The 68,009-nt window shown below is 46.8% G+C and overlaps 1 protein-coding gene across 1 annotated transcript; it reads right to left on the reverse strand.

The window, feature by feature from the left end:
* Nucleotides 1-7,156: 7,156 nt before the first annotated feature.
* On the reverse strand, nt 7,157-60,527 carry LOC125943452 (tolloid-like protein 1). The gene is made up of 10 exons (XM_049662779.1): nt 60,413-60,527; nt 58,838-58,982; nt 56,599-56,723; nt 54,210-54,338; nt 51,185-51,541; nt 27,547-27,565; nt 19,141-19,326; nt 17,772-17,920; nt 14,267-14,583; nt 7,157-7,225 (listed from the first exon to the last, which is right to left on the reverse strand). Exons 1-10 carry the CDS (start codon nt 60,525-60,527, stop codon nt 7,157-7,159), a joined length of 1,611 nt encoding a protein of 536 aa, XP_049518736.1.
* Between the last annotated feature and the right edge of the window lie 7,482 nt (nt 60,528-68,009).

Here is a 68,009-nt window from a genome sequence, read left to right on the forward strand (position 1 = left end):
ACTCGGCCAAACGGCCACCTTGCTGGATGCTAATAATATGAGGTTTACTATTTACCACCAGCTATTGTTATCTGTGCTGATCACAGCAGCATCAAGTGCTCAGCTTGTACATTATTTTATTACAGCCTCTGTGTAGTAGGTGTTTGTAACATGACTCATGCTTCACTAGCTCAACCATGCGCATTTGATTTGATACCATTTTTATGCTCGTGCAGGTGACAGCGGCTACCCCCTGGAACCATGGCTCCTGACTCCGGTCCCAGGCCATCCTCCCGCTCACACTGCAGAAGGCAGGTACAACACTGCACACGCTTCCATGCGGTCCGTAGTGGAACGCTGCATTGGACTTCTGAAGAGCCGCTTCCGTGCCTTCAGAGGTACCGTGCCCTCCACTATGAACCAGACCGCGCAGCCAACATCGTTTCAGCGTGTGCAGTGTTGCACAATTTGTGTCTTGATGAAGGTGACAGTGTCTGATGAGGTGACAGTGTTTGATGAGGTTGATGATGATGACAGCAGCAACAGCAGCAGTGACGATGCAAACGGTGGCCCCCTCCCACTTGTAGTTCCCCGAGCGAGGGCAGCACGCATAATGTACCTGAAAGGATGTGCTGCCCGTGACAATGTAATTACATTATTCGGAACCACACGACAGCAGCACCAGCACTACTTGCGAAGGGTGCGAAGGCGGCTGCGTCGGCAGCAGCACCGACAGCAGCAGTAAACGTGCCTGCAGTGTCAGGCACATATGCCTAATAAAGAGAAGGAACCAACGTGAAGGCGTATTGGCATGAGTGGATAGCGTGGTGTTTTTTTTATAGAATCTTCTAAATTACCACCATTGCTTTCACATATCGTGTACCAATGAGCTGTCGCAACTGGAGATTATTGCATCATTCCACTGTGACACTACTTAGTAGCTGTGGATTGACAACGTTGTGGTCATTAGCAGAATGTCGTAGCCACTTCTCTGGGCAGCAGGAGTTTGCTAGTTAAATTGCTGCTGCTGCTGTTGCTACTGTCGTCTTGATGCATTTATCTACTGGCATCACCGCCACTGTCACCGCCGTCTGCACTGTGCATGGGAGGATATTGGATTTTCGCTCCATCATATGTACTGTTCTTGCACACCTTGCAGACCCCACACAGCTTTGCCACACAGCCTCCGCACAGTTCCTTTTCAACAGGCCAAGTCATGCTGACACAGATCGCCTGGCATGTCAAGCACATGATGCTCCCTTGGATGTACATTCATTTGTACATAGTTGTATAACTGTACATATATTTGTTAAAAGTGATATCAAGTGCCAGTGATGTTCTTGAAACTCGTTCCTTCATGTCCTTACAGTAAACGAACAATTTCAACACATCTTCAGTGTCATGTTTTACTCGAAGTGAATAAACAGTCATCATGATACAAATCAATGTACACAGGGTACGATTTCACGGTGCCAAAGTGACAGTACGGTTTCCACTAAATGGGATCTAATACATTGTGAAAGGCTGCTGGCACACATTAAATCACATGAATGTCTGTCATTGATACTGTTTTTCTTTGGGCTCATCCACGATCATTTGCGTTCACCCAGCAGCTTCACAGCACAAAAAGGTGTTGCAAGACTTGCCTGTTATGCATCCATGTTTATAGCACAAAATAGATGCTATTTGCAATAACTACTGCCACAATAGGGCTACCAGTGTGAAAGTGCAGTCCAGCGCCTTTAAGGAATGACAGACGTGAAAAAATACCGTGCACTTCGATAATCTGACATATAACAAGGCCAACAAGAACAGCCTGGCAGTGAATGTAGTGAAATAATGGCTACATTGGGTGTAGAAAAAATTCTCAACATCAATGGGGACTAGATTGCATTGCTATCACCGATGTGGAAACCTGATATATCACAATAACTATTGCAAGTAACACGCACGTGTTGCTAAAATAAATAATATGGCCACTTGTGGATTCCATAGGGCAAAAAAGATAGGAAACAAATATAGTGTGAAAATCATAACAGTGGATTTCAATACCTGTTATCACAGCATTTGTGTGAAACACTGTTGTGGCTAAAATAAAAGTGACCACATAGTGAACATGTTCCTTGAAGAGCAGCGAATACATAAATAGCTCATAAACAACAAAACGAAAGCACACACCTAACCAAAAAGATGAAACATTAGACATACAGTTCACTCACTGAGACAAACTTGCTCAGCAAGTGGAACTAAACATAAGAAAAAACTTGCAATAAATTATGCATTATGCGAAACATTAAATAATAAACAAATGACATAATGAACAACATATAATGGTGACTCGTGCCACAAATTACGGCTGAGGCGGCTCGCGGAGGCCACGGGCGAGGGCAGCCACGAGCTGGCGCAAGGTGGCTGCGATGAGGGCAGTCGCCTCCCGCAAACCCCTCGTCTCCACCACCAACTGCTGCTGCACCACGCGAGAGACCCTCTGCTCCTCCACCAGTTGTTGATGATGCTGCGAAAAAAATGCACTTACTGCAGCTAGAGGAAACGAAATTAAATTGTTCGTTTCATCAGTGTTTGCAAGGGTTACACTTTCAGCACGATTACTCTAGAGGGCAGTGAGAACGTATGCATATGACGTGAGAAGTTGAAGTGCAAACTGTATATGATCTGTTATGTTATAAACATGTTCAAAGACAGAAAATGCTACCAAGCCACCTTTGTCACTAAGAAGGCAATGTCGGTAATAAGCTGAATTTACCTGCAAAAGATGAGCATGCTGTGCCGGTACATGCAACCACGGAAATTCTTTGTAATTTGCGAAGTAACAGAAGGAGAAAGCATCTCACAGAGGATACATAAGTAAACAAACCAATGAACACTTCAGCCCAGTGAATACAGATGCCCTCTTAAAAAATTGCAACCTGGGCGAGTTGTACGTACCTGTCTGTGTTGCTCAAGAAGCATCTGGTGGAAGGCGACAGCCTCCACGTTTGCAGCCTCCGCCAGCTGCCTCTGCCTCGCGCATTCCTCTGCTGCCCTGCAGGCCACATCCTCTAGCGGCTGCTGCTGCCGAGGTGGTCTTTGGGGCTGCTGCCGAGTTGGTGGTCCTTAAAAATTAAATGGGCAAAGAGGATAACAAATTTGTTGTGCCCTTCTATGTCGAACATTCACTGGTTTATAGGTGGAAACATAGGAAACTATTCCCGGCAACAAGCTGTAGGCAATATAAACCTTACAGTTGGATAAATAATTAAAGCGACACCCCAGCACTACAATATGCTGCCCCAATATTAATTTCTACACGACAACTTGAACGCTACAGAAGCTGCATTACAAGTGGTGTGATTAGTCAAACAGAATATAGTTTCGTCTTGCACAGTCAGATTATGGCAGGGACTAGCTGTGTTTCTTTGTAGGTGACTATGTGAAATAAATTTTTTTCTGTTTAAAAGTTCACAACAGGCAGTGCTTTCTGCTGAAGGCTTCGCATTTCAATTGCTGTTAAAGTGCCTTACGTGCAGTGCCGCTCGTCCCCGGCTCTGTACCCGCGGACACTTGGGGTGGGGCCGTCGGGAGAGGCACATGGGCGGCAGCGGCCTCTTCCTCGCGGGAGCTTGCCTGCTGCAATAACAAAGCATAGTAGACACACTATGTGAGCATTGCACCTGATGAATATGATTTGAATGCTGTTATTGTTGCTTCAGTTCCATGAACTGTTTGCCAAGTCTATTCAAATTTATTCACTCTGTACAGAATATGCTTGATACATCAACTGAATTACTCGTGACTACACATGCTTCACGGAGTAACGAACCATATAATCAATCACAGGACATTTCTGAACAGCATTGGTTTCTTATGTTATTCTAGGGGGGGGGGGGGGCAGATTTTCATTTCTGCAAAGTATGGATATCATGTGCTGGCATGTCTTCTTAATTGCAAGAAAACAGACATAAACACAAAGCAGTAAAACATTCATCAGCTCTGAACAGTGCAACTTCCCCAAAGCGGTCCACATAGCAACACAAAACACTATCCACCTCGGCGTCATCAGCAAAAAAATCGACCGGCGCGTAGCCTGGGCCGGTGCGGCTCAAGACGTCCATCACACGGCCCTCCAGCCCGCCCAACCTGCCTCCTCCTGTTTCCCTGCAAAAACATGAACACAGTGAGCTTACGTTCCGAAGTATGTTGAAAGCTGCAGGCTCGCCTCTTCTCCGACCCAACTTGCGCGGCCAGTTTTTTCAAGTCATGCACAATTCGCGCCCAATACTGGCGCCAGCGCCGGGCTGTTTTTACAGCCGGCCCTAGAGCGTTGAGCGCGGCCGTCAGCTCGTTCCACAACGCTTTTTTATGCGCAGCACTCATACTTGGCGAGAGGCTTGTGGCGCCTCTCGCCAAGTACGGGTGCTGCTCCATAAACTCAACAAGCAGAGTGATTTGAGCTGCCGATACGCGGGGTCCTGGAGGTGCCGCCATTTTTTCGTACTTTCAATTTTCGCCGGACCGCAGCAAAGTAACACAAGCAACAAGTCGTATCGTTTCACATATCATTTCACCATGCCGTTAAAAAATAGTGGTTACACTTACTCAATGTTTTGTAACATTATCACAACATAATCACTGTTTTTCTGAAACGTAATAAACTTCACAAACAAACAAAATAACAGATCATTTTCCCCGGTTAAGTCCACTTCCAACATGTAGGGGGCGTTTATCACTGCGCACTTCACCCACATCCGGAGACAGACAGTTCAGATCGTTGTGAAAAGAAAAAGTTTGCTTACCAGTATCTGCTGCGATGTACTGCTTTCCAACCTTCATCGATTCTTGGCTATCCTCTGCGAATAAAAGCAAATGTGAGCATCCCGCGACCACGGCAGATGTTCAGATGCGACTGTCTAGGCATTAGGCACAAGAGGTCGATGTTGTTTACTCACCTTGCGCTTCGCTTTCACGGTTTCCATGATGTTCACAGCTTCCGAAATTCTTCTCGGGCGAAAGCACACCACGGAGGCCGAGACTCATCTAATCGTGCAGCGTTACGGGCAAAGGTACACTAAATGCGGGCCACGGCACTGATCAGCTGCTTCTACGTAGCCGCCATCTTACCTGTGCACAGCAAAATGGCTCGGACTGGCTCGGATGCGGAATCGACGCGTGTGTGACTACGGCTCGAAAAATGCGAATACTTGCTAATAATTGGCAATACGCGTCTACCACTTGCGCGTCAAAACATTACAAAACAGTTTTAATGTCAGCGAAAAACAATGATCTATTTATTAGGCGTTTACATCTAACATGAAGTTGCTATACGGCCCCTTTAGGAGTAAAAAACAAGCAAAGCGTGCTTCCGGCAAAGGTGGAGGCTGCTGATTGGCCTGTTTGAAAAACGTCGTCGTCCCGCACCCATACGCATGTTCTGCGGCGTCATTTTGATGTCAGGAGTTTGGAATCAAACCAACTTGGAATCATTTTACGTTATAGCGCCCCAGGTATTTGCGAAGCCATCTTGCAGACGACAGCCTGAACGGAATCGCTGATGTCGATGGCTTGTGCAGTTTAGTTACTTCAAGGAAACCGTTGCGGCAGGCGTACATTCATTAATCAAACGTGTTTTTTATATCTAAAAGAGCATACAGATCCCCAACCTATTGTTTCAAGCTCAGTTTACAGCAGGCTGTTTTAGGCCGCACTTGGACGGTTGAAGACAAAATGATCAAGCAACAGTGCACCGCAGCCGAGGAGCGAGCGTCGGCGCGCGTCGGAGCTTGTATCCAGTAGTTGCGCGTCCTTTTCCTCCAGCCGACGCGAAGCGACGCATTCGCTTCTCGGCGTGCGCTGAAGCGTGCCGACGCATGCCAGTGGTTGGGGCTTTACCCTGTTCGCGATGACGCTTTTGACGCATTGGCGCGGGCCGACGCGTGCCGACGCATGCCAGTGGTACGGTCTTAAGTGCTGCGCTCTAAAAATAGGACCCCGCACGAAACCGCGTGACCACTGTTCGCATGGTCGGCATCTCAACGCCCGGATCTATGCGCAACATCCTCAAGGCCAATGGAAAGCCTCGCCCACACACATACACACATGCTAGCTTTATACGCTCCTACAGCGTCATGCTGTTGCACTGGAGCCATATCGTAGCACCGGCAACGCAAGAAACCGCAGTTCAGAGGGCGCCACGTCATAGATAACCTATGACCATAGAGAAAGGAATTCAACAAGAGGGGACACTCCCAGAGGGCCTAAAGTCCCTATATAAGAAAGTACCGCCATCACCTCTTTCCTCCGCCGCCTCCTCTCCTAAAGCGCTTGCTTTTTTCTTTACTTTTTGCTTGCGAAAGCCAAGTCGACGGTGGCGCACCTAGAAAGTCCACGTTGAAGCTTTCAGGCCGGGCGCGCGCCGCCGCTGCCGCCGGCGACTGCGGCTGCGCGGAGGACTCAACATGGCTCTGAGGCGGAAAAAAAGAAAATATAAAGAAGTGAAAAGCGCGCGCTGTCATCGTGTAATCGGAGATACAGGAGAGAGAGAAGCGGCGTTTATCAAAGGATGGCGGTACTTTTCTTATCATCATCATCATCATCATCAGCCTATATTTATGTCCACTGCAGGACGAAGGCCTCTCCCTGCGATCTCCAATTACCCCTGTCTTGCGCTAGCGTATTCCAACTTGCGCCTGCGAATTTCCTAACCTCATCATCCCACCTGACTTTCTGCCGTCCTCGACTGCGCTTCCCTTCTCTTGGTATCCATTCTGTAACCCTAATGGTCCACCGGTTATCCATCCTACGCATTACATGGCCTGCCCAGCTCCATTTCTTATATAGGGACTCTTTTCTTATATAGGGACTTTTTAGGGCCCAGTGGCCGAATTGACTGCAGCGTGCCTAGCGGTCGGCGTCAATCACTGCCGGTTTCGGTTTTGGGCGCGTGTATTTTGAACGCAAGCTAGCACGCCGGCTGCGCCCCGCGCCCCCCCCCCCCCTCTTTTTTTTTCTCTTCGTGCAGAATCAGTTTATTATTTAGTAAAAATGATTGCGAACGATCTCGTCAAGTCCCATCGAATCTGTGCCACGTGCAATTTCACAAAGTACACGCTCAGACCTTTTGTGCAATGAGGAAATATTTATGTTGCTCTATATAAAAGCTCGTTCAGCGCTTTTTGTGCGTTCATCCGACGTTGTGACCCAAGCAGGTAAGGCAGTAGCTCCTGTATGAAGCTCCACTGGAAGGCACCAGCTGAAAAGAAGTAAATTACACGCATGTTACATTTACAAGCACGTAACATTATGTTACAAGCATGTGTCATTTTGGTATTTAGACATAGGAATACTGCGTGTAGAGGCGAAACGTGCGAAAGCGGTGAATGGGCGGCATTACAAACAAAAGCAATTCGCTTTTACGTACATGGCGTAGAAAATACCCTACTCATCCCAAACAATACCATAAAATATGAAAACATCTGATTTCCTTGCGTTCCCCCATTTTCGGGCATTATTTCCTGCACTTTGGAAGCACAAATACAGGGGCGACTTCGCGTTTCCAAAACTTGGCCTCGGGCGACGCGACGGTACGCTACATACATAGCGACGGACGCAACAGGCACTCAAGACAAATGCGTGGGTGCACTGCCCTTTTTCAGTCCTTTAGAATACGGAATTTTCTAATTACAAGTTTCTGATATGTTCGTCGGCGTTATCTTTCTCGCGTTCTGCCGGCGCCAGCAGCACACCCCATGTTATCACTCTTGGCAATCGCCCATAATCGCCCATCGCGTTTTCAACAGGCGTGAGTACCGAAAGAAGGTATATGTTGTTGCGGAGCCACAAAGAACGTCACAGACTTGTACCTCTAAGATTCATTACACGCCAAACTAACTTTATCACCACGGCCGAGCTGCTTATCGCTTGGCAGCAGCGGGGGCAGCCCGACAGCCTTCTGAAGCTACTTTGTATATTTGCAGGTTAGAATTATTTTCCTCAATTAATACAGAAAACACTGATTTCTGCCTTAGCTGCTACCGATACCAGTGCTTGTGTGTTCTCTTGTATTGTGCATGTTATAGCTGATTCCGCCAAATTTCGCGACGAGCTTAGGAAGGAAATGTCAGATTTCAAATCTAAATTGGAACGCGAAGTTGGAAAATAACTTAGAGAGGTGAAGGCAAGTCTTGACTTCTGTTATGCCGAACTCGAAAAGGTCAAGCGTGAAAAAGATGATATCGCGAAAGAAAACAAGGAGCTGAAGGCAATTAACACGAAACTTGCAAGCGATTGCTCAACGCTATCAAAGCAAGTTCCTCAACTCGAGAACCGTATTACTGTGTCTGAGCAGTACTCAAGAAACAGCAATCTCGAGATAAAAAGTGTACCCTTGACTGAAGGTGAAAGCCTTCCTAAGGTTTTGCCCGAAATCGGTGTGGTCCTGAGTGACCTTATCAAGGAATCAGACATTGAAGTGTGCCATCGTGTGCCTACAAGGAATGCTGATGCCACCCCAAACATAATCGTGCAGTTTAAGAGCCGTACCAAACGTGATTCAATCCTACAAAAAGAAAAAAAGTCACGCCTGTCAACTCAAGAACCGAGTTCACCACTGTATGTTAACGAGCACCTTTGTCCAACGCTGAGGCATCTTCTCGGCATGGCGCTTGCACAAAAGAGAGTGAAAAACTGGCGATTTGTTTGGTCAAGCAGCGGCAAGATTTTGGCCCGGAAAGATGAAACATCACCGATTGTGCACATTCACAGTGAGCGTGATCTAGACAGGATTAACTAGTTTGCGCTGACTGCACATTTTTTGTTACTCAGTGCTTTTGCATTGGCTGTGTCCCCAGAATAAGTCAGCAATGCATTTTACCTTTCCAAAAACCCTTTAACATGTTTTCACTTGAATGTGCGATCCCTAAGAAACAAAGAGGACGAACTGTCAGTTTTCTTAGATGAATTTGTTTTCAATTTTGACGTGATAATGTTTACAGAGACATGGTGTTCTGCAAATACTGAAATTTGCAACCGCCCAAGTTATCAAAGCTTCTTTCTTAATAGGCAGCATAAGCAAGGTGGTGGTTTAGAAGTTCTCGTGAAACGTGAGCTAGAAGTTGAAATAGATACCGAGTTTTCCATTATATCCGAGGACATAGAATGATGTTCGACATTATTATGCAGCGAATATATTTTCACTGTCATGTATCGGCTACCGAAGGCACAAATCCAACATTTCACTGAATACATTGAAAAACTTCTAAATTATGTTAATTCGAAAAACGCGAAACTAATTCTTCGCGGAGACCTAAATATTGATATCTTAAAACCTTGCCGCAATAAAGAAACACTTTTATCAGCCGTAGACTAATCTGGTCACGCTATTATAACATACGGCAACGCGCGTTACCTCCCACACAGACACTCATCGACCTCTTTATTACAAATATACATGCAGAAAGTTTAGACCTGGTGTCCTGAATTGTGATATCAGCGACCACTTACCGATTTATTTGTTTATCAGGGGTAAAGACAAACTTGCATATGCAAAAATGAACGATGTATAGATGGTACAAAATACCGTACCTACAACATTAAGCGCCTTCTACGCATGCCTTGAAAAAGAAACTTGTACTGAGGTTTACGATTCTTTAACAGCCGACGCCGCATACAATGCTTTCATTTCTGATTTTAAACGTATTTATTTTGAGCATTTTAAGGAAAAAATATTGCGAAAATGTAACAAAAACCGGAAACCGTGGATCAACCGCGAGTGTCTGCGCAGAATAAAAAAGAAAGCAAGATTGTGCCAAAAATTTCTTAAGACCTGGTCACCAGACGATCTCGATATTTATAAAAAATATCGTAATAAACTTAACACCTTTCTAAAAAATGCGAAGCGCTGTTTTCTGCACGATCAGTTTAGTAAAGAGCAATGTAGGGAAAATGCGCAGATGTGTAATAAGCTCAACAGTTTGCTAAATCGCACACAGGTCTCGGCAACAGTCACAGAATAAAAACCATCAAGGTCATCGTATTGAGGGATTAGAGCTTGCTGAGTAATTTAATACGTTTCTCAGAGATGTGTCAGGTCGGCAAATGTCAAGTAGGACTAAACATGCCATAAATAGGAACCCTTCTAGCATGTATCTCGAACCAACCAATGAGGCCGAAATATGTGCCATATTTAATTCATTTAAAAACAGCAAATCACGTGATATTGATGGTATTGAGGTAGCTCCCATTAAACACGTGGTTGAAATAATAGCCCCAATATTGGCTTATGTATATAACTTATCAATATCTTCAGGCCACTTTCCAAAACTAATGCAAGTAGCTAAAGTCAGCATGACTTTTTGAAGTGGTGACAGAAATGACATGGCTAACTATAGGCCAATTTCGATTCCACCCATTTTTTCCAAGGGGTTGGAGAAGATATATTATAAGCGACTAATGAAGTTTTGCGTGAAATTTAACTTGATTACTTCATCGCAGTATGGCTTCCCACCTAAGAGGTCCACAGTAATAGCTCTCCTAAAGCAAAAAGAATTAATTCTTGAGTCCATTGAAAACAAAGAATTGTGCATCGGTGTATTTGTGGACTACTCCAAGGCGTTCGATCGGATCAACCATGAAATACTTCGGGAAAAACTGGAATTATATGGTATTCGTGGAATCGTAGCACTCCTAAACACGTACTATCGTAAGCAATATGAGCTCGAACACGCGAGCGCGTGGAAAATAGCCTCGAACCCTACATCTGCCGATTTGCAGCGGCCGCTTTTGGAAACAAATGGGAAAGGGCGCCGCTCTTCCGCTGGCTGCTCACACTCCCGCCTCGATATCATTGCTGCAAAACGGTAGCTTGTAGCATGTCACTGGCCGCTAGCGGTGATATGAATTCACATCAACGCGCACAGCTACATCATGTGACCTATCAGGCTATGCAGCTGCTGAGATATCGGCTGTGACGTAGACTTCCATAATGCACAGGTCATGCTTGTATTAAATCTAGGCGATGTTGGCTGAGCGTTCGGATACACCACTTTTATCTTTTTTTTTTGTACGCTAGCGAAGCGGGAGTGCCAACAGTTAGCGGAAGAGCGCCCCTCCTTTCCCCTCCGGTTTCGGCAGCGCCATCCACGTATGACGCTATCTAGGTTTTGAGGCTATTTTCCACGCGCTCCCGTGTTCGAGCTCATATTGCTCCCGATAGTACCTACAATATCGATGCCAGCGTGTGACGATAGGAAACCACGTGTCTACTTGCCAGAATACAACCACAGGAGTCCCCCAGGGAAGTATCCTGGGCCCATTATTGTTTTTGCTATATAATAATGATATAACAACTATCAGCAACGATCCAAGTTATATTTTGTAGGCAGATGACACAAGCCTCCTATTTAAAAGCAGCGACATGCAACACCAGATCTTGGTTATTAACAAAACTATGGAAAACTTAGTATATGGAGCGCTGAAAATTGGCTCTTAATACATTAAAAAAAAAAAAAGCTGTGTTGTTCCATGCGCGTCAAAGGTCGCTTATTGTACAACCAGTGTTAAAGTTCGAAAACTGCTACATTGAAATAGCTGATACTGGAAAAACGCTAGGAATACTTTTCAATAAAAACATGAGCTGGGATCCTCATGTTAGCTCAGTTATGTCTCGCCTAAATAGGTGTGTTGGTGTTCTAGCAAAATTTCGCTCATACCTTCCCGTATCCGTAAAATTGTTATGTTATAACACACTGTTCTTATCACATCTTAACTATTATTTCCTGGTTTGGGGAAGTACCACATCGTCTAACATTGGCAAACTGCATGTGCTGCAAAAGAAGGTGCTACGTCATATCGCTAGTTATGATTACAATGCACACACTGCTGAACTGTTTCGTCAGTTTAAAATTGTTCCCGTGCCCAAACTTTACGAGTATTTTCTATGCATGCAATACAAAAAATCTGTATATAACTGCGAGCATGCATTTCTTAGCATATCATCGCTGAAAACGAATACCATTGTATATCCATTCCGCAGTAAAGAGTATTGGCACGTGCCATTTTGTCGTACTCAGCATGGGCGGAAAATGTTACGTCATGCACTTGCAGTTCTGTTAAACAGACTATTTTTTTCAAAACATTCATGTGGAAATGTGCCGCATACGTAACATACGAGAGTATTTCATCCCATGATGTCAATACTTTTTTCCACTGCTGTTAGTGTTTTTTATGTTTTTATAATTATTGTCAAGCTGTTCTGCTCACCGGCGATAGCTCTCTGTCTGGTTGGTCGACGGCATGTGATGAGGCTTTCGCAAAATTACGTCATCTCTTGACGTCACCGCCCATTTTACGTCACTTCGACCCTACCGCTCCAACCGAGGTACACACGGATGCTAGTGGGATCGGACTTGGCGCTGTAATTGCCCAACGAAAGCCGGGCTTCTCTGAGTACGTAGTTGCATATGCTACTCGTGCCCTCACGAAGGCAGAGTGCAACTACTCGGTTACCGAAAAGGAATGTTTGGCCATTGTTTGGGCGTTGCAGAAATTTTGCCCTTACTTGTACGGCCATTCGTTTGATGTCGTCACCGATCATCATTCGCTCTGCTGGTTGGCTTCATTGAAGGATCCGTCGTGTCGACTTGGACGCTGGGCGCTACGTTTACAAGAATTTGATATACGCGTTCTTTACCGCTCCGGACGCAAGCATGCCGACGCCGACGCACTTTCCCGCTCGCCGGTGTCTTCGGACGTTGCGCCTGTTTCCCTTTCCGCAACTTCCTTCGCCAGCATCAATATTACTGACATGCCTTCCGAACAGCGCAAGGATCCCTGGATCGCCTCGCTGATCGACGTTCTAGCTGCGCCTTCGACGACACCTGCCCCACGGCTCTCTCGTGCCCTTCGTCGCCAGATCGCTCAATATACGCTCCGGGACGCAATGTTGTACCGCCGCAACTATCAGCCAGATGGGCGAAAATGGCTTCTTTTCATACCTCGCCATTTACGCTCCGAGCTGTGCGCGCATTTCCACGCCGACCCACAAAACGCGCACGCTGGCGTTTTGAAAACCTATGATAGACTTCGCCAGCGCTTCTACTGGCGGGGAATGTACACATACATCCGCAAGCACATTCGCTCCTGCATTGAGTGTCAACGCCGGAAGACAACTTGTCACACGCCTGGCCCATTACAACCTTTGCCCTGCCCCGCTCGCCCGTTTGACAGAATCGGCATAGACCTGTACGGGCCCCTTCGTTCCACCCCTGCGGGCAATCGGTGGATTATTGTGGCCGTCGACCATCTCACTCGTTATGCCGACACCACTGCTCTTCCAGCAGCTTCAGATCGTGGTGTTGCCTTGTTCCTCTTGCGCAGCTTCATTCTTCGCCACGGCGCACCACGCGAGCTGCTGAGAGACCGAGGGCGTGTGTTTCTTTCGCAAGTCGTCCAAGAGCTTTTAAGTGCGTGCAATAATATTCATCGCACCACTACCAGCTATCATCCACAGACTAATGGCTTGACGGAGCGCTTTAACCGAACACTTGGTGATATGCTCTCCATGTACATAGCCTCCGACCATTCATTATTAATTGGGACTTGGTGCTTCCTTTTGTGACATATGCCTACAATACAGCCACACAAGCCACCACTGGATTTTCCCCTTTCTTCCTTCTATACGGACGCGAGCCCTCTTCCACACTGGCTAACTTGGACTAACTTCCTAAAGAGAATATACAATGGTAATAATCATGTTACTTAGGTGATCGGCATAAGTGACATGCGCGACATGTACCGGCGGGTGCTATGTAGTATGTCTACGACGTCACGGGTGTAGCGGAAGAGCTTCGGCACCCGGCACCCTCCGATTCTCCAGCAGTATTCCGAATCTCCAAAGCCACACACAAAGCGAGGCACGCTGATTCGCCTACGCGGCGCTTGTCGGGCCGCAAAGTAGCCAACTCTACGACCTTGATATGCAAAAACGATAGGGGCCAGTGTAATGTTCGCTGCAGCTCTTACACCCTTCGTGTGCCTTAGTTTACGGCGATTGCCCAAGCATCGAACGCCGCATTTACTTCGAGGGACTTCCTTCTGCCGCACTGATGGCCTCGAAAGAGCTGACCAGTGAGAACAGCTCCCCTTCTTTGCACGTGTATTTTCAGTGTGCCCAAAATGATACACGTGAGCGTCTCCACCGCCATGAAACAATAGCGACAGCGCGCCAAGCGGCCTCTAAATGTTTGACGCACCTATATGGACGGGCTTGAAGTCGCGCTTAAATTGATGCACTGACCTGAAGGACGATGTACTTGCAGTCCAGATTGGGCGGGTATCCTCCCGGGTAGTTTGGGCTGCGCTCGTCGAACAGTCTGTTCGTGAGGATCTTGTCGCACTTGTGGTGCTCCCTGTGGACGCCATCACCTCCGACACCCATGGTTGAGGTAGTGAAGCCCCCCTGCAGGGGCCTGAAGGGTGGCGGCCGCGGAGACTCCGCCTCGTCTTCGTCCACACACTCTACCTGGCGCAGCCGAATGCAGAAAGCTGCTCGGGAGTTGGCCGCATCCGAGTGGAAGTGGAGCTGCTTCTCGTTCTCCTCGAAGTCGTACATGCCTGCGAACCGTTGAGCGTCAGATGCGGTCACTCACGCACACGAGCAGTAATAGACCTTCGCCATGTCTACCACAGAGAAGACTGATTGCGGACACGACAGGGCGACCGAAAGGAACATCGGCCACATGGATTAGCAGGTTTTCATGTTCCAAATAGAGGATGTCCCAGCTAACTTTAGCCAAGCTCTTTAACAAAAAAGATTGACAAAACATGGTGCAAGACACGATTTTAAGACATACGGTATTCGGTCGTAAGAGGTCTGATGACCGAATACACCTTGCAACGTAGTCGAACGCTCCGGATTAATTTTGGCCTCGCCAGTTCTTACGGGCCACCGAAACTACTGTAAACATTCGTTGTTATTGCGATAGCCACTATAGGGATACTGTAGGCGAATTTCGGCCATCGTCATCGCCGTGGTGTTCCGTATAAAGTCCTATAGTGCCACACGATCCTATTGCGCCCTGCGGCGCCGGATCCCATGGGTGTGGGAGATCGTGAGCCGAGAAGTATGGTGGCTTGATGCGCGTCGTCTTCCCGCTCGCCCAATGTTGTACTTGAAAAGCGCGAGGCAGGTCTTCAATTGTACGCTGGCCCTTGCTGCGCGCGGCACGGACGCGCACGCCTTATCTTGGAGCTTATCTGCTGTGGGTATGAAAGCTGCGCGAGCCGAGATGGCCTGTGGCTTCGTATGCGCAGTGTTTTCGCACTTCTAGTGTTGGAGGTTGCGTAATCTCCGGGCTCGAAGACGTGTTGAAGGTACAGTCAACACGAAGCGTTCGTTCGCCGCTGCTGCCGCTCTTCATGAGGCCAGCGTAGCGAGTGTCTGTAGTGATTGAGATAGAAGTGTTCATGTTTGCCTGTGCGTGCGTGACACCATGCTTGTTAGTTTAGTTAGTAAGCGAAAGATAACTACATGTTCTACTGCCGATAATACTAGTAACATTACTTCGTAGAGCTGTCTATAATTTGCTATAGCAATCAATGCTTCGCTTTTCGGGCAAATCTACGACTCTTTCTTTTTTATTTTCAACATCACTGAAATGTAGCCTATATTGCTACATCGTGCTCAGCAGCCGAGAGCCGCAGCCGCTTATGAACTCGTCCTTGGCTATCGCTGGTGTTATCTAAAGGGCATAGTTACCACTATAGGGACAAATACAAGGCAAGAAATGTAAACAACTACGGCACAGCCCGTATCCTCGTTTATGTTTCCTGTATCCGTGTCTATAGCGGTAAACGCGCCCTTTATTAGTTTCTAAGCAACTGCGGCGTGTACACATAAACAACAGAAAACAAATCTACTACACAGGTCGTGTATGCGTACATGTTTGTGCACTGGTTAAATACTTTGGAAGATTGAGAGACAGTTGCCAAATATCGTAAGAAAAACAGAGAGATCGCCAGGAAGACCAGTGCCCATGACCTGCTGCTATACGCTGACGGTGGATGGGGAACGGAGTGACAAATGGAAGGTGCGGTGGTAAAAATGATGAATCTAGCGAGTGCAGTGAGCTATGAGCATGACTATTTACATGCGTACATTCACTCTGCATCCAGTTGCTCTGGATATGCGCTCTTACAGTAGATATAGTATAGCAGACAGCCTGGAAAGCGCTACTATAGAGCCTATAGAGTCGAGATAACGAGTACCTCGATCTCTCTTTTTGCACACCATGCACTCTCGGTGTGACTTCAGGTTAAAGCAGTCGTTTATTCTGAAAGCCGATAATTATCCTAGAAAACGTAAGCGTTCACAAGTGTCGGGCTCTGCGGTTTGTACTGAGCCCCCCCCCCCCCCCCCCCCCCATAGAAATTTGCGGTCTCTAGTGACGTGCAGTTGTTGCCGCTTGTTTTGTAGAGATACTGGCCAGTGAACACCTTACTTTTTTTTCTTTTTTTCTGATCTCTTTTTGCGAGGTCTTATTCTTGCTGCAAATCGCAATCAGAAATCCAACCTCCGATTTTGTCTATTTGGAAGTTCGTCTAGTCTGGAAAGACAATCTTGACAGTGGTGACCTGAGCGTCAGCCCACTCCTCACGAGTGTGTTTCGGATAGCTGAAGACAGCAGGGCCATGACATCACGTTAAAAAATGCAATTTCTAAAAACATTTGGCTTTTATGCAGAAGTTTTGTTTAAGCATTCACCCAAACGCTTGACCGCAATGTCACAGCGGCTAGTAATCAAAAGCGCTAAGTTTTCACCCGTTCAAGTTCTTTCATATAGAAAAGGGCGAATTCAAAGGTGAGCATTCGATCGCTCTTTCGTAGAACGACTTGCTTGCAGCACCAGGTTAGAAAGAAAAAAAAAAGTTTATGGAAGTCACTGGCGTGGCGTTGCGCAGCAAGCGAGTCTTAGTGCTTCCGAAATTCTTGAGAATGACCATAAAGTCTTGTCTTAGGTAAGTTTTGTAGGCATTAAAGCCTACAAAACATGGGGCCAGTTGGTGGATATCAGCTTCAAGTAAAAACTGCTCAATGAAACGTGGAACGCGGGCGGGATTTGTTCCTTTGCTCAGTTCTCAATCTAAAAACATAATGGCTTGTTAAGCTGGATCCATACAACGGGCCGGATCGTGTTCCAGTCCGCAGGCGAATGTGACGTAGATAAGCTGCAACGAATCGTGCCCCTTGCTGCTTGTCTGCACCCGCCGCGGTATAGCCTCGATGCTATGGCGTTGCGCTGCTGAGCTCAATGTCGCGGTTTCGATCCCGGTGGTGGCGGCCGCATTCCCATCGGGGTTGAATGCAAAAGACGCTTGCGTGTATCGTGCATTGGCTGCACGTTAAGGAACCCCAGGTTGTCAAAATTAATCTGGAATCCCCCCCTATACGGCATGCCGCATAATCAGATCTGGGTTTGGGCATGTAAGACCTCAGAATTTAATTTAAAATTTAGGTTGCGTGCGGCATTGTTTTGTGTGGAACGATTCGGGGTCCCGTCATGCTTGTCTCAGGAGTTCGGCCCGTGGTGTGAATTTACAGCTTGAGGAGGAGTACGCAGCTCGCTACAAAGGGGAATGTGATGAAGGAAGGGAATCACATAGATAGATAGATAGATAGATAGATAGATAGATAGATAAATAGATAGATAGATAGATAGATAGATAGATAGATAGATAGATAGATAGATAGATAGTAAATAAAGAGAACGAGAGAGAGTGAAATTTTTCCCAGGTGAACTTACCGGATGTGTTGCGGGAGAAGATCCCGCATAGGCGCTGTCGGTCGACGTCCAAGTAATCGTACTCGCAGTCGGTGCTGGACTCCACGTCGAAGCGCTCGAAGTTCACCTCAAGGCGGCACACTGAGGAGCTCATCTTACGCACCGTGTACCTGCGTGGGGGCGAACGAGGCCGTACCACGACCAGGCTCCTCAGTTGGCTAACATGAATCGCCCAGTGCAGCGAAAGCTCAAAAAAAAAAAAAAAAGACGCTCCGCGCGCATATGATTTTGCCGTCGTCAAAGTAAAGTGCTTCCCACTGATGTTTCTTCTGTAGCGTAACATAAGACTAAGCTAAAACAGTAACATGTGAAATGTTGATTAAGTGAAAAATGCATCGGAATAGCGGACACGAGAAAGCCAACTACACCACAGAATAAGTAATAAGCTCATACGCGTGTAAAATTACGCGTGAATGACTGCGTTTGGCATCAGAGCACTGACGAAAACCACTTCATTTTTTTTCTCAACACAGCGTTTTTTATAGCCATATTAGTCATCGCACTGTTGCTTGGAAAACACGTAGAAACTTCACTTTTTCCCGATACGGCACATTTAGAATCAAGTCATCCACATATTCACTATAGAACATCTAACTATCCTCCCGCCTCACCGACCCGTCTTTGTGCAATTGAGAAACAACAAGATGAAGACTTTCAAAATAAATGCTTTACAGTTTAAAAATGTCTAGTCTTTAAAGTAACCATAACTTAACGAGAGGTAACAACCAAACCTAAACACTCAGACGTACGAAGCTAAACGATAAAAATGGAACCGTAGAGAGAACCAAGCTAAACAATAACATTAACCGTACATCTCGCTACGCACACCCAGGCATGACTGAGATAAGCCACAGCCAATTTTTTTTGTTACTGCTTTTTATCTATGCGCGATTAGCACTTGTGGTTTTGAATACTTATTACTTGTTTATTATTACTTGTTTGTTATTAGTGGTGTATTATTGCCTATCATGCTGCTGTTGTGGTGGCTGTATTGTCAGTATCGCATTCGGTTCTCTATTGGTTCTCTTTCACACGTCGTCTAAGAACACTGTGCATGCCGACGGCGCTAGTGTTTTCCTGCATATGAACCAGCTATACACTTCAGCCTCCTAATGTTCCTCCCTCGGCGGCAGCTCGCAATCCGCAGTATTGTTTCTGTTTAGGGTCCCTGTCCAATGTTTGATTTTCAGATCATCTCCCGAAAATTTATTACTGCCATTTTTTAAAAGAAGGAAACGTTTTGAATTCTTAAATGTATTTGCATGGCATGATTGGCAGTTCTATATGGAGCGCTCTTTCTCGCCCCCTCGCTGACGAGGTTTCCACTTACCTGCAGTCGAGGTTGTTGCCGTAGTTCGCCGGGTAGTTGGCACTGAGCAGCATGGCTTCGGGCTTGTGGATGGTCTCGTCGCATTCGCTCTCTTCATCGCCCGCGGGAACTCCACCTCCTCCGGGTGTTGAGGCTGGCTCGTCGCACTCGTTCTGCCGGACGGCAATGTGAAAACCACTGGTCGCTCTGCGAGTCGTCCGTGTGGAAGCGCATAACCTTCTGCGGCTCCCGGAAGTCCATCAAGCCTGCGAGGTTTTACATGTGGGGAAGGGGGGGGGGAGGGCAGGTTATTTCGTCCATGGGCCGAGTGAATCAACGGCTCACTTCCACGACACTGCGGATTGTAAACATTGGAGTCTTTTTGGTGCCGCCTCGTGCAGAACGTTTCGTTCTACAGCACCTTGCGAACACCTTTGCAAAAGGTGGCACGTCCTGAAGGCCTTATATTCCACGCGCTCAAGTTGCGCCAATGTTAGCCTAAGTTTAATATATTATTTAGCCCAAATTTCCAATACGCTCATGAAAAACCCAAAGATGCAAACGCCAAGAATGCGCTGCTCTGCATTTGTATATCATGATGGCATTACTCCATATGCGAGGGCTATGAGATGGAGTAATGGACCTACATGTGGAGTGTCGGAGTGTCAACTTGTAACTAAACGTATGCTCTTATAGCATATCTAATGAAACCCATGAATTTTTCACCATACGATTGTTTTTCTATTTTTTTTTCAGATTTATATTGAATTTCCTCCCCGGTCGTCACAGGAGGCGAACCGGAAGTGCTGCGCAAGAAAGAAGTGCGTCACTCAATGCTCGTGCCACCGAAAGCGGGCAGACTCAGCTACAGTTGACATATACGCAAATCGAAGCATTGCTGGTGTGATTGGCTCATAAAACATGTGCGTGTATGCATGAAATGTGATTTTAGAGGTATAAATAGTTGTATTGAAGGGCAGGATGTTATACGACGAAATTGTTTTTGCTTGCAGTTAATTATAGATAGGCTGGATGTTATGTAAACATATTTACATGCAGTACATCGGATAAGTATATTATTTGTTTAAATTTTCAGTGGTGTCCATGGTGTCGTGCTGCACTTGTGGTGTTTCTGATACGTCGGTTTCCTAGTGCAACTGTGGATTGAAACACGCTCTGCGTCTCAACGCGCTGGCTTGCTCGCGAGAAAGGATATATTATATGCCGCTTGTCGACGCGTGCGCCCTTGGCGTAATGATTTCAATATTCGGCTTGTGTGCTGGAGATCCTGTGTTCGAATCCTGCCGTCTGACAATTTTATTAATCTTGTTATAATTGTTTTTAACACTGGGTACTTTTTTGAAAATAATAAGTTTGCAAAGTCACAATGCCGTTCTAAGCCAAAAGGACGAAGTTTAGTCAAATCCATGTCATCATCATCATCATCAGCCTATATTTATGTCCACTGCAGGACGAAGGCCTCTCCTTGTGATCTCCAATTACCCTTGTCTTGCGCTAGCTGATTCCAACCTCCACCTGCAAATTTCCTAACTTCATCACCCAACATAGTTTTCTGCCGTTCTCGACTGCCGCTTCCCTTCTCTTGGCACTCATTCTGTAACTCGAATGGTCCACCGGTTATCCATCCTGCGCATTACATTGCCGGCCCAGCTACATTTTTGCGTTTAATGTCGACCAGAATATCGGTTATCCCCGTTTATTTTCTGATCCACACCGCTGTCTTCCTGTCTCTTAACGTTAGCCCTAAGATTATTCGTTCCATCGCTCTTTGTGCAGCCCTTGACTTGTTCTCGAGCTTCTTTGTTATCCTCCAAGCTTCTGCCCCATATGATAGCACCGGTAGAATGCAATGATTTTTCACATTTTGTTTCAACGACAGTGGTAAGCTCCCAGTCAGGATTTGGGAATGCCTGTCGTATGCACTCCAACACAATCTTATTCTTCTAAAAATTTCTTTCTCGTGATCAGGGTCCCGACTGAGTAATTGACCTAGATAAACGTACCTCTTTACAGACTCTAGAGGCTGACTGGCGATCCTGAATTTTTGTTCTCTTGCCAGGCTATTGAACATTATTTTTGTCTTCTGCATATTAATCTTCAACCCCACTCTTACATTTTCTCGGTTAAGGCCTTCGATCATTTGTTGTTTTTCGTCCCCATTGTTTCTGAATAGGACAATGTCATCTGCAAACCGAAGGTTGCTGAGATATTCGCCCTAAGCCTTCCCAGTCTAAGAGCTTGAATACTTCTTTTAAGCATGCAGTGACTAGCATCGGAGAGATTGTGTCTCCTTGCCTGACACCGTTCTTGATAGGTAACTTTCTAATTTTCTTGTGGAGAATCAAGGTAGCCTGTGGACTCTTTGTAGATATTTGCCAAGATATTCCCGTTTGCCTCCTGTACTCCTTGCATACGCAATGCCTCTATGACTGCTGGTATCTCTACTGAATCAAATGCTTTTTCATAATCTATGAAAGTCATACAGAGAGGTTGATTGTACTCTGCAGACCTCTCTATTACCTGATTGATGACATGGATATCATCCATCGTAGAATATCCCTTCCTGAAGCCAGCCTGATCTCTTCGTTGGCTGAAGTCAAATGTTGCCCTGATTCTATTCGAAATTATCTTGGTGTGGTGAATATTTTATATAATACTGAAAGCAAGCTAATGTGTCTATAATTCTTCAATTCTTTAACATCTTCCTTCTTATGGATGAGTATAATGTTGGCATTCTTTCAGCTTTCTGGTACACTTGAAGTCGTGAGGCATTGCGTTTAAAGGGCAGCTAGCTTTTGAAGCATGATATCTCCTCCATCTTTGATTAAATCGACTGTTATTGCATCTAGTCCGGCAGCTTTTCCTCTGGTCATGTCTTTCAAGGCCCTTCTAACTTCATCGCTAGTTATAGAAGGAGTCTCTGTATCATGTTCATCACTACTTCGAACGAAAGTAACTTGGCTGCCCTGGGCATTGTACAGGTCAGTATAGAATGCTTCCGCTGCTTTTACTATGTCATCGAAATCGCTGATGATATTATCCTGCTTATCTTTCAGGGCATACATTTTGTTTTGTCCTATGCCAAGTTTTTTTCTCACTGATTTCATGCTGCATCCATATTTTACTGCTTCCTGAATCTTTTCCACGTTATAATTTCGGATATCCCTTACTTTCTTCTTGTTGATCTGTTTCGACAGTTCAGCGAATTCTATCTGATCTCTCGAGTTTGACACTCTCATGTTTTGGCGTTTCTTTATTAGGTATTTTGTTACTTGGGAGAGCTTACCTACTGGTTACCTTGGGTTACCTTGGTGCCTTACCTCCCACTTCAATTGCTGCTTCTGAGATCAGCCTAGTTACGGTTTCATGCATTACCTCTATGTTGTCTTCATCTTCCTGTTCTAAAGATGCATATGTCTTTGCGAGCACCAGTCTGAATTGGTCTGCTTTTACCCTTACTGCGTCAAGGTTGGCTTGTTTCTTCTTGACTAATTTTATTCTTTCTCTCTTCAAATTGAGAGAAATCCTAGACCTCACTAACCTATGGTCACTCCACTTTATCCTACCTAACACTTCTACATCCTACACTATTCTGGTATCGGCAGAGAGTATGAAATGTATTTTATAATCTTCCTTGTCTCTCCATTAGGGCTTTTCCAGGACCACTTCCTGTTTCTGCGCTTCCTGAAAAAATGTATTCATTATTCGGAGCCTATCCCTTTCCACGAATACTACCAAGATCTCTCCTCTAGTGTTCCTAGAATCGATGCCGCAGTTCCCAATTGCTTGCTCACCAGCAAGCACTTTTCCCTAGTTTTGCATTGAAGTCGCCCATTACTACAGTATACTGACTTTACACTTTCCTCATTGCTAATTAAACATCTTCATAAAACTGTTCTATTTCTTCGTCGTCGTGACTGGAGGTTGGGGCGTAGGCTTGTAATACCTTCATTCTATACCTCCTATTAAACTTTATTACCATGACTGCTACCCTCTCACTAATGCTGTAGAATTCATCAATGTTGCCCGCTATGTCCCTATGGACTAGAAATCCTACTCCGAATTCTCTCTTATCGGGAAGACCTCTGTAGCAGAGGACGTGGCCGTTAATCAGTACCATAGGTCAGAGCACTCACTCATGAGTGCACTCACTCACACTCACTCGCACTCATTTCAAAGGCGTGAGTGCGAGTGCGAGTGAGTGCCACTGAGTGTGAGTGCGAGTTCGAGTGAGTGCCGGTGAGTGTGAGTGCAGGTGAGTGCGAGTGCGAGTGAGTGCCAGTGAGTGTGAGTGCAGGCGAGTGCGAGTGCGAGTGAGTGCCTGTGAGTGTGAGTGGAGGTGAGTGCGAGTGCCAGTGAGTGCCAGTGAGTGTGAGTGCAAGTGAGTGCGAGTGCGAGCGAGTGTCAGTGAGTGTGAGTGGAGGTGAGTGCGAGGGCGAGTGGAAGTGAGTGCGAGTGCGCGTGAGTGCCAGTGAGTGTGAGTGGAAGTGAGTGCGAGTGAGAGTCAGTGCCAGTGAGTGTGAGTGCGAGTGAGCGCCTGTGAGTGTGAGTGGAGGTGAGTGTGAGTGAGTGCCAGTGAGTGTGAGTGAGTGGAGGTGAGTGCCAGTGAGTGTGAGTGGAGGTGATAGCCAATGAGTGTGAGTGGAAGTGAGTGTGAACGTGGTGAGTGCCTGTGAGTGTGAGTGGAGATGAGTGTGAACGTGACTGAGTGCTGTGTGAGTGGAGCTGAGTGTGAACGTCACTGAGTGGTGCGAGTGTGAACGGGGTGAGTGCGTCTGGGTGTCTAGAGGTGAGTGTGAGTCAGGTGAGTGTGAACATGAGTGAGTGGTTGTGAGTGGAAGTGAGTGTGAACGTGGTGAATGCTTGAACGATAAGCAGAGGTGATATCGGTTCACCTTGCTTGCGGAAAAATGGAGGCACGTTGTGTGCACAAGCTCACTCGCGGTGATGACTTATCGCACTAGCAGATTGTGCACGCCAAGATAGAAACCACTCACTAAGGTCGTAATAATCCAAGGATCAATCATGAGTGAGACAATGTATAGTGAGGTGAGCGGATATATTATATTGCGATAGCAATTATATGGACAGTCCAAGCGAACTTCTGCCGTGGTCGTGGACGTCGTTGTGAGGTTCCGGATAAAGTCCAAACACGGTAAAATCGTCGCAGCGTGCCGGCGGTACGCTCCGTGTGCGAGTGCAAGCTTGCGAGGGTCAGTCGACACTTGCTGCTCAATCTCGCGCGCGCGCGCGCGAAAAGGCGGGGTGGAAGCCCGGTGCTTTTGTCGCGCGTCAGGCCACGATGTAAGAGCACCGTGGCGCCAGGCATTGGGGGGGGGGGTCGTTTTGCTCCAGCGGCGGCCGCGTGGGTGTCGTATCACGAAAGCGATCTGTGACGTGGAAAAAGGGCACGCGCGCGCGCCTCCTCTTCACAGCGATTTGCCACGTGAAATATGTTCAACTAGAGCAGGTAACTTCGTATGCGCTGTGTTTTCGACGTTTAGTTCGCTTTGAAGCGAAAGGCGGCCCGAAGGTCAATTCGCACGCGGCTATAGCTGCGCCTCCTTACTCCAGCGTTCTCACAGCGAGTTTCCGCGGTCATCGAGCGAGATGCGTTCATGTTAACCTGTTCGCGCGTGACACCGTGCTTGTCTATTTAGGTAGTAGGCGAATGTTTACGAATTTATACGGCCCATTAAACTACTATCCTTGCTTCGTATAGCTCTCTACTAATTTGCTATCGCAATCGAAGCTTCGCCTTTCGGGCGAAACTGCGACATTTTCTTTAATACGCCAGGGAGTATGTATCGGCTGGAGCGCTGATGGCAGACATATCCAATAATGACCGGCAAATTTTGCCATGACTTCCACTGAGTGAAGACGTTTAATACCGTGTGATTTGCTACAGCTTCGCTGGTCATCCGCCTTCAGAGGGTGAATGACTCCTCATTTTCTTCCTGCTTCCCTCTTAAGCGTACACGTACAGGCTCCTTATATAAACACGCAGAGCGGAAGAGGGACTAGCCAAGTTAGCCCAGGGTAACAGACACGCATGCTCGCATACATGGAGAAAAAGCGAAGATGCAATGATAGATACCGCTTTGTTCTTCCTTTTGTGTTTGTTTCGGCGTTAAGTGGATGACTAAGTATACGGACAGTCAATCTCTCCCTCTATTTCCCGCTCTCTTGGCTCAATCCGACCGAAGGGGAGCTTAGCGATCATGGGCGGCGAGCATGCACACGTCTAATGTCAATGACAGAGAACTGGACAGAAAGAGTTTGGGGCTGACGTCAATGTTTATGTCACCATGAATAAATTGAAACGAAAACTTTAGTCGTGCTAGTTTTGCTCTACTTTGCAGTGTTAATAAACCAGCTCTCTTTAATAATTTAGTAAATGAATTCGTTAATTTGTATTTTATTAAAACATAACCTTATTGCCTTCCTGTGCACCCCTTCCATTCTTGCAATGAGTTATTTTGTGTACGGAAACTAAACAATATTGGCGTGCTCCAGCACTGCTCGAACAAGCCTTTTGTAGGCCAGCAAATTTTATCTGGGGGCGCAAGACGAAGGTGTCTTCTCAGAAAGAAGAGTCGGTTTAGTGCACAGCATGTACATTGATTTCCACTTGAGGTTATTTTGTTAACATGACTTTCCCATCGGAGAGCGTATGCTAAAGTGACACCTAAATATTTACGCTGAAATGCACTAGTGACAGGTGTGTCATTAATAATGTAAGTAAAGTTAGACATCTGTTTCTTTCTTACTGCTAGCATTACAGATTTTTCGGCATTTATAGTCATCTGCCACTCCTGACACCAAGAAAAGGCAGAATTTTGTATATAGTAATTATCACTGTGATTAATTTCGCGGTAGGAAATACAATAGTCAGCGAATAGACAGATGTTACATTGTAATCTGGAAGGCAAATCTTTTATGTATATTAAAAATAAACCTGGGTCCAAAACACTGCCTTGGCGCACTCCCGATGCAACAGGTGCTAAATTGGAAGCTTCGTTATGAATATACACGAATTATGAGCGGTATAGATCGGCACAGTGACTCATGAGTGCACTCACTCACACTCGCACTCATTTCAAACGGGTGAGTGCGAGTCAGTGCCAGTGAGTGTGAGTAGAGGTGAGTGCGAGTGAGTGCCAGTGAATGTGAGTGTAAGTGAGTGCGAGTGCCAGTGAGTGTGAGGGCAGGTGAGTGCGAGTGAGTGCCAGTGAGTGTGAGTGCAGGTGAGTGCGAGTGCAAGTGAGTACCAGTGATTGTGAGTGCAGGTGAGTGCGAGTGCGAGTGAGTGCCAGTGAGTGTGAGTGCAGGTGAGTGCGAGTGCGAGTGAGTACCAGTGAGTGTGAGTGCAGGTGAGTGCGAGTGCGAGTGAGTACCAGTGAGTGCGAGTGCAGGTGAGTGCGAGTGCGAGTGAGTGCCTGTGAGTGTGAGTGGAGATGAGTGCGAGTGCGAGTGAGTGCCTGTGAGTGTGAGTGGAGGTGAGTGCGAGTGAGCGCCAGTGAGTGTGAGTGGAAGTGAGTGCGAGTGCGAGTGAGTGCTGTGACTGTGAGTGCTCCAAACGCTCCAAACGGGGTCGTTCCCCTCCAGGGGCCGATTCAGTCACTTCGCGCCGAATGTAGATCCCCACTGACCAGACTGTGGGGAGGCGTACTGCTCGTTATCTCATATGCTCTGGCAATGCCCTGCGTTACGCAGCTCATCGCTTACCCCTCTAACGGACTGGGAGGCAGCCCTTAAGAGCGGCGACCTCTAAGAGCAACTAGGGGCTGTCCAGAGGGCCTGCGACAGGGCGGAGGACCACGATCTTCCGACCCCGACGTGGGTGCTGCCCGCGACGGCTACGGCGACTCCCTGAAAAGGGAGGTACCCAAAAGCGGTTCCTCAGGACCACCAATAAAGTTCTCTGTCTCTGTGTCTGTCTGTCTGTCTGTCTGTCATACCGTCAGTGACGTCGTTCTCTCCGTCGGAGCCGAACATGTGTGTATCCCCATAATTGAGAAATACTTTAATGAAACCTCTGATTAACCCAGTGATAAGAACCGGGGCCGCACACGCTTCAGCTTCGCTGGTTAACCATCTTCATGGAGTGAAAGGGCCGATGAATTTTCTTTTTTAGTAACACTGATGATGAATAAATAGCCGGAGTAAATTAATTTTACCGTCCGATTCTGGACAGACTCAAGTGTACTGCATAGGTTCTATATCGCTGAAGATTCCATACTAATTCCATACAGCGCATTCCTATTCGAATTTTGGCCTGTCTTACGCCTACGAAGTAGTTAGCAATGAGAAGAGGTAGGCAGTTCCTATTTGGGATGTAGCCGAGGCCATGCTGGATGTGATTAGTAATGCTGTGTATGTGAGTAGGCTGACTGGGATTCTTACACGAAGTAGGCAAAGACACCTGCGTTAAGTCACAGTGGAAATGACAGAGCCCCTTATTGTATATATTGCGACGTTGCGGAAGTCACATATAAAGGTGTATATTTACAATATTTACAAGACAGGCAACGATGTACAAACAAGATGGCCGTCGAGACCGATTTCACCTCGACACGTAAAATCGTCGTTTCCTGACTTTGGCGACATTATTGGTCTCGCCGTAAGAATATTAAAGTAATCTGACAGGGTCTACGATAAAAAGTTATGTTTAATAATATTGGGATTATCAGCCTACTGTTAAGCTATTGGGAAAACGGCTGTGTCCGAACTTTTATTTATTTTCAATACTGCCAGTCTCAAACGAGACCATAGCAGGTGGGCATTCATACAAGTCCAGCTGTAGAACAAGTAGAACAGCGATGAACAGCCTAACAGTGGCCAAGAAAACAAAGCAAAATGAAAATTGTACAAGTGTAATACGATATGCATTTGCAGTTAACATGCAGTTCCCTTAAAATTCACAAAACATCGTAATCAGTTTATTGACTTAATAACAGAAATGACAGCACTAAACGTGTTTAAGGTTCGCCAACATGATCGGTTTCGGCTTAGTCCAGCAGGTTAGAGAAAGTTGAAAAACACACTGTGTGAAGTTCTGTTGCGTGTTAAATTTAAACGTTATCATCGCTCCCAAAGGAAATTGACTGTATAAGTCCGTCTTTCTCGCGCATAGTTCATTTCGCCTGGGTACCACCGCCTGACTGATGACATTTATATTTTTAAATCCGCCCCGATGACGCAAGTTATGTCGCGGAACAAAAATAAATACGGTTTCTAAAGAATGAAGCATCACATCCTCACGACAAAGCCCGCTACGTTGGCGCGAGCCGTGATCTATCATAATAAGAGTGGCAGCCCGTAATTCAAAAATGACCTGTCATTCCCCGTTATATTTTTTTTTCGCAAGGACACGGCCAACCCGAAGACGGGTTTTTAAACGGGACACGTGGATGACCTCAGTTTGTAGCTGGGATGAGGACGGGGTGTCTTCAACAGGGGCGACTTCGTAATTAAAGTGACTCAATCGTCGCAAAATAAATTAAAATTAAATAATGGTGTTTTCCGTGCCAAAACCACGATCTGATCTGAGGCACGCCGTAGTGGAGGACTCCAGAAATTTGGACCACCCGGGGTTCTTTAATGTGCACCTAAATCTAAGTACACGGGTGTTTTCGCATTTCGCCCCCATCGAAATGCGGTCGCCGTGGCCGGGATTCGATCCCTCGCCCTCGTGCTGAGCAGCCCAACCAGCCCAATACCATAGCCACTGAGCAACCACGGCTGGTCTTAATCGTCGCCCTTTCCTGTAGGGCCCGGTATAGCGCTACAGCAGTCTTTCGGAAAGGCCGACGTGGTGATTTGGAGTCCCCAGAAGAACGACATTTTTGGGAGAGACTGTAAGGTTCTGGTGACGACTATCGTAGCGAGCTTTTTGTGACGCCTGAGCCAGTTGTAAGTCGATCATAGGCAATCTGACGAGACATACGAGCCCGACCAACGGCGTCGTTGGCGTGCATGCGTATAAACCCGTCGATGCACGAGTTGGATAAGATCAAGCAAATCTTCAAAGAAATAGCCGATGACGCCTTTGAAATGTTATTGGCCAATGACCCACCAACCGTCGCAGATGTTATGAGCTTGTGTCAGTGTTTCGACAAATTGCGCAAGCAATGCGCCAAACTCAACAGTCTCTGGAACAGAACGACTCGATCGCGGCATTGACTCACAGCGTACAGAATGCAATGTTGACTCAGATCGAGCAGTTGGTGCGTGCAGAGTTCGCCGGAAAGCTCTCCATTTTATAGACCACACCCGAGCCAACACAGGCACAACAGCTGGCCCTAGTCATACGACAAGTTATTCAGAAAGAGGTCACTGACGCTTTGTCTTTCACTCGTCCGCCACTTCCGGAGTCTGCGCCCTTTGCATACGCGCAAGTCGTCGCTGCGGGGTTGCCTGGTCCACCGACCTATTCTTCCGCATCGGCACCCGTTCGGCCAGCACCAGTTCCGCTACGCCGACCACTCCCCACGTTTTCGAATCCATGGCGCACTGCGGAAAATCACCCTATATGTTATTTTTGCGATTATGCAGGACATGTGGCACTCTTCTGTCGCCGTCACCCTCTTGTTCAAATAGACGCCATACGACCGTCTGCGTACGATCCTAAACGCTGTGATGGCAAAGCGTGGCTACAACAATCCTCTTCGCCCGAGCACCTGCACTCAGCTACCCACCGATCTCCATCCCCCCCGACGTCGCTCTCTGTCGCCTATGCGCCGTCGACCCTGCCCTTCTGACGAGGAAAACTAGGGCGCGATCTTGTACGCGTTCCAAAATGGAACGGAGGTGGTCCGTTCCATCGAGCCGCACACGATTGGCCAATTTGAACCGTGACGATCAAATTGACCAATCATGTGGGGCTTGATGGAACGGACCGCCTCCGTTCCGTTTTGGAACGCGTACAAGATCGCACCCTAGATACCGCAGTTCCAGAGGCACGAACTGCGTCGTCGTCGAAAAATTCAAATCCTCGAATTTCTTCAGGAAGCCTCATCGAAGTTTTCGTCGATGACTTTTGTACTCTTGCGCTTGTGGACACTGGTACGCTGGTACACTGATCTGTTTCGCTGTCACATCACCATGGCAAGGCGTCTCCCAGAAAATTCATCCCCAAGATGAGTTCTTTGCAGCACTTTTGGAGGATAACGAATGTGGCAACAAAGCTCGAATCACCAATGTGGAGCTGGCGGTACATTTACCCGTTCGCGTGGTTAGCTGACCCCGGCACTTCTGATGTGTGGCCTTGCCCATGGTTTTTTCACCTGTTTATTTAAGGCGGTCGACCAGGTCTTGCCACAATCGAGAAATCGGCAGCGGTGCACGCAAGGGCTGTCACGGGATGTCCATCAATAAAAAGGTTTAGGTCGGCGCGAACAATGTAGACGGTATTTGTGCGGTCATCGATAAAATCAAGTGTTCATCATCTTCCGGCATGGACGAAATTAACTCAAAAATTTTAAAAAACACTAAGCTTATTTCTGCAGCCTATTTGTCTTTGATATTTGCCCAGTTTCTTTCTTCAGGTTTCATTCCAGATCACTGGAAAATCGTTAAGGTCGTTCCAGTCCACAAATCAGGTAACAGAAACTCGCCTCTTAACTACCGCCCCATTTCCCTAACAAGCGTCCCTTGCAAAATCATGGAACATGTCATATACTCTCTTATCATGAATTTTCTTGACTCCGAATCACTTTTTCCATCCCGCCCAGCACGGATTCCGCAAAGGTTTCTCTTGCGAAACACAGCTGGCCATCTTCCTGCATGATGTTCACACTAACCTTCACAGTAACATACAGACTGACATAATCTTCCTGGATTTCTCTAAGGCCTTCGATAAAGTCCCTCATCAACGTCTAATATTGAAACTAACAAGACTTAATTTGCATCCTCATGTTTTGAATTGGATTATTGAATTTCTTAGTAACCGCTCCCAATCTGTCATTATAAATAATCATCTATCTAACCCTGTGCCAGTAACATCAGGCGTCCCACAAGGATCGGTTCTTGGCCCTCTATTATTTCTAATATATATTAATGACTTACCTTCACATGTGTCCTGTAATATCCGAATGTTCGCCGATGATTGTGTCATTTATCGCACTGTACGTAACACCTACAATCAAACAGCCCTGCAGAAAGACCTCTCCGCTATACTAACATGGTGTGGTGATTGGTTAATGTCACTTAATGTAAACAAGTGTAAAGTTATGTCTTCCACTCGTAGCCGTAATTCCCTAGTATTTCCTTACCAAATCGGAAGCATGCCTCTCGAATTAGTAGAGTCCTATAACTACCTAGGTATCACCGTATGCAATGATCTGTCCTGGCATAAAGATATATCTAACATTATATCATCTGCTAATAAAACACTAGGTTTTTTAAAGCGTAATCTCCGTCAGGCCCCTAAAAACGTAAAACTGCTTGCCTACAAATCCCTTGTTCGACCAAAACTAGAATATGCATCTGCCATTTGGAGCCCGCACCAAACATATCTTATCACCTCACTTGAATCTGTTCAGAACCGCGCCACTAGGTTCATTCACTCACAATATTCATATGACGTCAGTATTTCTGCACTTAAAACACAATCCGGATTAACACTACTATCTAATCGCCGACGCGTCGCAAGTCTTGAGCTCTTTCACAAGTTCTTTTTCAGTGTCCTTCATCATGCTCCATACATCATTCCTGCGGCACGCATCTCTCTTCGCACCAGTCATCCGCAGCAAGTCGCACGCCCGCGTGCCCGAACCACTCATTTTTCCGCCTCGTTCATTCCTCGAACAGCTAAAGACTGGAACGGCCTTCCTGCTGGCATTGTTAACATCGCTTGCCCGTCTTTGTTCAAACAGCGTGTGATTGATCACTTTGCATATATTTAATGATGTGTATCAAATGTGGAACCTATGTTATACCCACCCCTTATGTATTACCCCCTCCGGGGGTCTTTAAGGACAATAAACTGAACTGAACTGAACACAGTCGTCGGCATTACTCGTCGTCGTCATATCGTCTTTTTGCGGTGGTTGGTTTTTTTTTCGGCATCTCGACAGTTGGCAACCTTACACCGGAGGTCGCGGCCGTTAGTTTCCCCGGCGAAGACTGGGGGAACGACCCCTGACGACGTCAACGAAATTTGGGCGGCTTGGGGGCAAGAGTGACATAGAGGTGACGGTGACTGCCAGCAAGACGCGAGGGAGCCGTGAGGCTGTTATCGTCGAAGGCATAGAGAGAATGTCGATCAGCGAGGCTATCCAGTTATTCTTGCGCCGTTCTGAAGGCATGTCAGTAATATTGATGTTAGCGAAGGACGTCGCGGAAAGGGAAACAGGCGTAACGTCAGAAGGCATGGGCGAGCGGGAAAGTGCGTCGGTGTTGACGTGTTGCCGATTAAAATAGGGTCCCCATCTTGGCCACCGTTGGGCTACGTGTGAATGTAAATAGCCCTGTGCACCAGCTACACTAACATTATTGGTGGAAGTGACCAAACAAGAGGTAGAAAGGCCAGAAACTGGTGGTATCATGACATGGCGAATAATACGCAAATGTCACGTAGGGCAAAGTGCTGTCCCAATCGCGATGGTCTGCTGAAATGTAAATAGATAACATCCGTATAAGTGTGTGATTTAGTCATTCAGTCAGTATGTTCGTTTGTGGGTGATATGCGGTTGCGAGCTTGTGTTCGGTGGAGCACGAACGAAGGATGTCTTCAACAACTTGGGATAGTAAGTACCGGCCACGATCTGTCAGCAGCTGCACTGGCACGCCATGGTGAAGAATCACGTCCTGAAGTAAAACGTCTGCTACATTTGTTGCACCTGTTGCACGGCTGGTGGGCAGGACACGTGTATAGCACAGCGCGTCGCATAGTCTGTTGCAACGGGTATCCATTTGTTCCCTTTATGGATGTGGGGAAGGGTCCAAGAAGGTTCATGTCAGCACGGAAGAAAGGCTCCGTGGCAATATCGATTGGATGAAGGTGACCATTACGTGAGGCAGATGGCATCTTTTGCTGCTGGCAGCGGTCACAGCTGGCAGAGGTCACCAGCTGCAACGTAACATCGCACAGAGCGGTACAGGCCTGGCCAGAAGAATCGATGTCGCACTCTGCCGTAAGTGCAGGAAGTGCCAAGTTGTCCGGCACTGGGTACGTTGTGGATCTCAGCAAGAACAGTAGAAACGGAGGTGACAAAGGAAAACTAGCAATAAATCTGGTCGATCAGAGTTGATGTTGCTTCGATGGAGCACAAACATTACGATTGAGCGATCTGATTCGCCAGACGTCATGCGCTTGATGATCGACCGTAGAGAGTCATCCTCTCGCTGCTGAGTAACGCTGTCGTGAAAGTGAGAAATGGCCAGAAGGAAGTGTCAGCATCATGTTCGTCGTTGTCAGGAGGATCGATGGGTTGACGAGACAAGCAGTCGGCGTCCAGATGTAAGCGGCTAAAGTGCGAAATTTATCCACTGTCCACACCAGAGCGAGGCACTCACTCTCGGTGATAGAAAAATTTAGCTGGCGTAGGCAGCAACGCGCTCGTCTTCACTTTGTGGTTGGGCGAGGATTGCACCTGTGCCATGGCCACTGGCGTCTGTGTGAAATTGAGTTGGTGCAGATGGATCAAAGTGGCCTAATATCGGAGGCGTTGTCAACAAGCAGATGAGGGTGTAGAAGGCGTGGGCTTGTTCGCGGCCCCAAAAGAACGCAGGGTCCTTCTTGAGAAGGTCGGCAGCGGCCGGGCGTTATCCGCAAAATTTTTACCAAATCGACGAAAATAGGAGCATAAGCCAACGAAGCTGGGCACATCTTTTGCTAAGCACAGTACAGGAAAGTTCTTGACAGCGTGAATCTTATCAGGGTCAGGATGTACATCGGTAACACTGACAAGGTGGTCAAGAAGACTTCGCGGTTTCCGAAATGGCACTTAGAAGAGTTAAGTTGAAGGCAAGCCTCACTAAAGCCTTCAAGAATAGCGGCCAAGCGACTGAGGTGGCTGTCAAACGTATAGGAAAATAGGATGACATCGTCTAGAGAACATAGACCGGAGGACCACTTATACCACCGAAAGAGAGAGTTCCTCAACCGAAATCTAGAAATAACCGGATCGGAGGTCGATTAAAAATAAGTATTTGTATCCGGGAAGGTAGTCGAGAGCGTCATCAATGCACGGTAGAGGGTACATACCTTTTTTGTTATCTTGTTCAGTTGACAGTAGTTGACACAAAATCGCCCGCTGACATTTTTCTTTTTGACCAAGACAACTAGCGATGCACAAGGACTCGAAGAAGGCTTAATTACACTTTTGGTTAGCATCTTGTCTACTTCAGCATGGATAACGTGGTGTTCTGCTGAGACACACAATTAGGACGTCGGCAAATACGGCTAGCATCAGCGGTGTGAATCTTATGAGGTCACAGAGGAAATCTGTGCCAGCGGGCCATCCTCAAACTAAAACATGTCGCAATAACACACCAGAACGCGGCAGGGGTCCACAGCCTGGTCAGCAAGCAGGTCATGAGCATCCACCTTTGAAAATATGGCAAGATCGGACGTTACGGAACTGATAGGACAGCAGGTGGCTGCAGATGAGGACGGCATATCCAATACCTAAATGGTGGGATCGTCCATCGGAGAAGCGTTGCCGAGCAGCATGCCTTCCGGAATAACTTGCGTACATAAACCAAAATTTAAAAATGAAAGAAATACGCGGTTGTCGGGGATAGTCACAATGGTATGAGGAACGGCAACTATGCGTAGCAGGAGAACATTCACATAAGGATCTAACACATATTCACTGTCAGGAACAGATGGGAAGCACGTCAAATGTATATACATGGCAGCTTGAGGCGGCAACCTTAGGAAGTCTACAGAACATAAATGAGGCTCCGCTAAATTTGGAGGAAAGCAGTGATTAGGTCACTCGAGTTGGAGGATGCCAGCAGCGCAGTCAATCAGCGCTGAATGGTCCGATAAAAAGTCAAGGCCGCGAAGATCAATTGATGTGGAAACTGTTCTTCAAGAACAGCAAATAAAACGGGAATGTTGGAACCAGCAACAGTTATTTGGGCAGTGTATATATACATGCTAAGGATAACGGGAATTGCTCCATGGGCGACCCGGATAACACGAGATTCGGCAGGTGTAGGGACTTTCGGCAACGAAGATTGTTGCTGATTACCGAGATATGGGCTCCAGTATCAACAAGCCCTGGAACATAGACAACGTCAGCTTCTACATCTACTATATTGCATCTGGTCGGCAGGATGAGAGGCTTTGGCGGAGACATCGACAATGCAGCGTCACCTCCGGGAGCTACCTCTTTTAGTTTTCCGGAGGTTCGCGCCAAGGTCGGAAAAGGGGGGACAGGCGACGGGACTTGGGTGATCTGAACGACTGGCGACGACTTTGTGGCGAACGGGACTGGTGACTGCTCGCTGACAGGAAACGCTGGCGCCAAGTGGTCTTACCCTCGGTGGCGTGCAGCTTCGGCTCGGCTTCCAGCTCGAAATGTCAAAAACTGCCGTCAAGACGAGGGCTGTTCGCGAACGGCATCGAGGACCAGCGGTTGCGACATTATCGGGTGGCGTGACCAACGCGGTGACAATAAAGCCCCTCTACCTTCGGAAAAGTACCACCATATCCTCTCTCCTCCGCCGTCTCCTCTCCTAAACCGCTTTTTGTTTTTACTTTTTGCTTGCGAAAGCAAGTCGACGGTGGCGCCACCTTGAAAGTTCCTGTTCAAGCTTTCAGGCCGGGCCATGGCCGGGCTCGACTGGCGCACGCGACCGCCGCCGCCGGCGACGGCGGCTGCGCAGAGGGACTTGCAACATGGCGTTGAAGGAGAAAATTATATATATAAAGAAGTGAAAGCGCACGCTATCACTTGACAGCAATCGTCCAATCGGAGATACAGGAGAGAGAGAGAGAAGTGGCGTTGTTAAAAGGATGGCTGTACTCTTCCGAAGGTATACAGAGGGGCTTTAGCCATAGATAAAAAATTGAAGAGGAGACACTCAGCGAAAACTAGCAACAGAAAATAAGTCACGCTAGTATTAATGCCGTCCATTTGCTGCCGTGAGCATAGAAAAATAAAGAATGTCAAATTAAGTTAACAGACATTGTTTTATTGCGATAGCAATTATATGGACACTCCAAGCAGATTTATGCCGTTGGCGTCGTCGTCTTCATTGCCGTATGATTCTGTATAAAGTCCAACGGCAATGAAATTGTCGCCGTATGCTGTATGTGCGAGTGAAAGCACGCGAGGGACGCACGCTTTCAGGGGGAGCGAACGCACGGCGGAAAGCAAACGCGGCTTCTCCCGTGGCGCAACAGGCCGTGGAGGGACGGGAGGGAGGGAGGGAGGGAGGGAGGGAGGGAGGGAGGGAGGGGAGGCGACGTTTAGGTGCGGCACAAAATGCGTATTTATATAAAAGCGTTCCGAGGTGAGAAGGTGGTAAAGACTTCCGACGCTGCTCGACGAGTGTCCCGTTCTGATCCCGTCGAAAACCTCCGAGCCGCCGCCAGAGGCACCGGCAACAGTCACCAACGCCACGCGCGTTCGGTGCGAACGCGGGAAAAACGCCGACGGCGTCGACAACAGTTATGCGCGTTGCTGGTGCTGCTCCATGTCCAAGTTTATACAGCTGATAAAACTACTATCCTTACTCCATACAACTCTCTATACTAATTTGCTATCGCAAATGCTGCTTCGCCTTTTGAGTGAAACTGCGACAAGATGCGAAGCAGCTTATGGCGGCAGCCTTGTCCGTCCTTCCTTCCGTTTCATTTTAATTTAGGCGCTGGCTGTACATTAAGATGAGGCGGGAGTTTCGTGACCAGAATGGTGGTAGTTAGGAATGCCACCTGCGTTTTTTTTTTCTACTTGCGTGCAAGACAACGCTCTGTGTTAGTCTACGACGCCCATCACTCAAGAGGTGTCGGTGCGAAAACGAGCTCGTCCAGACGAAAGCCCACTTCAAAGATGGTCCGCGCTGCGCTTTTATATTTGCACTGCCGCCCGTGGCGGTGGGCCTACAGATGTGTCTGATTAAAGAATATGAGCTAATCTAAAAATTATTACCAAATATCTCAGCACGAATAAGCTTTCCAGTATTATTTGTTAGATATGCAGACGATACTTAAAAATTACGTAGAGTAAGAACGGTGGCTTTAAATGTAGCTTAGCGTACAAGGTTGGCTTCTGAATTGGCTCCATATGCAGTAGGGGCGGTGAAATGAACACAACGAAAGTAATTGTGTGCCTGCCGATTGGGCTGCTTGATTAGACATGAAATCGCCGATAATTACAAGTTTACAACGGAGAAATATAATGGCCTTTCAATGCGTAAGCATTCTACGGCTACTTCCCTTGGAAATATCATGCGAGTGGCTGTAACGCCTAACACGATACGCACCATAACCACGGCCGCTGGATAAAAAAAAAAAAAGGTGCGAACCTTTTCTTTAATCCAGTGGCCGTGCCATAACTATACTTAGGGTACTATGAGAGTATATATGAGATGCCTTACTACATAGATTTATGACTATTTATTCTAGTAAGGAAAAAGTATTACGAGAGGTTACTAATAATAAGATTAATTGCGATGAAATAAATGAAGCCTAAATAACACTTCTTAAAACTAATGAAGTGTCTTTAGCCTTACAAATACAAGCGAATAAATTTTATTTAAATCATTATTGAGCAAAACAAAGAATACTTCTTGGTAAATATTAAGCCTAATCAAGGTAAAATAAGGGTACTTACGAATAATCATCGTAACATTCATTCATTAACATTAAATTGATTAAGGCTCATCAGGGTAAATAATGGTAACTAAGATGATTTAAGCCTAAATTCTAATTATTATCTCTAAATTGATTACGGCTTATCAGGATTAGTTAAACGTAATTAAGAAGACCTTTTTGTAAATAAAAGTAATTATGATTACAACACTTAAGCACACTAAAAAATTCTAAGGCCAATGCAAATAATAAATATTATATACCTGAATAGGAATTCAGTTATTTTTCTCCAAACAATAATATTTCAGAACAATTAGGTTAGCAAGTTGGGTAATTGCAACTGGTCATTGCAATATTTGCACCCCATTGCGTCATCTTTCAGACAGTGAGCCTCGGTGCGCTGTGACTCGGCCGCTCAATGATTCGTTACGTGACTGCAAGATGAGCGACTGGAAGATTTCTTGCGCGGGATCGGGCAAGTCCTTTTACAGAGTTTCTGCACTAATCTTTTTGAACTAGTGATTCGCCGACTGCTTGGTACTTCGTGTATTCAAGTTTCTTGGATTAACCGCTGAAACTATCGGACGTGGCTTACTTGAAGCAGGTGTCTTGTAGCGCCGCTGTCGAAGCGACCAACTACTCCGTGAAGAATGTTTCGTAGTTTTTCTGGTTAGCGTTCGCTAAACGTGCTCACAGAACCATAGAAAGTGCTTGTTGTCTGAATTGGTTCCGCCGTACTCGCACTCCGCATTTACTTGCTGACCTCCATACCAGCGTTCAAATTGCATTTCTTTGTATGTAGCTTGACTGCGTATAAGGTCGGCTTAGGCTGCTCGGAAAAGAGGAAGTGGTTCTTTCTCACAGGCTTTTTAGGAAAACTTAGTTCTCGTCTCGTATGTTTCTTGGTCGTGTGTCCTTGGGTCGTATTGGCTTGGCCAGGATACACGGAAGCACTATTCTTCCTTTTTAGCGTGGATCTAAAAAGGTGTCGTGAAACACCCGATATATTATGGTCCTGTGTGTGACTGCGATATTGTTGCAAATCCGGCGAATTTTATTTTTTGAGAGCTTTTGTGGGTATGGCTGCATCGCTGTTGGCATCGGCTGGAATGCGATATTTTTGCAAAGAACCTGCGATGCAGTTTCACCAAATAAATTGGTGGCGTATTCATTTGCGCAAACAGCGTGTGCAAGCACAGCGTGTGCCTAAATTACGACATAAATAAACTTAGACGTCTCTCTTACGGTGAAGCTGTTTGCAAGAGACACACGTAATGACGCGCAGCAAATACTTTTCCATTTAAACGTTGACCGGTGCCGCCATAAGAGGGCTAAATGTGCAGTACAGTGAAGCGCACTTGCGAATTAATAAATGGGTCTCACTGATGTCTAAGTTAGGTTTTGGTTAGGTTTATATGCAAATTAAAAAAAACATAATGACTAAAATAAGAAATATGCTGTTTACACGCATACTTCATTCAGAGTGGAAATACATCGACAGTTCAGCTAGAGGTACGAATGGCAGTATCGCAGTAGCAGTGCTTCGTTTAAGGGCCTAGAGCACATCACACTCCGTCGTTTACTGGGCGAGATGCGTTCACCGCCGAGGCTCTACATACTTATTTTATTTATTTATAAGTACCTCAAAGAACCATCGTGGGACATTGTGTAAGGGGGGCAGTACAGTAAATACAAACAAAGATTAACATACAATACCACGTTACCAAAAGAAAACATCGATTAGCGCAGAAAGACTGGAATGAACCCAAGAACTTAACATGATATACTATAAAAGCAAGCTAGTAATCGTAGCATTCCAAGTCGAAAAAACAGAAATTCAAATGCAGCAACGAACAAAAACCAATTTTAACTCAACCGCACCTGTCCTACGGGGAGTAAAAACAGTTGAGAAAAGATCCTTTTCACGCAAAAAGAAATAAAAGAAAAAAATTGGCCGCATATCAGCTTGCTTCGGTGCAAATGACGTCCAAAGGCGACAGTCTTCTGCCACCCCTGATACGTGACGATCTCTTTTTTCTCCTCCTTCCACCCCTCACGCTCTTCGCCTCCCCTTTCACTCCTCTTATGATGGATACAATGGGGGTTTTGCTGAAGTCAATTCAAATTTACCGCATTCGCCCTGCTCTCGCGCCATCGGTCAGGACCTTTTATACTGTTGGCTTAAAGCCGGCTACAGAGCCGCCGATTCAGTCGATTTGTTTTATTGCGATAGCAATTATATGGACACTCCAAAGCAAATTTCTGCCGTCGGCGTCGCCGTCGCCGTGAGCTTCCGTATGACGTCAATACAGATGAAATCGTCGCCGCGCGCCGCCGAACGCTGTATGTGCGAGTGAAAGGGCGCAAGGGACGCGCGATATCACGGGGACTGAACGCACGGCGGAGAACAAACGCGCGTTCTGCGCCGTGCTCCCTTAAGGGCTGCAGAAGTAGGCGTCTCTTTCCTCCTTTACAATCATCTATATGTAGAGCAAACGCGCCTTCTTCCGACGCGTGAAAGGCCGTGGGGGGGAAGAGAGGAGACGTTTAGCTGCGGCACCAAGTGCCTATTTATATCAGAGGCTCCGGCAACAGTCACCAACGCCGCACGCATTCTGTGCGAACGCGGGCAAAACGCCGACGGCGTCGACAACAGATCTGCGTGTTTCCGGTGCTGCTGCATGTCCAAGTTTCTACAGCTGATAAAGCTACTATCATTACTCCGTATAGCTCTCTACAAATTTGCTATCGCAATTGATGCTTCGCCTTTCAGGTGAAACTGCGACAACTTTTTTAACGCATAGCGTCGCTTCGGTCACTGACGATTCGCTCGTCGCGCGCCACATGTGTGTCGTGCTGCCTCCGGGTGCGCCTCGCCTCATGTTCATTCGCGAGACGCTCAGCGCGTTGCTCAGATGTTTCCTGGCACGCTTGAGGCGACGAGCGTCGATACGCCGGCGCTTTTCCGCACCAATGTCCTCCTCTGTCTTTTGCTTGCGTTTTCTGGGAATGTCTGCGCGTCTAGACCGAGGTGACGCATCACTTTCCGCAACGCCAGGCGTTCCGAGTGAACGCTAACCAATGGCGCCTGTATACGATTGCCTGACGCGCCACCCGCTTTCCAATGCGAGCAGTAGGGACGCCTAGTTCGGCCGTTCATCGTGTACCTTCGGAAAAGTACCGCCATCCTTTGAACAACGCCGCGTCTCTCTCTCCTGCATTTGTTATTGGACGATGATAGCGTGCGCTTTCACTTCTTTATATGTATATATTTTTTTCCTGCTTCAGCGCCATGTCGAATGTCCCTCGGCGCAGCCGCCGTTGCCGATGGTGGGGGCGGCGCGCGCCCTTCCTGAAAATTTAAACGGGGGCTTTCAGGGGCGCCATGGTCGACTTGCTTTCACAAGCAAAAAATAAACAAAAAACAAGCGTTTTAGGACAGGAGACGGCGAAGGAGAGAGTAGATGGCGGTACTTTCACTATATAGGGACATTTGGGGCGCGATCTTGTACGCGTTCCAAAATGGAACGGAGGTGATCCGTTCCATCGAGCCGCACACGATTGGTCAATTTGAACCGCGAGCCGCACACGAAAGGTCAATTTGAACCGTGACGATCAAATTGACCAATCGTGTGCGGCTCGATGGAACGGACCACCTCCGTTCAATTTTGGAACGCGTACAAGATCGCGACCTAGACATCCCGCCTATCCTCACTGTAAAAAATTATTTCTTATAATTGCCGCGCAACGGCGCTCGATCGGTTCGAATCCTATCATATGCAATCATATGGTTACCATAAATGTATGTTCTACAAGCGTGGGTGCATAAAAAAAAGAAAAGGTGTATAGCCTAGTCAACTGCAATCAATAAATCAACAAAGGTGTATATAGCTTAGTGGTTATGACGCTCGCCTTCGGGCCGTGGGTGCCCGGGTTCGAATCCCGCCTCGCCAAGAAAGTTTATTTGTTTATTACTCTCGCTCTCCGTCTGTCTAACTTTCTCTCTCTACACCTCCTCTTCTCATGCTTGGTTTTGGCCGGGCGGTTCAATTCAGTGACAGCAAACAGAGTTTTTCGAGTTTAGGTCGCCCAAGAAAGACTATCGTCTTTAAAAGGCGGACATCTCGGCAACAGTACTAAACGCAAGGGCAAAGTTTAGAGTCACAAATGCAAAACATCAGGTTTTGGAGAAAAAAGTACTTGATAAGATTATCGCAAAGGCTGTGCGTGCTCTCGCTCTGATGCAAGTTTATCCGGAAGGTCATTCGACAAAAGGATAGCCCGTGGAAGAGCAGATAAGTTAAATGCGTCAGTATCACCGTACTTGCGCGCTAAGCTGAAGTTCTTATGCAGTCTGAGTCAAGTTCGATCAGCGAGATGAAAGTGTACAGGTGGGCGTAATACTGGTATGAATGAATTTGTGGAATAGTGATAAAAGAGCAATGTCACGACGAGTAATTATTGGCTCAAGTGAAAGACCTTGTTTAGTTTGTGTTATGCTGTATGGGTATCCGTAATTACGTGTAATGAGCCGACTGGCTCTGTTCTGAATGGCTTCGAACATGTTGATAAGATATTGTTGATACTGGTGCCAAATTGATGAAGCGAACTAAAGTCGTGGTCGAATTAAAGCGTGATAAGCAAGTTTACGTATACTGTAGGGAGAATTATTTAAGTTACGGCGGAGATAAACAGATGATCTTAATGAGTTAGCACAGATGGAAGTAATATGTGCGGACCAAGAAAGATTCGTGGTTACGTTTGTGCCTAGGCACTTTTATTGCTTAGTACGTTCCTTATAGATGTTATCAATTTGATATGGGCCGCTAGAGTTGTGATGTTTACTGCTGAAGGTGACTAGTTTGCACTTGGAAGCATTTAAAATCATTAACCAGGTCTTACAGTACTGACCAATACATTCAAGGTGATTTTAAAGGGCGAGATGGTCACCATTCTAAATTGGACGGTAAATAATGCTGATATAATCTCGACCGGGTGAGGTGGGTCGTCACCGTAGGAATCAGGAGACGGCGATTAAGGCGGGCATCGTGATGATGAAAATAGAAAAGATAGTATTCACTTCATTGGTACATGGTTTTGACTCTATCCGAGTCTCGAGCGGTTCTGATTAACACTGGGGCCAGGACGGCCTTAAATAACCCCTCGTACTCTTGTGGTAGCCGGGTCTCCTTCGGGAACTTGTGGAAGTGTCAGTCCCTTCTCCGGTGGTCAAGTTGACGACCTCCTCTCCCTCGGGTCCTCCTTCTTGGTAGCTCGCCGTTTTCGTCTGCCCAGGTCGTAGAGGTGAGACGCTTTCTGGGGATGAAGGGGATACTCAGGTCGTAGAGGTGTGGCGCTTTCTCGGGAATGAAAGAGGATTATCTCGTCACAGCAACGTGCGCGGGTTTGGTTTCCCACAACTGAGATGCGGAGTTCCAAGCCGATCATAACAGCCCGTCCGCCACCACAGGAGGTCTCGAAGGGGTTGCAGCATCCAAGCACCTCGAAGAGACCGGTAGACCCCGTGCCTCTGCTTCGTTTCGGCGTTCGTTCCAAGGCAAGCGAGGTGACACCTTCTGGAAATAGACCACGTCAAGCCCAAGGCACAACAAACAGAGAGCACCCAACTAACCACGAGAACTGCCAGGCTCACACATTCTTCACATAAAACCTTATCAGAATCATACCTGCAGCCCTCGTTCGAGATTCCCGAAAACTAACAAAAGGAAAAAAAAACTAGACTTCAATGCATATGTCAACCAACCTAATACCTAACGTTTTTGTTTCTCTTCCCCGGGAAAGCCACGTTTATTGAGAGACTGAGAGTGCATTGAAAATGATCAAATGGATAAATGCTGCGCCCTGAGTTAGTAACCCGTTGGGTCAATGCTACCTGCCAGTATCAGCGCTTCTAATGCCAAATGTACTGCGCTCTGATGACAGCTTCAACTCCTAATTAAGCTGATCCATAAAGTGCATTTAAAGCCAGAAAACCAAAAGCCATACTCTATCTGTGCGCAACACCGTGAAAGAAAATTGCTTCTCCGAACACGCTTCAGCAAATCAAAATTCTACAATGGTATCTGATAAACGCAACCACTTTGTAAGCATTCAATTACCCAAAATGGTTTGTTTCTACAAACCTCCAATGTCAATGGCTATGTACAAAATCAGTTTTTTATTGCCGTAACTCTCTCCCCTTTGCAGGGTAGCCAACCTGAACTACCTCCAGTTAACCTCCCTGCCTTTCTACACATGCCTTATATATATATATATATATATATATATATATTTATATATAGGGAAAGAGAGAGAGAGGATGTTCCACATCCATCATCATGGCCATGATTGGTGGTGCTGGCTAACACACCCAGGTTTACTTCTAGTAGATAAACATAAGTACCCCAGAAAGCAGAGTGGAGAACGGCGCCGCGGTAGCTCAATTGGTAAGCGCATAGCACACGTAATGCGAAGACGTGGGTTCGTGCCCCACCATATGCGGTCAGTTGCATTGTCGTCCACTTTCATTTCCATTTTTTATCATTTATTTCATTCCATTAACGAGTACAATTAATTTCTCCTTTGCTGTCCTTCGTGGCATTGTTAGTTGGCTTCTTATTATATGACTATATATATATATATATATATATATATAAAGAGGTCCAGGCGCACGTAACAAACCAAACACAAACATTTAACTTAAACTTAGAGTACGATTGCAAGCACCCAAATCTCAATTTGTACATTTTCTCTGTAGGAGTGCACCAAGGAAAAAAGAAACAAAAAGAACCAATAATAAAAATAAAATGTACGGCGTCGTACCAACACATGTTTATTCACTCAAGTGAAAAAAAAAAGAGAGCGTCGGTAACCTATGAATACAAACATCCGTACATCCAGTGGCGTCATGAATACCAATACGCGCACATTCACTCACGTAACAAAACAAACAAAAAAAAGCATAGGTAGCTTATGAGTACAAACTGGCGTACATTCAGTGGCGTCCACAGGGGAGGGGCGGGAGAAATATGAGCTCGAAAGACGGAAGCAGTGTAATGCAGGAGAGAGGGGTCACATGTCATCATAGAGCATGCGAGGGGTCGCAGCTTCCGGAAGAGTGTTTCTCTTGTTCTTTGTTTGAAGTTACTGCAACTTTTGTGAGAACACGAAGACGGTCAATGCATCCCACCTGGTTATGTGACATCCATACTGTGACCTCCACTAACCTCTGAATTCCGCGAACTGCATTCCACTGCATTCTGTGCACAGGTGGCATGTTTTGTGTTTACGGGCAAACTGCCTTTTATACAAAGTATATGCGTGTATGAAAAATTAAATAAACGGTAATGAAAAGTTACTTGATATGTGAAGTAATAAACATCAACATAACAGAAGGGCGAGAAGAATCTCTAATAAATGATGTGGAAATACACACATAGTGTAATGAATGAGAGAAGCAGACAGCCGGCTGTCCGCCAGAACGCCTGTTTTACTCTGACTCGTCGTCTTCTCTCTCTGACCACGCCCGCCGTCCGAGTGCGCTATCCTCAGTGCGTCTTTCTCTGCATTACAATAGATTCATAAACATGTCATATATTATCTACCATACATAACCGTTGGTAAATGCATAAAAGACACAGGAAAGATATTCATTGGTGCATCAAACATGTCGGCAATCTTGGAAACATGTCTCTGGCATGTTGGGCATACACGTCGGCCTGCCTATGGTTTCATAACTTCCCCTAGAAAGTGTGCTAAACTTGTGTATTAGAAATGACTCGCAAGCTTCTCTGTCGTAGTGAGTGGAGAATCCTGATTTCAAATTAAATTTTTCGAAAGGCTGGCCTAGTGCGTTCACATGTTTGTAGAGCGGGAGCTGCGGTATAGATTTTACGTGTGATTTCTAATTATTAATACTAATATTTATACCTTGAATACCACATTTCACTTATACACACAAAGATGGTTCCCCGGACAATCACACTGAGAATGATTCGCTTAACTAGATGTTTGCCTGTTTTTTGATTGGTCGACAGTGCTGGCGGCAGTCACTGACGTATTCGTCTGCGAGGCTGCCGACAGCCCGCAGCGGAAGCCGTTTCCTTGGCTTCCGCTGCGGTGTTTGCTTCTTCTTGCCTCATCCGCCCTCGGCTCTGTTTCTTCACTCCTCGCTCAGACAGCAGTTTTGATGGTGTGCACAGTGTTGTCTGATCCTACTTTTAGTGTCTCGGCGATCTCGAGAGAGCGAGCAGCCTGTCGATGCAGCGCGAGGCACTTCACAAACAGCCGCTGGCACTCGTACAGTGCCGTTATACTTGCTCGCCGATTTGGCTAACATCAGGGCCTAATAAACTCCCTGAATCGTGCCCCAATTGCTTTCCTTGAATTACAACATCCCGTCTCTTAAACGCGACTTCTGTAGACACTACTCCTTCAATACCGAGCTTCCATATCATCATCATCATCATCATCATCATCATCATCATCATCATCAGCCTATATTTATGTCCACTGCAGGACGAAGGCCTCTCCCTGCGATCTCCAATTACCCCTGTCTTGCGCTAGCGTATTCCAACTTGCGCCTGCGAATTTCCTAACCTCATCATCCCACCTGACTTTCTGCCGTCCTCGACTGCGCTTCCCTTCTCTTGGTATCCATTCTGTAACCCTAATGGTCCACCGGTTATCCATCCTACGCATTACATGGCCTGCCCAGCTCCATTTCTTCCGCTTAATGTCAACTAGAATATCGTCTACCCCCGTTTGTTCTCTGATCCACACCGCTCTCTTCCTGTCTCTTAACGTTACTCCTACGATTTTTCGTTCCATCGCTCTTTGTGCGGTCCTTAACTTGTTCTCGAGCTTCTTTGTTAACCTCCAAGTTTCTGCCCCATATGTTAGCACCGGTAGTATGCAATGATTGTACACTTTTCTTTTCAACGACAGTGGTAAGCTCCCAGTCAGGATTTGGCAATGCCTGCCGTATGCACTCCAACCCAATTTATTCTTCTGTAAATTTCTTTCTCATGATCAGGGTCCCCTGTGAGTAATTGACCTAGATAAACATATTCCTTTACAGACTCTAGAGGCTGACTGGCGATCCTGAATTCTTGTTCCCTTGCCAGGCTATTGAACATTATCTTTGTCTTCTGCATATTCATCTTCAACCCAATTCTTGCACTTTCTCGATGAAGGTCCTCAATCATTTGTTGTAATTCCTCTCCATTGTTGCTCAATAGGACATTGTCATCTGCAAACCGAAGGTTGCTGAGATATTCGCCGTCGATCCTCACTCCTAGTCCTTCCCAGTCTAAGAGCTTGAATACTTCTTCTAAGCATGCAGTGAATAGCATTGGAGAGATTGTGTCTCCTTGCCTGACCCCTTTCTTGATAGGTATCTTTCTACTTTTCTTGTGGAGAACCAAGGTAGCTGTGGAATCCTTGTAGATATTTGCTAAGATATTCACGTATGCCTCCTCTACTCCTTGATTACGCAATGCCTCTATGACTGCTGGTATCTCTACTGAATCGAATGCCTTTTCATAATCATTGCTTCCATATAGCATTTACTAAGTAAACTTGTTATCCTACAGTTTAGATGGTTGTGCTGTTATTGTGTTTCGAATGGCTTTAATAAACATTTTGACAATGTGACACATAACATTCGTCTAAGCTTAGCAGTCATAGCTTAGATACAAACATGCACTTTTGTTTGCACTTTTTAATCAAAATGAAGCAAATATGTGGTTGTTAATGGCCAAACCTTGTTCTGTTAAATGACGTGCACCTCGGGAGGAACTGCGAGCTCGAATTTTTCATTTCCTTTATTCAGTTAGACATTGTCCTCACCAAATAAAAAATGCCGTTTTGCTCATAATGTGAAGTAGAGACGCGATAGCTGGCGCAATATTATGCAGTGTTTTGTCTGCTAGCTGCTCGAGTAAATATTCAAAGACGCGCGAGCAGTCTACTTGCAGTGACTAAAACGCTACAGGCGGTTTCTCAACAAGACTTTAAAGCGTAGCCTAAAAGGGGTTTTCGTTTGTACGATGTATTGTGAGCGCAAATGGTGCATACGAGGAAATATACAACGTTACAAGTGTCGCAGTAGTAATCCCCTGGGATTTTGAATGAAAATTAAGACGCGGTGCTCTTGCAACATTATCGGTCCTCGTTATGGGGCAGAGTTTGCATGGAAGTTTTCCACGTGGTGCGCAGTCATTGAAGATAGCTGAGTTAATTTCAGGGTTAGTGACAATCTGTTAGGTTGGTGGCCCGTATGAATACCACCCGCGGAGGTTCAGGAACAATTTGGCCATTTTATCGCTCTGCAAGGGTATGGTATGATGTTTCCGGGGGATACTGATTTATGTTAGTAGTCGATGCTGAATATCTGAGGATAAGGTTAGTTCGTGAATCTGGGGGAGCTGGTTTGCTGTTCATAAGCGTATGACCACCAGGTTTGTCTGCTTTTTGTATCGCGTCGCTGATAACTAGGGAGGATAACGCCGGCCGTAATAAGTGGTGACGGCGTCGTTCACAGTTCAATGCAAAGTCCTCTTTTTAGTACGTATCCACTTGAAACGAAGTGCTTGGCTGTACTACGTTTTACATGGCTACTATGAAAATGTAAGTATTCGTGCTTATCTGTTGGTTTTCTGTAAACTGATGTGCCAATCCTATTTTTGTGCACACTTGCACTAACATTCAGAAAGGTGATTTCGTAAGTCGAATATGTATGGGAGAATGAGATGGTGGGATTGACTCCTCTCCCTTGCATTCCACTGTTTGCGTCCATCCATCTGATATTCCTCACACCCCTCCCTTCTGGACGCCACTGAATGTACTCGTGTTGGTATTCATGAGGGCGTACGTTTTTTATTACCTTTTTTTGGTTCCCTCTTACAGAGAACATCTACAAATGGAGCTCTAGGTGCTCGCAATCGTACTCTTGATGAAGGCCTAACCTTGGCCTGAACGTCGAAATTACATGTTTGTTTGTGCTGTTTTACTTGCGCCTGCACTTTCAATTTATTAGACACCGGATCCCGGGAACGACTTCCTTCACACACACACACACACACACACACACACACACACACAGACACACACACACACACACACACACACACACACACACACACACACCCACACACACACACACACACCACACACACACACACACACACACACACACACACACACACACACACACACAACACCACACACACACACACACAACACACACACCACACACACACACACACACACACACACACACACACACACACACACATATATATATATATATATATATATATATATATATATTGAATTTTCAATGGACCATGCGTATTTAGTTAGAATTAGTTTATATAGTTAAAATTTGAAATATATATATATGGGAGGAAAATGAGATGGCGGCATTGACTCCTCGTGATGACTCTTGATGAAGGCCGGACCCCGACCGCACCGTCAGCGAAGTCCTGTTATGTTTTTCGTACGTGCTTCTATTTTTTGAAGTACTTCTGTGCCGTCTCCTGTGATTCTTTACTTCACACACACACACACACACACACACACACACACACACACATATATATATATATATATATATATATATATATATATATGTAAGGGGTCTTTCAGCGAACACTTTCAAAAATTCCTAAAGGTTGCCTGTCACAGATAGCACAATTCTAGTTCATGAGCTGCTCTACTCGAACAGGCGGACATAACTTGCACAATAAATTGAAATGCATAATCGAATAATTAACAAAAATTGACTAATAAAGTTTTAACTAATTTCCTAATGGCTCATATTGCAACTTACAAATTGTAGCCGCGGAGTTCACAAGGCTGATTCACTTGGAACGAATTCTCCGGATGACACCAGTTTCGAGATATTAATTCTCGAACTTTGCGGAGAAATGCATTGGCGTTCCAGTTAACAAAACGCCACTTTATGCATTGAAGCACAGAATTAACTGGAACGCCTATGCATTTCACCGCAAAGTTCAGTGATTTATATCTCGAAACTGGTCTAGTCGTGAAGTTCGCCAGGCGAATCCCAAGTGGATTCGCCTTGCGAACTTCACGACTACAATTTGTAAATTGCAATATAGGCCATCAGGTGATTAGATAAAAACTTAAGTAGTGAATTTTTGTTGATTGGTCGAATATGCATTTCAATTTTTTGTGCAAGTAATGTCCGCCTCTTCGAGTAGACCAGCTCATTAGCGAGAATCGGGCTATCTACCACAGGCAACCTTAAATAAATTTTGAAGTATTCGCTGAAACACCCTGTATATATATATATATATATATATATATATATATATCAATGCAGAACACGCGCGTATGAAGCACTCTATTGGCCAAGGGTCAGGCGGTACAATGCATGGCGTCAGTGCAGTTAATATACATTCGCACATAAACCGGATGAAGATAAGTTTACATGAATAACGAAGAAAATGGTCGAATGCAAATACTTGTCAATCATTCAAAGAAACAGCTGATACATGTGTATACGGATGCGGTTTGCTAAAACATCATTGGCAAACACAAAGTAAAATTTATATATATATGTGTGTGTGTGAGAAGAAAGGGAACCGAGGGGCCCGATTTTTAAAATCATATTATAAGAAGTTAACAAACAATGACACCCATGACAACATAGGGGAAATTACTAGTACTTACTAGTTGAATTAAAGAAATGATAAAGTAATGCAAATGAAAATGGATGAAAAACTACTGGCCGTAGGTGGGGAACGATCCCACGTCTTCGCATTACGCGTGCGATGCTCTTGCCATTGAGCTACCGCGGCTTTAATTCAAGTAGTAAGTACAAGTAATTTCCCCTATGTTGTCCTTGTGCCATTGTTTGTTGGCTTCTTATGTATATTATATATATATATATATATATATATATATATATATATATATATAACGTGTAGGTTGAGGACGCACGTACGAAAAAAACGATGCTTTATTTCCTACGTTTCGTAAGACACAAAGATGGGTTTTTTTGCGTACGTGCGTCCTCAACAGACGCTGGATTTCTGGATTTTTCAATGGGCCAAGCTTATTTAGCAAATGAGAAGCAGAACTTCGCGGTTATCTTAGGTTTATTTACCCAACAGTTTCGGTTGGTGGACCGACCTCGAAAAAGGCCGGTCGAAACGTGGACGCACTCAGTACTCCATATTAAGTCCACCGGTGGGCTATCGTTGACGCGAGAGCTCATGCGAGTAAGCAACCAAATGGACTCACTGGTCTTTCCGGCGGGCACCTGTCCGCATATCTTGTGGCCGGCCAGCTCCAGGTAGTCGTGGTGGCAGCCGGCGCTGTACTCCAGGTCGAAGGCGTCGAATGTGACTAGCAGCGCGCACACGGCGTCGCTGTGTCGCCGGATGAAGTACCGGCAGTCGAGTCCCGGCCGGTAAGGGCCCGGGTAGCCGGGGCTCTCCAGCTCGAACTCCTCGAGCGCGTACAGCCGGTTGCAGCTGGGCTGCGGGTGATCATGCTGCTGTCGTTTGGTGGCGACGCCCAAAGAATCCGACGGATGCGGATACGGTTTCGGATGGTACAACTCGGGTGGTCCTCCTCCCAGGGACGTCGGGGGTCGGCCTGCGGAAGTATGCTGGGCTGCCATCGCGTTGCTATGGCATGCACCGCTTGTCTGGCTTTCGGTAGCCATGTAATCGAGTCAGGGTGCATAACTGATTTGGCAAGGGTGAACCAAACTGTTGTGAGCCCCACTTTCATTCCCTGCCCATGTAATTGGTTGGTCCTGTACATCATCACAACATCGGGTGATAACATGTCATCAGCCCCGTGTCTCGGGAAGCGGAAACATGCCATCACCCTCTTAAACAAATATGGAATCGGTGAGCATGGACCTTGAATGAGCTGGCACGCATGTTTTGAAAGGGGTGTGATAACATGTCATCAGCCCCGTGTCCCGGGAAGCGCAACTTGCCATCACCCTCTTAAATTAAACAAACATGGAATTGGTGAGCATGGACCCTGAATGAGCTGGCAAGCATGTTTGGCAAGGGGGTAAAGGCAGGTGGGACGTCGCCACTTTTCCCAATTTCATTTTCATGCCATTTTTTAGAGTGATACTGACGACGACTTTAAAAATACCTCGTTTATTTGCTTCCGAAAACTTGAATTCACATTCCTTACACCACGTCTCACTGATTCTCCGATTGGTTAACTTTTTTCTCGAAAAACGCGGCTTGAAAAAAAAAAGCCCGCTTGTACTTTCCGCGCTTCCCATGACGTATAAGGATACCATCCAGTCGCAAGCGAGGCCGGTGTTGGGGGTTACACAGTAAGTGCTACCAGATACGCGAGGGTGCATTTTGTTTGGCTTGGCTGTATTGCACCGGCAAACTGACAGTGTCGCTGGAAATGGATGTGGATGAGGTGGCGCCTGCGCGCTAAGTTCACAATGCATGGCTCTTTCCTTGAGTGAACTATCTCCTGAGTGCAAACGGCAGGCCCGTGTCACAGACAGAATGTTGTTTTTGAGTGGCAGGAAAAGCGTCTGCCCACAAACTTACAGCGAAGCTGTCTCTGGCTATGGTTCTACGGATTTTTCGTGTCGTCCAACACATCTGCATGCGCAAAAACTCAGCACCAGAATTTCATACGAAATCGCTTCATTCTATGCAAAACCTTATAACGTCTCATCATTTGGATATGTATTTTCAGTAGATTATAGTTATTAATAGGCACCATTTTCACTGTTGACTCTCAGATAGTAAGGGTTTCTCAAAGATTTGCTGCTGTGCGACCCACGTAGGCTATGTACGTTCGCACGCACCACTCTTTCTTTGTCGTCGTTCAAAGCGCTTGCGTTTGCGCCTGTCTAGTTTCCTCCGGCTCCTCGAGCTGGTGGTAGTCTTCCACGCGAATGTATGCCGCCGATGAAGACCGCCGATCAAAATAAAGTAGACTGTTTTAGTTCCGCGTCCGCAACAGCTCTGCGTATGCAGGAAACCCGCAGAGGTGACAGTGCGCTGCGTAGTACGCAGGAGCACGCTCTTGCGTGCGCCCGCAGCTTTTCAAAAGGTGCGTAGCGTCCGCTGCGGGCTTTTCGGGATGCTCTCACCTGTTCTTGCGTGCCCACGAGAGCGCGGTTTTCGACATGGCTCCACCCTTGATTACATTGCTATTATCAAAACGCGTGACACTCTGCGACATTTTCGTGGCAGATTGGGAACTGTGGTTTGACTTGCTTGTGGTTTGACTTCTTGGTGGCTGATATTGGCTACACAGATTCTGAAGCTGGCGTATGGCGGATCTTAGTAGCACACTACAGTGCAAGTGAGCAATCCACTTCTTAATTGTTGCGTCCTGCCAATTAACGCCTGCCGGAGTGCGCTCGCTGCGTACGTGGGTGGTTGTGGACGCCCAACTAAAACTGTCTAGTGTGTCCTTCTTAGCTATGATCACCGTCGCCGCTAAAGAAAAATAAAATTTGCTCATATATTTGATCTAAACTCCGTGTCACCTCTATGTCGTGGGCTAAACTGCTTCGCTAGTAATCCACCTTCGCAGCAGAGGAATGGCGCGTAATTTTTTTTATTCAACTGAAACAGTTTCTGCGAATAGTTGGCAGGCGTACGAATGCAGGCTGCCATGCGCGTCCATTCATTTCTGGTCTGTCTTTTACCCCTGTCTTGTCTAACGTCAAATCTGCTATGGTATGTCATGTTCCGTCAATACCGTCCAGCCCAATTTCCTCTTCTGCTAAGCATCCATGCCCACTGTTGCACGTTGAATGATGCCGAATATCAGCGTGCTCGTGCCACGATTTCTAAACTTCATTCTCTTGATGAAAAATACCCAGATGCAAATATGGCTTAAAAGCACTTTCTATAAATATAGCATGGCATAATTTTTTTCAATAAATTCCTGCGCATTTAACAAAATATCGCGGTACCAATTGCGTGCTTTTTGCGCTGTGTTTCGCCAGCGCCGATGGGCTCACCAGCCGTGTCCTCGCTTTTTGCATTTTATGAATAAATTGCAGTTATGGACACCGACATAACAGTGCATAAGTGATCTACGCTACGGAGTCTACGTACTTGACATGTAAAATCAAAATTCTCTTTAGTGTTCCTTTAAAGGGGTACCGACGGAAGAAAGTTTAAGTTTCGCTTGTTCGTGTAAAACAAAGGAGCGTCGTGTAAAATTGTTGGTTTTGAACTTCTTGACGAGGATACGAAATCTTACAAGCAAAGTCCTCACCGCAACGTGATCGCGTGTAGCGTGCACGACTTACCGTCGCCTCCTTCTCCCGTGGGGCAGCCGAGTTGCTTGTAGAAGCCGAGGAATCCTTTCCCGGCATCGTGGTCATTGGATATGAAATGCATTGTCACGCTACGGCGGGGACCCTTGAAGTCCAAGATGCCTGGATTTTACAAACGAAACAGGTCATTAACGCGAAGCCATGAACTAGTTTAGACGCTTAAGACACCGCAAACACGCTATCTTATACATCCATGGTTCCCTAAGGCATATTCATTGAGCGCAGCCATATCGAAGTGCAAGGTGCAGGCGGAGGAGTTGTGCATCTATACCTGCTTCACCTACGTCGCATTGAGCTTTAGCCTAACGTATTTTTCTCCTGTCACCGACATGCTGCATGCGTGTGTATAGAATTCTGTCATATACTCACAGTTTTCGGAACCCTCTCTACTAAACTCCTCTAATGCGTCCGCTCTTTACAGCTCTCACCCAGACGGTCTCACTTTATTTGTTTCGCTTCTGCTTCCTGGTTGTTATATAATGAACCAGCCTCGGCAGAAAATGCTATCGTTTCTGAAGCAGTGACACAATGTACGGTTTGTGTGTTTTGGCAGCCGCAGATCGGTTGATCGTAGACAATGGCTTGCATTATCCTGTGGTGCTCTGAAACGGTGAGTTGTCATCGATGGGCGCATTGTAGGGGTCAAAAAGCGGGCAACTCGGCTGCTCACGTTAGTCATATGCTTTTTCTATGCCTCCTGGGTCTCGTCTCACTGTACAAACAAGGCACTCGGCCACCGCCATGCCACAGGGCGATGTGGCCAAGCCCGACGCACGTTTTCGCCGGTCTTCCTCACTTTTCAAAAAGATTTAAGGGACTATAAAAATATTAACCCAAATTATTTCGATAGAATATTCGTCCAGTCCCCTATCATTGTTTTCTGCTTGCCAGTATTTGTTGCGCAAAAAAAATCGGGGTAGCTTGCACTAGTGTCGCAAGGCTAAAGACACAGCGGAGCTGATCGGTTCCTCGCTGGTCCTGGCTATGCGAAGTGATGCTAAGTTATACGAAGTGTGTAAGCATTTCCTCGAGGTCCATGGCATCGGGGAACGCCTCGCGAAGCACTTACAGCCCGAGCACACGTAGGGGAAGTGGGGCGAAAGCAATGGACAATGTACATGCGGCGCGCAGCAGACGACACGCAGGGATGACGTCACGGCGCATGTGCAGTAGCGCGCAGCTGGTGGGTGCTCGGCCGAGCCGCCACTAGAGGCGCCTGCTGCAGTCAGGGACACCGCGAGCGTTCGGCGCTAATGCCCGGAAACGGAGAAGCGCGGATGGCGTCGGCAGCACCTCTGCCTCAAAGGTGCTGCTACAATTTGTTTCTCTCTGTCTCTCTCTCGCTCTCATTTTCTCTTCCTCTCTTCCGAGCATAGCGCGCGACGCGCGCACTCTGTCTTGCTCTCATTTTCTTTTTCTCTCTCCCGACCATAGCTCGTGACGCTCCGCGAGGTGGTTGCTAGGCAACGCAGTGGTAGGCGGCAGACATTACGGCTGGCTTAAACAGCTCCGCTGTTAAAAATTGTCTCTGAAGGTCCCACAGCTGCTTCTCCATTTGAATCGCCCACGCCGAAGCGGGCGACTTGGGGTAATCATTACGTGACCTCCCCCTCTGCTGTTCTCAGTGAATCATCCAGTGCTGACGTCACACGACAGGTACCACAGTTCATTATATAGGCGGCACCACTCCGAATATTAATTTCCATCATTTCTTCGCTTACAAAAGCTCTGTGCACGCTATGAATGGCGAATTCGTTATTACAAAGGCGTAATAACTGAATCTAGCTCGACCTAATATTTCCCTTTAGTGTCCCTTTAAGACAGAGCTTCCGAGAAGAAGCTGCTATTAAAACGCTGCTGCTACCACGTAACGTACTCACAATGCGCAGTCTACTTGCCTACTTGCCGCGACAATGTCGAAGATTGGAATATTATACGTCTTCCATGAGTGCCTCACACCGGAGACACTGTGTATGACACCCCGGCCAATGGCGCCGAGTCGTTGCGAGTGCCGGGCGCGGTTGTTCCAAAGTGGTCCGCGCGTGAACGTACTGGGGCCGAGCTCTTACGTGGTTCCACACAAGGATCAGATAACGTGTTTTTTTTTCTCTTTTTAATCTATACATTAAAACTAGATCTCAGTTTGTCAACGCAGATAGCGTGACGCAGTTTTCCTTGAGCCCTCAACCCCGAGGTCCTTTACGTATATCATCTCACACGTGCAAATGCTGCCTATCTCAGACGTGCAAATGCTGCCGATATTGACAGCGCCTTCGCAAAAATGGTTCGATGTGCGCAAATCTATATGACGAGCCCGAGGAATCTGACAAGGCGCCATTCGCCGAGTAACATGACCACTCACGTATCTGTCCCTCCAGCTGACGGTTGCAGTAGCGGACGCCGTTGATCTCCATGAAGTCGGCGCCACACTGGCCGTCTGGGCGGTTGTTCGAGTGCAAGTTGAACTGGATGAAAGACAGCTCCACCCTGCGTACACAACAGCGGAGAGCGCAACAGCAAGACGTGTACTGAATTTTTAATTTTATCATTCTTCTTTGCTCTCATTTTCGTACTTGCCTACCCGAGAACATTTAAAATTCGTAAAGTTACAGTGGACATAACAGGGGGGAGGAGGAGGGGTGACCGCATACATTTTATTGAAGTTTGCGCTGAACACACATTTTATCAGATACATGCGCACTGTATTAACGATGTTTGGTAAAAAATAGGAACAACAGTAGAAACGCAAAATCAAACTACAGTTTTTAGATTACAGTTACTTTTCCAGCGACGTTGCAGTTGCCCATTTCGCTTGCTTTAAGGTGCGAAGCATCTTATGCGCTCGGGCTGTCGGCGTCTGCTGTCGTCGTCGTCACGGTATAAGCAAGCGGCTCGTGCTCGCGCTCGGCACCACTGCTCCCGCGTTCGTCGTCGTGGTCTTCCACAGCTGGCTGCGTTGCCGCTCATCATTCTAGCGTAGAATTTCACTTGTCTTCTGTCGTCGTAACGGGGATGCCGCGTTTACGGGGTTATCAGCCATTGCTTAAGGCAGTATGAGCCCATTAGCGGTGCATCACTGCATGCTTCGCACCTCCCAGGTTTCACGTTAGTGGAGCTGCATTTCGCCCAATGGGTCATTTGACACTTACGCATAAAATTTAATTCACCTCGTGGTAACTGTAATAACTAATAAAAACTAAAACAGTAAGAAAGGCCTCCATAATTTTATTTCTGGGGTTTTACGTGCCGAAACCACAATATGATTATGAGGCACGCCGTAGTGGGGGAACTCCGCATTACTTTTGATCACATTGGGGTTCTTTAACGTGCACCCAATGCACGGTACACAGATGCTTTTTGCATTTCGCCCCCATCGAAATGCGATCGCCGTGGCCGAGATTTGAACCCGCACCCTGGGGCTTAGTAGCGCAACGCCAAAGCCACTACGTCACCACGGCGGGTATTTCGCCTGCTTCAGGACCTTCCCTGAATAATCTTGCGCTTAGCAAACACCCCCCTAATATATGGTGGTTTGTGCTGCCATAAAAAGACGGCGCAGCTGCAAAGGTACCACCAAGTCTTCGTTATTCTATATCCACTACTGCATGATTCCTACTCCAATCAAATTCACATATATACAGATGGCTCTTCGATTCTAACCAGTTCTACTGGTGCGCTAGTTATCCCGTCGACATCGCTTTGCAAGAAGTTCAAGATCAGCCACATCACAATATCGACAGGGTCTGAACTTGCCGCCCTCCGTAGCGCAGTGCTGATCAGGTATGCCTTTCGTGCTAATCTAAGAAATGTATTTAATTCAATCAGGATGTCAAAATCCTTATTCCAGCTTTCAGTGCACCGAGTTCACGATTTATTTGCACACGCGCAGCCATCTGCTAGCCTCCCAGCTTCCTATACAGCAGACCAGAAACGAGGCCTTCCGGCTGACCGCTTCGTTCTCTTTACCATTAACGTATTTCACGTCTTCGTACAATGACTGCTCCGGTATAGAGGTGATTGACTGTTCATATTTCCAAACAATAAGTGTTTTTACTGTCGAGGAAACGGCGCATCTCCTGCCCAGGTCACCGTAGAATGACAGCAATCAGCAGTCGGTTATCGCTGGCTCATTTCCTCAAATGTCATAAAGCTGTTTAGCGGCTCTGGTCTTACGATAATCTGTGTATTTAGTAGGACATGGTCAACAGCTACGATTGGAACATCACGGAGAGTTTGTTTCAAAAGTCCAAATTCATTTCATTGCATATCTTTGAGCTCTCTTTGTGGTAACAAGCTGCAGTGACATCTGTGGCAACTTCTTTTTTCGTGAATCTACTTCCATCTCCCGGATTTCCTCAGAACTTAGGTTGAGTACTGGGCTAATGGATGACACTGGCTTTCCGCAATGCTTAACGGTCGCTTTCTTTCTCTAACATAGGTTCAGGGCAGTGTTTACGCTCCATTTTCCTTAAGACAGGAAATTGTTCACGGACAACCGACCGTTGAAACTTCGAAGACATCGCATCAACGTGTGCCGATTCTTCAAGTCAATGTAGACAACCAAACACTCTGATGACACTTGTCGGAGAATATGGGCTTACCAGCATCTGTCGGGAGCCACGGCAATGACGCAATAAGTGCAGGACATCTGGTTGGGGTAAGGACCCGGAAATCCCTGGCTGTAGAATACGCCACTCTGGTCACAGAACTCGTACATGCACGGCACTCCGAGGGCCGGAGCTTTCTCTGCACCGATATAATGGCAATTTCAAATGGACGGAGGGTTATTTCGAGGGTTCGACGGAATACGGTCTGGTCAGGTAAAATAATTGTGTGAAGTTCTGTTGCGTGTTAAATTAAAACGTTATCATCGCTCCCAAAGGAAAGTGACTGTATAAGTCCGCCTTTCTCGCGCATAGTTCATTTCGCCTGGGTACCACCGCCTGACTGATGACATTTATATTTTTAAATCCGCCCCGATGACGTAAGTTATGTCGCGGAACAAAAATAAATACCGTTTCTAAAGAATGAAGTATCACATCCTCACGACAAAGCCCGCTACGTTGGCGCGAGCCGTGATCTATCATAATAAGAGTGGCAGCCCGTAATTCAAAAAATGACTTGTCATTCGCCGTTATTTTTTTTCGCAAGGACACGACCAACCCGTAGACGGGTTTTTAAACGGGACACGTGGATGACGTCAGTTTGTAGCTGGGATGAGGACGGGGTGTCTTTAAGAGGGGCGACTTCGTAATTAAAGTGACTGAATCGTCGCAAAAAAAAATAAAATTAAATTAAGGTGTTTTCCGTGCCAAAACCACGATCTGATCTGAGGCACGCCATAGTGGAGGACTCCAGAAATTTGGACCACCCGGGGTTCTTTAATGTGCACCTAAAAGTAAGTACACGGGTGTTTTCGCATTTCGCCCCCATCGAAATGCGGTCGCCGTGGCCGGGATTCGATCCCGCGCCCTCGTGCTCAGCAGCCCAACCAGCCCAACACCATAGCCACTGAGCAACCACGGCTGGTCTTAATCAGTCGCCCTTCCCTGTAGGGCCCGGTATAGCGCTACAGCAGTCTTTCGGAAAGGCCGACGTGGTGACATGGAGTCCCCAGAAGAACGACATTTTTGGGAGAGAATGTAAGGTTCTGGTGACGACTATCGTAGCGAGCTTTTTGTGACGCCTCAGCCAGTTGTAAGTCGATCATAGGCAATCTGACGAGACATACGAGCCCGACCAACGGCGTCGTGGGCGTGCATGCGTATAAACCCGTCGATGCACGAGTCGGATAAGATGAAGCAAATCTTCAAAGAAATAGCCGGTGACGCATTTGAAATGTTATTGGCCAAAGACCCACCAACCGTCGCAGATGTTGTCAGCTTGTGTCAGTGTTTCGACAAATTGCGCAAGCAACGCGCCAAACTCAACAGTCTCTGGAACAGAACGACTCGATCACGGCATTGACTCAGAGCATCCAGAATGCAATGTTGACTCAGATCGAGCAGTTGGTGCGTGCAGAGTTCGCCGGAAAGCTCTCCATTTTATCGACCTCACCCGAGCCAACACAGGCACAACAGCTGGCCCTAGTCATACGACAAGTTATTCAGAAAGAGGTCACTGACGCTTTGTCTTTCACTCGTCCGCCACTTCCGGAGTCTGCGCCCTTTGCATACGCGCAAGTCGTCGCTGCGGGGTTGCCTGGTCCACCGACCTATTCTTCCGCATCGGCACCCGTTCGGCCAGCACCAGTTCCGCTACGCCGACCAGTCCCCACGTTTTCGAATCCATGGCGCACTGCGGAAAATCACCCTATATGTTATTTTTGCGGTTATGCAGGACATGTGGCAGTCTTCTGTCGCCGTCGCCCTCTTGCTCAAATAGACGCCATACGACCGTCTGCGTACGATCCTAGACGCTGTGATGGCAAAGCGTGGCTACAACAATCCTCTTCGCCGGAGCACCTGCACTCAGCTACCCACCGATCTCCATCCCCCCCCCCCCCCCCCGACGTCGCTCTCTGTCGCCTATGCGCCGTCGACCCTGCCCTTCTGACGCGGAAAACTAGGGCGCGATCTTGTACGCGTTCCAAAATGGTACGGAGGTGGTCCGTTCCATCGAGCCGCACACGATTGGTCAATTTGAACCATGAGCCGCACACGATTGGCCAATTTGAACCGTGACGATCAAATGCCCCACATGATTGGTCAAATCATGTGGGGCTCGATGGAACGGACCGCCTCCGTTCCATTTTGGAACGCGTAAAGATCGCACCCTAGATACCACAGTTCCAGAGGCACGAACTGCGTCGTCGTCGAAAAATTCATATCCTCGAATTTCTTCAGCAAACCTCATCGATGTTTTCGTGGATGACTTTGTACTCTTGCGCTTGTGGACACTGGTACGCAGGTACACTGATCTGTTTCGCTGTCACATCACCATGGCAAGGCCAATCCCAGAAAATGCATCCCCAACATGAGTTCCTTGCAGCACTTTTGGAGGATAACGGATGTGGCAACAAAGCTCGAATCACCCATGTGGAGCTGGCGGTACATTTACCCGTTCGCGTGATTAGCTGACCCCGGCACTTCTGATGTGTGGCCTTGCCCATGGTTTTTTCACCTGTTTATTTAAGGCGGTCGACCAGGTCTTGCCTCAATCGAGAAATCGGCAGTGGTGTACGCAAGGGCTGTCACGGGATGTCCATCAATAAAAAGGTTTAGGCCGGCGCGAACACAGTCGTCGGCATTACTCGTCGTCGTCATATCGTCTTTTGCGGTGGTTGGGTTTTTTTTCGGCATCTCGACAGTTGGCAACCTTACACCGGAGGTCGCGGCCGTTAGTTTCCCCGGCGAAGACTGGGGGAACGACCCCTGACGACGTCAACGAAATTTGGGCGGCTTGGGGGCAAGAGTGACATAGAGGTGACGGAGACTGCCAGCAAGACGCGAGGGAACCGTGAGGCTGGTATCATCGAAGACATAGAGAGAATGTCGATCAGCGAGGCTATCCAGTTATTCTTGCGCCGTTCTGAAGGCATGTCAGTAATATTGATGTTAGCGAAGGACGTCGCGGAAAGGGAAACAGGCGTAACGTCAGAAGGCATGGGCGAGCGGGAAAGTGCGTCGGTGTTGACGTGTTGCCGATTAAAATAGGGTCCCCATCTTGGCCACCGTTGGGCTACGTGTGAATGTAAATAGCCCTGTGCACCAGCTACACTAACATTATTGGTGGAAGTGACCAAACAAGAGGTAGAAAGGCCAGAAACTGGTGGTATCATGACATGGCGAATAATACGCAAATGTCACGTAGGGCAAAGTGCTGTCCCAATCGCGATGGTCTGCTGAAATGTAAATAGATAACATCCGTATAAGTGTGTGATTTAGTCATTCAGTCAGTATGTTCGTTTGTGGGTGATATGCGGTTGCGAGCTTGTGTTCGGTGGAGCACGAACGAAGGATGTCTTCAACAACTTGGGATAGTAAGTACCGGCCACGATCTGTCAGCAGCTGCACTGGCACGCCATGGTGAAGAATCACGTCCTGAAGTAAAACGTCTGCTACATTTGTTGCACCTGTTGCACGGCTGGTGGGCAGGAAACGTGTATAGCACAGCGCGTCGCATAGTCTGTTGCAACGGGTATCCATTTGTTCCCTTTATGGATGTGGGGAAGGGTCCAAGAAGGTTCATGTCAGCACGGAAGAAAGGCTCCGTGGCAATATCGATTGGATGAAGGTGACCATTACGTGGGGCAGATGGCATCTTTTGCTGCTGGCAGCGGTCACAGCTGGCAGAGGTCACCAGCTGCAACGTAACATCGCACAGAGCGGTACAGGCCTGGCCAGAAGAATCGATGTCGCACTCTGCCGTAAGTGCAGGAAGTGCCAGTTGTCCGGCACTGGGTACGTTGTGGATCTCAGCAAGAACAGTAGAAACGGAGGTGACAAAGGAAAACTAGCAATAAATCTGGTCGATCAGAGTTGATGTTGCTTCGATGGAGCACAAACATTACGATTGAGCGATCTGATTCGCCAGACGTCATGCGCTTGATGATCGACCGTAGAGAGTCATCCTCTCGCTGCTGAGTAACGCTGTCGTGAAAGTGAGAAATGGCCAGAAGGAAGTGTCAGCATCATGTTCGTCGTTGTCAGGAGGATCGATGGGTTGACGAGACAAGCAGTCGGCGTCCAGATGTAAGCGGCTAAAGTGCGAAATTTATCCACTGTCCACACCAGAGCGAGGCACTCACTCTCGGCTGATAGAAAATTTAGCTGGCGTAGGCAGCAACGCGCTCGTCTTCACTTTGTGGTTGGGCGAGGATTGCACCTGTGCCATGGCCACTGGCGTCTGTGTGAAATTGAGTTGGTGCAGATGGATCAAAGTGGCCTAATATCGGAGGCGTTGTCAACAAGCAGATGAGGGGTGTAGAAGGCGTGGGCTTGTTCGCGGCCCCAAAAGAACGCAGGGTCCTTCTTGAGAAGGTCGGCAGCGGCCGGGCGTTATCCGCAAAATTTTTACCAAATCGACGAAAATAGGAGCATAAGCCAACGAAGCTGGGCACATCTTTTGCTAAGCACAGTACAGGAAAGTTCTTGACAGCGTGAATCTATCAGGGTCAGGATGTACATCGGTAACACTGACAAGGTGGTCAAGAAGACTTCGCGGTTTCCGAAATGGCACTTAGAAGAGTTAAGTTGAAGGCAAGCCTCACTAAATCCTTCAAGAATAGCGGCCAAGCGACTGAGGTGGCTGTCAAACGTATAGGAAAATAGGATGACATCGTCTAGAGAACATAGACCGGAGGACCACTTATACCACCGAAAGAGAGAGTTCCTCAACCGAAATCTAGAAATAACCGGATCGGAGGTCGATTAAAAATAAGTATTTGTATCCGGGAAGGTAGTCGAGAGCGTCATCAATGCACGGTAGAGGGGTACATACCTTTTTGTTATCTTGTTCAGTTGACAGTAGTTGACACAAAATCGCCCGCTGACATTTTTCTTTTTGACCAAGACAACTAGCGATGCACAAGGACTCGAAGAAGGCTTAATTACACTTTTGGTTAGCATCTTGTCTACTTCAGCATGGATAACGTGGTGTTCTGCTGAGACACACAATTAGGACGTCGGCAAATACGGCTAGCATCAGCGGTGTGAATCTTATGAGGTCACAGAGGAAATCTGTGCCAGCGGGCCATCCTCAAACTAAAACATGTCGCAATAACACACCAGAACGCGGCAGGGGTCCACAGCCTGGTCAGCAAGCAGGTCATGAGCATCCACCTTTGAAAATATGGCAAGATCGGACGTTACGGAACTGATCGGACAGCAGGTGGCTGCAGATGAGGACGGCATATTCCAATACTAAATGGTGGGATCGTCCATCGGAGAAGCGTTGCCGAGCAGCATGCCTTTCGGAATAACTTGCGTACATAAACCAAAATTTAAAAATGAAGAAATACGCGGTTGTCGGGGATAGTCCACAATGGTATGAGGAACGGCAACCTATGCGTAGCAGGAGAACATTCCACATAAGGATCCAAACATATTCACTGTCAGGAACAGATGGGAAGCACGTCAAATGTATATACATGGCAGCTTGAGGCGGCAACCTTAGGAAGTCTACAGAACATAAATGAGGCTCCGCTAAATTTGGAGGAAAGCAGTGATTAGGTCACTCGAGTTGGAGGATGCCAGCAGCGCAGTCAATCAGCGCTGAATGGTCCGATAAAAAGTCAAGGCCGCGAAGATCAATGATGTGGAAACTGTTCTTCAAGAACAGCAAATAAAACGGGAATGTTGGAACCAGCAACAGTTATTTGGGCAGTGTATATATACATGCTAAGGATAACGGGAATTGCTCCATGGGCGACCCGGATAACACGAGATTCGGCAGGTGTAGGGACTTTCGGCAACGAAGATTGTTGCTGATTACCGAGATATGGGCTCCAGTATCAACAAGCCCTGGAACATAGACAACGTCAGCTTCTACATCTACTATATTGCATCTGGTCGGCAGGATGAGAGGCTTTGGCGGAGACATCGACAATGCAGCGTCACCTCCGGGTGGCGCTGCATTATCGGGTGGCGTGACCAACGCGGTGACAATAAAGCCCCTCTACCTTCGGAAAAGTACCACCATATCCACTCTCCTCCGCCGTCTCCTCTCCTAAACCGCTTTTTGTTTTTACTTTTTGTTTGCGAAAGCAAGTCGACGGTGGCGCCACCTTGAAAGTTCCTGTTCAAGCTTTCAGGCCGGGCCATGGCCGGGCTCGACTGGCGCACGCGACCGCCGCCGCCGGCGACGGCGGCTGCGCAGAGGGACTTGCAACATGGCTTGAAGGAGAAAATTATATATATAAAGAAGTGAAAGCGCACGCTATCACTTGACAGCAATCGTCCAATCGGAGATACAGGGAGAGAGAGAGGAAGTGGCGTTGTTAAAAGGATGGCTGTACTCTTCCGAAGGTATACAGAGGGGCTTTAGCCATAGATAAAAAATTGAAGAGGAGACACTCAGCGAAAACTAGCAACAGAAAATAAGTCACGCTAGTATTAATGCCGTCCATTTGCTGCCGTGAGCATAGAAAAATAAAGAATGTCAAATTAGTTAACAGACATTGTTTTTATTGCGATAGCAATTATATGGACACTCCAAGCAGATTTATGCCGTTGGCGTCGTCGTCTTCATTGCCGTATGATTCTGTATAAAGTCCAACGGCAATGAAATTGTCGCCGTATGCTGTATGTGCGAGTGAAAGCACGCGAGGGACGCACGCTTCAGGGGGAGCGAACGCACGGCGGAAAGCAAACGCGGCTTCTCCCGTGGCGCAACAGGCCGTGGAGGGACGGGAGGGAGGGAGGGAGGGAGGGAGGGAGGAGGGAGGGAGGGAGGGAGGGAGGAGGGCGACGTTTAGGTGCGGCACAAAATGCGTATTTATATAAAAGCGTTCCGAGGTGAGAAGGTGGTAAAGACTTCCGACGCTGCTCGACGAGTTCCCGTTCTGATCCCGTCGAAAACCTCCGAGCCGCCGCCAGAGGCACCGGCAACAGTCACCAACGCCACGCGCGTTCGGTGCGAACGCGGGAAAAACGCCGACGGCGTCGACAACAGTTATGCGCGTTGCTGGTGCTGCTCCATGTCCAAGTTTATACAGCTGATAAAACTACTATCCTACTCCATACAACCTCTCTACTAATTTGCTATCGCAAATGCTGCTTGCCTTTTGAGTGAAACTGCGACAAGATGCGAAGCAGCTTATGGCGGCGGCCTTGTCCGTCCTTCCTTCCGTTTCATTTTAATTTAGGCGCTGGCTGTACATTAAGATGAGGCGGGAGTTTCGTGACCAGAATGGTGGTAGTTAGGAATGCCACCTGCGTTTTTTTTTTCTACTTGCGTGCAAGACAACGCTCTGTGTTAGTCTACGACGCCATCACTCAAGAGGTGTCGGTGCGAAAACGAGCTCGTCCAGACGAAAGCCCACTTCAAAGATGGTCCGCGCTGCGCTTTTATTTGCACTGCCGCCCGTGGCGGTGGGCCTACAGATGTGTCTGATTAAAGAATATGAGCTAATCTAAAAATTATTACCAAATATCTCAGCACGAATAAGCTTTCCAGTATTATTTGTTAGATATGCAGACGATACTTAAAAATTACGTAGAGTAAGAACGGTGGCTTTAAATGTAGCTTAGCGTAAAAGGTTGGCTTCTGAATTGGCTCCATATGCAGTAGGGCGGTGAAATGAACCCAACGAAAGTAATTGTTGTGCCTGCCGATTGGGCTGCTTGATTAGACATGAAATCGCCGATAATTACAAGTTTACAACGGAGAAATATGGCCTTTCAATGCGTAAGCATTCTACGGCTACTTCCTTGGAAATATCATGCGAGTGGCTGTAACGCCTAACACGATACGCACCATAACCACGGCCCTGGATAAAAAAAAAAGGTGCGAACCTTTTCTTTAATCCAGTGGCCGTGCCATAACTATACTTAGGGTACTATGAGAGTATATATGAGATGCCTTACTACATAGATTTATGACTATTTATTCTAGTAAGGAAAAGTATTACGAGAGGTTACTAATAATAAGATTAATTGCGATGAAATAATGAAACCTAAATAACACTTCTTAAACTAATGAAGTGTCTTTAGCCTTACAAATACAAGCGAATAAATTTTATTTAAATCATTATTGAGCAAAACAAAGAATACTTCTTGGTAAATATTAAGCCTAATCAAGGTAAATAAGGGTACTTACGAATAATCATCGTAACATTCATTCATTAACATTAAATGATTAAGGCTCATCAGGGTAAATAATGGTAACTAAGATGATTTAAGCCTAAATTCTAATTATCTCTAAATTGATTACGGCTTATCAGGATTAGTTAAACGTAATTAAGAAGACCTTTTTGTAAATAAAAGTAATTATGATTACAACACTTAAGCACACTAAAAAATTCTAAGGCCAATGCAAATAATAAATATTATATACCTGAATAGGAATTCAGTTATTTTTCTCCAAACATAATATTTCAGAACAATTAGGTTAGCAAGTTGGGTAATTGCAACTGGTCATTGCAATATTTGCACCCCATTGCGTCATCTTTCAGACAGTGAGCCTCGGTGCGCTGTGACTCGGCCGCTCAATGATTCGTTACGTGACTGCAAGATGAGCGACTGGAAGATTTCTTGCGCGGGATCGGGCAAGTCCTTTACAGAGTTTCTGCACTAATCTTTTTGAACTAGTGATTCGCCGACTGCTTGGCTCTTCGTGTGGTCAAGTTTCTTGAATTAATCGCTGAAACTATCGGACGTGGCTTACTTGAAGCAGGTGTCTTGAAGCGCGGCTGTCGAAGCGACCAACTACTCCGTAAGAATGTTTCGTAGTTTTTCTGTTTAGACTTCGCTAAACGTGCTCACAGAACCATAGAAAGTGCTTGTTGTCTGAATTGGTTTCCGCCGTACTCGCACTCCGCATTTACCTGCTGACCTCCATACCAGCGGTCAAATGCATTTCTTCGTATGTAGCTTGACTGCGTATAAGGTCGGCCTAGGCTGCTCGGAAAACAGGAAGTGGTTCTTTCTCGCAGGCTTTTAGGAAAACTTAGTTCTCGTCTCGTATGTTTCTTGGTCGTGTGTCCTTGGGTCGTAGTGGCTTGGCCAGGATACACGGAAGCACTATTCTTCCTTTTTAGCGTGGATCTAAAAGGGTCGTGAAACACCCGATATATGATGGTCCTGTGTTGACTGCGATATTTGTTGCAAATAC

This window comes from Dermacentor silvarum, chromosome 1, assembly GCF_013339745.2.
Source record: "Dermacentor silvarum isolate Dsil-2018 chromosome 1, BIME_Dsil_1.4, whole genome shotgun sequence".
Taxonomy (NCBI): domain Eukaryota; kingdom Metazoa; phylum Arthropoda; class Arachnida; order Ixodida; family Ixodidae; genus Dermacentor; species Dermacentor silvarum.

Excerpts from the sequence above, each read along its gene's own strand:
- LOC125943452 (XM_049662779.1), bottom strand. The coding sequence starts at position 60,527 with ATGGATTCGAAAACGTGGGGACTGGTCGGCGTAGCGGAACTGGTGCTG. Across the intron at positions 51,542-54,209 it reads CACGGGAGAAGGAGGCGACG|GCCGACCCCCGACGTCCCTG; the intron begins GTAAGTCGTGCA and ends ATACTTCCGCAG. Across the intron at positions 7,226-14,266 it reads GCAAGTACATCGTCCTTCAG|CTGGTGCCTTCCAGTGGAGC; the intron begins GTCAGTGCATCA and ends ACTTCTTTTCAG.